The sequence below is a fragment of the Hylobates moloch genome, unplaced genomic scaffold (assembly GCF_009828535.3).
Source record: "Hylobates moloch isolate HMO894 unplaced genomic scaffold, HMol_V3 SCAFFOLD_12, whole genome shotgun sequence".
Lineage (NCBI taxonomy): Eukaryota > Metazoa > Chordata > Mammalia > Primates > Hylobatidae > Hylobates > Hylobates moloch.
The window spans coordinates 48,970,810-49,042,556 of NW_026652287.1; the positions used below are offsets into that span (position 1 = coordinate 48,970,810).

The 71,747-nt window shown below is 44.6% G+C and overlaps 3 protein-coding genes and 1 pseudogene across 9 annotated transcripts in view; 2 read left to right on the forward strand and 2 right to left on the reverse strand.

Annotated features, from left to right (window-relative positions):
- The window catches only part of LOC116478629 (cytochrome P450 4F11), an 18,868-nt gene extending 18,747 nt beyond the window's left edge, over positions 1–121 (reverse strand). Inside the window, exon 1 of the mRNA XM_032170007.2 lies at positions 1–121. This exon is cut by the window's left edge and continues 222 nt beyond it. The gene's annotated coding sequence lies outside the window, so the exon portion shown is untranslated.
- A 13,472-nt stretch (positions 122–13,593) lies between these two features.
- Positions 13,594–17,961, forward strand: LOC116479525 (olfactory receptor 10H4). The gene is made up of 2 exons (XM_032171595.2): positions 13,594–13,660; positions 16,982–17,961. The coding sequence occupies exons 1-2, from the start codon at positions 13,639–13,641 to the stop codon at positions 17,959–17,961; spliced, it is 1,002 nt and encodes a 333-aa protein (XP_032027486.2). The 5' UTR covers positions 13,594–13,638.
- Positions 17,962–51,191: 33,230 nt separating this feature from the next.
- Positions 51,192–67,275, reverse strand: LOC116479526 (cytochrome P450 4F3-like; annotated as a pseudogene).
- Positions 67,276–68,391: 1,116 nt separating this feature from the next.
- The window catches only part of LOC131380873 (uncharacterized), a 9,790-nt gene continuing 6,434 nt past the window's right edge, over positions 68,392–71,747 (forward strand). For 5 of the 7 annotated variants that reach the window (XR_009209121.1, XR_009209122.1, XR_009209124.1 and 2 more), the window contains exons 1-3: positions 68,392–69,372; positions 70,151–70,245; positions 70,638–70,825. The gene's annotated coding sequence lies outside the window, so the exon portion shown is untranslated. Of the gene's footprint in view, positions 69,373–70,124; positions 70,246–70,637; positions 70,826–70,954; positions 71,689–71,747 lie in introns of those variants that run through there. The other 2 variants (XR_009209127.1, XR_009209123.1) reach the window with 2 other exon arrangements.

Genomic DNA, 71,747 nt, shown 5'->3' on the forward strand with positions numbered 1-71,747 from the left:
GTGAGATCCTGAGGCCCAGGGAAGGGCCCAGGAAGCTCCAGGGACAGTGGAGAGGTGCAAGGATGGGCAGTGCTGGAGGCAGATCAGGGAAGGCTCTGAGATGGGTAAACAAGAGCTGAGATCTAAAGTCCAGAAAGGCCGAATCAAAACCAGCAGCCAAGTGGCCTCCAGTTACACAGAAAGGGAAAGAGAGAGAGAGGCTGATTAGAATCCAAAAAGGCCCAGCCTGAATCACTGGGAGGTTGCCAGGGGTCCGGTTACCAGGAAATCACCAGTTTCCCAGGCCAGCAGCCTTGACCCACCCCAGCCTTGGGCAGTCCCCTCACCATCCCAGGCCAGGACCCTCCAGCCCTGCCACCCCCAATCTGGCACCTTCTGTCACGAGCAGCTTGTCCCACACACCCTCCTCTCCCCCTCTGCTAGGAGGTCTTTGCCTCTGGCCCCTGAGTTAGGGAAGGCTGTGGGAGGCTGGGCTGGGCTGGGCAAGCCAATCTCCACAGCCTGGGTGTGTCTTCCGAGCCTGGGCAGCCAAACAAAACCTGGCGTCCGGCCAGCTGGGTGCAGAGGAGCCAGCTCAGGATGACACAGCAGGGGCACAGGATCCACAGGTCTCAGCATCTCACAACTGAGTGGGAGGGGATCTTGAGAAAGAGTCAAAGGTGACTCTGAGCCCCAAAGTTTACAGCCACTTTGCCCTTCCAAGGCAAGGGTGTGGCAGATAAAGTCATGAACTTGAGAGTTCAGGTGGCAGGTGAGCAGGGCCAGGCCAACCCTTATCCGAGATCATGTTCTGAGCTCCTCTCTACATGTGGTCCAGGAGTTCACCATGCACCATTTCTCAGTGCAGACTTAGGAGATTCAGAGACAGAAGCTCCTGGCCTCTGGCTTCACAGTCTGGCAGGAGTTCAAGTCCTGCCTCCAGACAACCCAGGGCCTGGGTCGAGACATGACAGACAGGAGCAGGAACAAACTATCTAACTGTGCTGGGGATTACCCGGTCAGATTCTAGAAACAAAGAGCCCCGCTGGAGGAGAATACCTGGAGGCTGGATTCAGCATAGGAGGACAGAGAGGGGGGATGGGAGGTAAGGCTGAGAGGGCCATGAGTGGATCGGGCCAGGGACAGGAGGGCAGAGACAGGGGACCCTGAGAGGAGTCCTTATTCTGGACTCAGCCTTCCCATCTGGGAAATGGGATGTCAGATGAGGCCTTAGAGAGGGACAGAGGAGGGATCACAGGAAAATGGGCCTTAGACGGGGACAGATGAAAGATTATGAGGACGGAGACTGAAAAACTGAGAGTGAAGGGAAGGGGCTGGCAGCTAGCACTTTAGCTGCTGGGTGTCAGTCTCTGCTCTTTGCAAAAGACAATATGCAAAGTTCTTTTACTGTGTGCTGGACTCTATGTAAAGCACACCTACCATGTACCAGGTACTCTATATACATGTTGTATACCATGTGCCAAGTGCTCTATGTAAAGAGTGCCCACTGTGTGCTGGGTGCTCCACAGAAAATCTTGCTTCTTTGTTCTCAGTCCTCTATATAAAGTGAAATTTGTGCAGAGTAACTTATGTAAAGTGTATCTACTCTGCACCTGCTGCTCTATATAAAGCACACCTACTGTGTGTCAGATGGTCTATGTAGAGCATGTTTACTACGTGCCTGGTGATCTATGTAAAATGCACCTACTGTGCCCCAAGTGCTCTACACAAAGTGCGCCTACTCTGGGTGCTGGGTACTCTTCATAAACTGTGACTCCATGTGTCTGGTACTCTACAAAAAGCACACCTACTGTGTGCCAGATGCTCTAAATAAAGTGTTCTTTCTGTGTGTCAAGTGCTCTACATAAAGCGTGCCTACTCTGGGTGCTGGGTACTCTTCATAAACTCTGCCTCCGTGTGTCCGGTACTCTACATAAAGCACACTTACTGTGTGCCAGATGCTATATATAAAGTGTTCTTTCTGTGTGTCGAGTGCTCTACATAAAGTAAATTACTCTATGCAAAGTTCTTGACATAAAGAATGCCTACTGTGTGCAAGGCACTCTCCACAAAGCACTCCTACTGTGTGGCAGGGGCTCTAGGTAAAGCATGCCTACTGTGTTCCACCTACTCTAGGTCAACTGCACCTGCTCATTTCAGATGTTCACCTGCATCACCATGCCCAAAGCCTTCACACCAACCTCCCCTCGGTTCTCTGAGCCAGAGCCCTGGGATTGTTGGAGAGACCCGAGTGATGGCATCCAGAGAAGGGAATGCGTCCATCTAACAAAAGGGCAAACTGAGTCTCAGAGAGGGCAGGCCTCTAGCCCAAGTTGCAGAGCTCACAGGAAGCCAGGTTTGTGAGACCCTCAAGCCCAAACCTTTTTCCTCTGCCATGCTGTTCTGCACCCATTCATTAGGGTCAATGCCATATTAATACAGGGACATTTATAATGGACGAATCTCAGGCAATGTCGTGGTCCCAGAGGGGAAATATCTGGAGGCCCTTGGATCAGCACCTGGCTCCTCCTCCCACACCCAGGATGCTCCACCCAACAGACCCAGGGCTCCCCTCCTGGCCCTCCTTGGATCCTGTCCAGAATTGCCCTGCCGGGTGGACTTGGATGAGGGGGTGCTTGAAGGATGGGGCTCCTAGCAGAGCTGCTAAGCAGGTGGGCAGGGAAGACAGTGCTCCTGTCACTGGCTGGGTGTTGGGGAGCCCCCAAACCTCCCTACCCCACCACCACTGCCAGCTCAATCAGCCAGGGGATTCAGGCTCCTGGCCCTACAGCCTCGGTGGGATAGGGTGCATCCCCCAAAATCCCCACTCCCTCTGCAAGGACAGACCTCACCTACTGGCAGTTCCATCCCTGTTAGGCTCAGGGAGCAAAGCCAGAGTTTGATGAACAGGCGGGGTTCTAGGGACACAGAAGAAAGTACCCTGAGTGGCTAGAGGGGCTTGGCACACTGTAGACCACCTGTGTGCCTGGGATGAGCAGGCAGCCTAGAGCAGGAATGGTGACCACCACCATTTGCCAACATAACCCACACAGCCTGTTTTAAGTCCTTTAAGTATATTAGCCACCTTGTTTTTCATTTTACAAATGAAACATTAAGCCTGGAAGATACTGAAGTGACCACCCACATTCGCACAGCTGGTGGAGCCGGGCTGTACACCCAGACCACCCACCCAGCCTCACGTTGTGCCACCCTCACCACCGGGCCGTGCTCCTTCATGTCTGTAAATGGGCGTTTCAGCAGCACCCACCTCACATGGTTGTCATAATACTTAAAACAGACAATGCATGCAAAATGCACAAGGCAGACTAAAGGCTCAGCAAGTGCAACTCACTGTTCCTGCTGTTACTGCGGTTGCTGTGTAAGCTGGATATAGGGTCTGACCTGGATCGCGCAGGGGGCAGAGACATGGCCTTGTGCTGTATTGGAGAAGGGCCCTAAAGGTCCAGCCTGTCCTCACCACCGGCTCTCTTTGGGTGTAGATTATGACTAGGGAAGCAACCTCCTAGACACAGGAGCCTTGGCCTGAATCCAGAAGAGTTATCTATGGTGAGGTAGCAACAGAAAATTTGAACACCTGTTAGGTGTTAAGGCAGACTCACAGGTGGATTCTTGTGGGGGAGACGTCAGCTGTCCTGGTTCTGGGAGCTGAACAATCCATGGAGCCCAGACTCCCATCCAGTGAAGACGTGAGCTCTGCACAGCCCAGCTACTGCATCCATGAGAGTCTCTGCTTAAATGTCCCCTAGCATGGAGACCTCAGCACACACACACACACACACACACACAAATACACAGCCTATGCCTTCACAGCAGTGCTCCCCAACCTTTTTGGCACCAGGGACCAGTTTTGTGGAAGACAATTTTTCGGCAAGCTGCAGCAGGGGGAGGAGAGGCAAAGATGGTTCCAGGATGATTCAGGCACGTCACATTTATTGCGCACTTTATTTCTATTATTATTACATTGTAATATATAATGAGGTTCAATGAGGTAATTATACAACTCACCATCATGTAGAATCAATGGGAGCCCTGTGCTTGTTTTCCTGCAACTAGATGATCCTATGTGGGGGTGATGGGAGACAGTGACAGATCATGAGGCATTAGATTTTCGTAAGGTGCACGCAGTCTAGATCCCCTGCATGCGCAGTTCACAGTAGGGTTTGCACTCCTGTAAGAATCTAATGCTGTCACTGATCTGACAGGAGGCGGAGCTCAGGCAGTAATGTGAGTGATGGTGAACAATCATAAATACCGATGAAGTTTTGCTCACTCGCCCACCGCTCATCTCCTGCTGTGCGGTACAGTCCCTAACAGGCCACAGACCGGTACCAGTCTGCTGCCCAGGTACTGGGGGCCCCTGCTTTCTAATACAGAATATTAGAGGGTAGATACTCTACGGAAATGAGCTTCAAACTCAACCACTTCTAAATCAATGAGAAAAGGGATCATTTAAAATGCATCTTCCTCAATGTGCACAAATGTCAAGGGAGGCAAGATATGAGGCTAAGGGAGTGAGGTACAGAACAGCAGAATGTCTGCAAGATTTTCACAGAAATGAGGTGAGCAGTGCATAAGTGCATACACTTCTACCTGCTATATTTGTATAAATAAACTCTAGCATGAATAATTTTTAAGCTTAGAGTATTAAAGTTTATGGGCTGAGCATAGTGGCTCATGCCTGTAATCCCAGCACTTTGAGAGGCCAAGGTGGGTGGATCACCTGAGGTCAGGAGTTCGAGAATAGCCTGGACAACATGGTGAAACCCCGTTTCTACTAAAAATACAAGAATTACTAAAAATACAAAAATTATCGGGGCATGGTGGCTGGCGCCTGCAATCCCAGCTACTCGGGAGAATGAGGCAGGAGTATCACTTGAACCCAGGAGGCGGAGGTTGTAGTGAGCCGAGATCACACCATTGCACGCACTCCTGCCTGGGCAACAAGAGTGAAACTCCATCCAAAAAATAATAATAAATAAATGTTTTATGTACATATAACCATATGTTTATATATTTCACTCGTGTGGTTTGTTTTTTCCTCTGTGTGTACAACCGGTAATCCTCCCAGGTCTCCACTCTGTGGGACCCTGCAAAGCTCCCATTTCTTGGACTCTGTGCTCTGGAGTGTATGGGATGCACCTGAGTCAGAGCTCCCTGCAGCCCCAGAGGCCAAGGAGTCCTTGGGTGGTTGCTGTCTCTGGTCCTAAGCCCTTTATGAAATAGGGCCTCTAGCAGAATAGGGAGCTGGGACCAGATCAGCAGGTCTGCCACCTGGGTGTGGGTCTGCCTTCTCAAAACAACCCTTCTAGGTCTTGAGTTCCTTTGGATTTCACACATGCCTACCTGAATCCCAAGACACTCAGAAAGGCACTTTTTCCATGGATGGCTGTGAAATTATTGTTGTTGTAGGGGGATCCAACTGGCGGGACCTCCTGTCCCACCATCTTGCTGATTTCACTCTTACAGAAGTCTTGAAGCCAGACAGTATAAGTATTCCAACTTTGTTCTCCTTTATATAATCAACTTTTTCTATTCTAGGTCGTTTGCATTTTCATATAAATGTTAGAATCAGCTTACCAATATCTACTAAAGCTTTCTGGCAGGTTCTCACATGACTCAGCTTTCAGCTTAATTTTTTCTTTTTGGGAGAGTGAATTGAGGTCCCGAGATTTTATTTTCCTTTTATGTTATACATCAATGTTCATAGTAGAACTATTCATAATAGCTAAAGAGTGGAAGCAGCCCAAATGTCTAACAATGGATGGATGGATAAACAAATTATGGTATGTCTGTCCAATGGAATATCGTTTGGGTGTAAAAAGGAATGCGGTACTGATATTGTAACATAGATGTTAATGCTGTAACATAGATGAACTTTGAAAACATGATGCTGAGTGAAAGAAGCCAGTCACAAAAGGCCATATAGTGTATGATTCCATTTACATAAAATGTTCAGAACAGGCAAATCCATAAAGACAGAAAGAGAAAGCAGATTCGTGGTTGTCTAAGTCTGGGGGGAAGCGGGCAATGGGGGGGTGACTGTTAATGGGCATGGCGTTTATTTTACAAATAATGAAACTATTCTAAAATGAATAGTGATGGTTGCACAATTCTGTGACTATACGAAAAAGCACTGAATTATACACTTTACCTGGATGAATTTTTGGCATATGAATTATATCTAAATAAAGATTTTTTTTGAGACAAGGTCTCACTCTGTTGCCCAGGCTGGAGTGCTGTGGTGCGATCTTGACTCACTGCAACCTCCCCCTCCTAGGTTCAAGCAATTCTCGTGTCTCAGCCTCCCGAGTAGCTGGGACTACAAGCCCAGACGACCACACCCAGCTAATTTTTCTATTTTTAGTAGAGACGGGGTTTTGCCATGTTGGCCAGGCTGGTCTCGAACTCCTGACCTCAAGTGATCCACCCTCCTCATCCTCTCAAAGTGCTGGGATTACAGACATGAGCCACTGTGCCCCAGCCAAGATTTTTTTTTAAGATGGGGGTCTCACTACGTTGGCCAGGCTGATCTTAAACTCCTAGGCTCAAGCAATTCTCCTACCTAGGCCTCCCAAAGTGCTGAGATTATAGACGTGAGCCACCATGCCTGGCTTGACTTTTTTCGTTGTTTTTACAAAACAGAGAATTTCAGATGTTTTTGGATCAATAAACCCAATACTTACATCTGAGAAAAAAAAAAAGACTGGCTTGAGTGGTTGAGCTCAGGGGCTCATGTCTGTAATCTCAGAACGTTGGGAGGCTGAGGCAGGAGGATCACTTAGGTCCAGGAGTCTGGAGATAGCCTAGGCAACACAGTGAGACCCCAATTCCACAAAAAGTAAAATAAATTAGCTGGGCATGCTTGCACCAGCTTATAGTCCCACATACTCGGGAGACTGAGGCAGGAGGATCACTTGAGCCCAGGAGATCGAGGCTGCAGTAAGCTATGATCACACTGCAGCACTGTAGATGACAGAGTGAGACTCTGTCTCAAAAAAAAAAAAAAAAAAGACTGGCTTGAGCCCAGCTTGGTATATACCACTTGTACTTGGTGAGAAGTTGGATTGCGCACCTAATTTTATGGCTTTTTGAAGAGAACACACCTAGTCCAGGATGAACATATTGGATTCTGTCCTTACTGGGGCTCAGTAGTGAGTGAAGACTTACTGTCTCCGTGAAGGACAGTGATTTCTCGCTCTGCTATATTAAACATTTCCGCTGTGGATCCCCTATTGAGTCCTGCAAGTTCTTACACAGCATCTTCATTTCCCAGTCTCTCAGAGCACCACAGGGTCTGTTGGATTTGGAGAAATAAAACTAAAATCCTAAAGCCCCCAATCAACTGAGCAGACACCCCCCTGAACAGAGAAACCCCAGAGAAATCTTAAGAACTGAGTTCGCAGCTATGACGGGAGGGGAGGTCGGCTATGCCTCAGTATGTCCCTTGCTTATTAATCTTTAACCAGAATTCTCTCCAGTCCTATCTCCTTTGAGACTGGAATCTTCCCATCCTTTGCAGGAGCTAAGGCCTCCTTGGGCAGAGAGGTAGCAGTGAGCCCTTGTGTGCTGGAGGAAGAGGTGGAGGCTGCGGGTTCCTGAACGCCCCCTGAGGCTCCTCCTGGCCTCTCCAGACCCAAAGGACAGCCCTGCCAGGGTGGTTTCCTGGGGAGGCCCATGGGAATGACCTGCTGGGAAGGCCACTGCAGGAATAAAGCTCACAGCACCAGTTTAAGGAGGCCCTGGGTCTGGCTCCTACACTTTCCTGCAGGTATCCCCTGAAAACACCTTAAAGGGTGCTTTTTCTGCATTTTCCTTATGGCCGCTTGATGGAAGGCAGCCCCAGGTAGAGGGGAACCAAGAGGATATGGGTACCAGGGCAGAGTCAGAGAGTTGTGGATGGAGCTGCCCGGCCTGCAGTTGGGGTGCAAAACTGGGGAGACAGGGAAAAGAGAGAGATCTCAGGCTTAGGTGGCTGCCTGGGGTCTGTTTTTCCCACGCAGAGCGCCTGGCTGTTCAGCCAGCCCAGGTACTCATTGCAGCTTATAGGTCAACGGTCCTCAAGTGAAAGTGATTTTGGCCCCCAGGAGACATTTGGTCCTGTCCAGAGATACTCTGGTTGTCAGGACTTGCGTATGGGGGTTGGGGTGATTTTCCTACTAGCATCTAAGGGATTGAGGTGAAGGATGCCACTACAATGCACAGGACAGCTCCCACTACAAAGAATGATCCGGTCCCAAATGTCACGAGTGCTGAGATTGAGAAACCCTGTTCTAGGTGTATTTTGTCTCCACTGTTGTGTCCTTGCTAACCCGGTTGCAAGAGGTAGGATGGAGCTGGATGCATTCCAGTGCTGTGAGATGTTTGCTCTGCACCTGTGTGTGAGCCATCCGCAGTGATACCAGAGTAGGCAGCATTCCGTCCATCTGTCAGAGATGGGGGCCCCAACCTCAAGAGCTGTGGCTGCTCCAGCAAGCAGGAGATGGGATGGTGGAATGTAGGGGTGAGGCAGGAGCTTGAGGAGATGGGGAAGGTTGGATCAGACTCTTAGTTGGATCAGACACTGTGTTGTGTCATTGCCAGGAATACTAAGGTCCCTGCTAGGGTTGGAGACCATGCATCTAGAATGGGATCAGTGAGTGACATCTGGTACAGAATGATACAAACAAACCAGCTCAGAAGACCAAAATCATCATCAGTCAATGACAATGACTTTTACAAGGTGCACTCTCCCAGTTCTCTGGCTACTCCTGTTTTTCACTTGGGGAGAGGAGCCTCAGAGCTGCAAAGTCCTTTCTCCAAAGACACACAGTGAGAGCTGGGGTTTCCACCCTGGGTCTGATGCCTCCACAACTTGTAAACATTTCAGAAAATTCTCTCTGGAAGCCAGAGTGGAGTGCGTGCAGAGGAGAGGAGATGAGGAGGAGGATGGGGCAGGGGCCCAGGAGAGGGGATGGAGAGGAGGGGAGCAGATGGAGAAGTGCTTAATAAAAGAGAGGATGCCCAGCAATGGGAGGGATGGGGAAGGAAGGTGGCTAATGCTGGGGTATGGTTCCTGGGTAGGGCGGCTGCGTGGTCAGAAGACTTTCCTTCCACGTCATAAGCATGGTCTTTCCACGTGGGATACGTCATCCGGTAAAGTTCCTCATTGTCCAGGTGATTCTGTGTTCTCCAAGTGCCGGGCTGACTCCTCCTGCATGGCAGGGGTAGGGGGTGGCAGACACTTGGGGATAATGTCCTATTGAGACTACTATGGGGTGTAATGATGGATGGGCCCACCCAGAACCAAGGATTTCAGAAACTCTTGTAGCAATGTGGCGCACATTACTCATAAAAATATTTTTGTTTTCTTTTGTGGTAGAATTCAGGTGCAGAGGTTTCAGTCTGTGATATTTCCAGTTTGTGGCTTTTGATTGACATCGGTTTGTGGAAGATCCTTTTCTTACTTCATTTGTTTATCCTCTTTCTTTCACTGTTTCCATTCTTTTCTGACAGGCATTTTCACATACTTAATATGCACTTTTTGATTTGTATATGTTCTTGTGAGATACACATTGCTTTCTATCTGCACATATTTTTATGTGACTATTTTAAAATGGTAAGTTAATGGGCTCAATTTTATTAGAGAAGTTTTAAGTTCATAGAAATATTGATCAGAAAGTGTAGAGAGTTCTCACATACTCCTCACCCCTGCATGTGGGGTCGTCTCTCCTATTACTGACATCTTGCATTTCTGTAGCACCTATGCTACAATCGATTAACCAATATTGAAACATTGTTAGCCAAGTTCTAGAGTAGTCTTTCCTTTTGTTGACATCTTGCATTCCTGTGGTATGCGTGTTCCAATTGATGAACCAATAATGATGAATTACTATTAACTAAATTCCATAGTTTATATTAGGTTATACTCTTCGCATTGTGTATATGGATTTTGACAAATGACATGGATTCATTATTACTATATCATTCAGAATAGTTTCATGTACATATATTTTAATGTGGCCACATGGAATTATGCTAGAGAGTTCATCCTGTTCTGTGTTTTATTCACTCAATCTTATTTTAAAGGTTCACTTACATTACTATGTGTGCATCTAACTCCTGCCAAAAGCTCTATATCCTTTTACCTCTATATCCATTGTTTGCCTCTATGGCCCTTCACCTGCCTTCTCTCCAATTAGGAACAAGCAGGCTTATCCAACACCTCCATTAAAATAACTGCTGCAGGGAACATTCTCTTACATGTCCCCCTATAAACAGGTTTCGGAAGTCAAGATAGACACACAGTAGCAAGTTTGCTGGTATACAGAGCATGAATCCCATTAAAAATTTTAATTTCTACCATTCTACATGCCCACTAACAGTGCAAAAGTATTTCTTTTATTATTATTATTTGAGACAGAGTCTCCCTCTGTCACCAGCGGGCTGGAGTGCTGTGGTGCGATCTCAACTCACTGCAGCCTCCACCTCCTGGGTTCAAGCAATTCTCATGCCTCAGCCTCCAGAGTAGCTGGGATTACAGACGTGCACCACCACACCTGGCTAATTTTTGTATTTTTAGTAGAGACAGTGTTTTGCCATGTTGGCCAGGCTGGTCTCAAATTCCCGGCTTCAAGTGATCCTTCTGCCTCGGCCTCCCAAAGTGCTGGGATTATAGGCGTGAGCCACCGTGCCCGGCCTATAGTGTGTAAGTATTTCTTTCTCCTCATAGACCAATCAACCCTGGACATTTTATAATTTTGGGAACTGCAGGGGTATACAGTGAAATTCCACTGCTGTTTTTTTATTTTCCCCTTCCCTCCATTCTTTTCTTCCTTTTTGTTTTTCTTTCTTTTTCTTTCTTTTTTTTAGCAACTTTCATTTGCCTGAGTAACTCCTATGTATCATCTTCTCACATCCTTTGCTCATTTTTGCATTAAGGTACCTACTTCTTCTTGATATAACCAGTTTCTTGTTTGTTCTACATATTATTCCCTTGTCAGTTTTTAAGAAATTCCCCACACTACTTGGATGTGCTCCTGTCGGTTTTAGACAATGCAAATATCTTTTCCCCATTTCCCATCTGCCTGTTAACTTCATCCTGGAAATCCTTTGTTGAATGGAAATCCTTAATGTTGATTTTTTTCATGTTTTAAAAATCATCTTAATGTTTGTTCTTTTGAAATTTTGTTTAGGAAGTCTTTTCTCAAGCCTAGATCACAGTTATTCTCCTATACTTTCTTCTACTAAATTTTTACTTTGATATTTGGTATTTATTTTTTGAATCCAGCTGGATTCCTCCTTTGTATGTGCTGTTAGGCAGAAAATCAGATTTACTTTGCTTCATAAAATGAGCAGTTTTCTCACTACAACGAGTGAACAATCTACCTTTTCCTCTTGATTTGTGCCAGTACATTTATCATGTACTATTTTAGGTTTTAAGTAATGCAGGGATATTTTTTGAGATTTCCAATCAGTTTACTCAGATCTATGTCTGTTCCATGTTTCATAATTTGAAAAATGACTATGACTCTATTGTCTGTCTCAGCATGTGGGAGAGAACAGCTCTTCTCTTGAATGTGCTAACATTTATGTATGTATGTATTTGAGATAGAGTCTTACTCTGTCACCCAGGCTGGAGTGCAGTGGCGCCATCTCCACTGATTGCAACCTCCGCCTCTTGGTTTCAAGTGATTCTCCTGCCTCAGCCTCCCGAGTAGCTGGGATTACAGGTGCCCAACACCACACCCGGCTAATTTTTGTGTTTTCAGTAGAGACGGGGTGTTGTCTTTTTGGCCAGGCTGGTCTCAAACTCCTGGCCTCCTCAACCTCCCAAAGTGCTGGGATTATATGTGTAAGCCACCGCACTGGCCTGACATTTATTTTTCTGAAGGAATTTTCAAATAGTTTCATTAAATGTATGGTTGATTCAGTGGAACTGTAAACACAACTGTATTGAGGTTATAATTTGAATATGAATTGACATCATTCGTACATCAAGCCATCCCACCCAAGACTGTAAACTGCTCCCCATATGTTCAGATAATCTTCTACATGTTTATTAGTATGGATTTAAAATTTTTCTCTTGGAAGGTATGGGATGTTTTGGGTTAATTCCTAGATATTTCATAGTAGAATTTTTCAAAGTATGATATGAGGACCTCTGCAGGGTGGTCCCTGAAGTCTTTATTTTTTCTAGTTATATATGAGAATATATTTTCATCATATGCCTCAACTAAGACATCATACAAGCGCCCGCCACCACACCCGGCTAACTTTCTGTATTTTTTTTTTAGTAGAGACGAGGTTTCACCACGTTAGCCAGGATGGTCTTGATCTCCTGACCTCCTGATCTGCCCACCTCGGCCTGGGATTACAGGCGTGAGCCACCGTGCCTGGCACATATTGCCACAGACTGAATGAAGAAGGAAATGTGAGCATCAAGCTGTTTCCCACCAAGCCGGGGCATATGATGTTTTTGCTAAAATGTCAAACAAGGCTACTCTTCTCATGGAATGTTTTTCCTTAATGTGGTTATTTGCCTGAAAATGTTACTTGTATTTGTAAGAGTTAAAGAAAGAAGAAAGAAACACAAAACATGGCTTGGCAGTTAAAGACAGGTTTACTTTAGATAAAACCTGAGAGGGGCTTCTGGCCAGTTTCAGTCAGGAGAGCTTTCTCTTACAGACTAAGAGTACATATTGGTTTTAGGGTGAGGGGCTTATCACAAGCTTTGAATGTTTCTGTGTCAGGGAGAAGTTTTATGGCAGGGTTGGAATGTCTCTGGGAGGAGGGGAGGTTATCTTGGGGCTGACATCTTTCCAGCCGGGTGGGAGTGATCTTGAGGCTGGCATCTTCCCAGCCGGAGGAGGCATATCTTGGGGCTAGCATGTCTCTGGTTTGAAAGGAGTTTGGAATATTTCTGGCTGGAGATGTTATTTGTGGTTTATGGTTGTGCTGACCTTAGCCATTAGCCTGATACCCTTTGGATTTAGGTGGTTTTTTATTAAGGGGAATTTTAGAATGAGGGTCTTGTCCAAGACACTGATGCTCCTGCTCTGTCAATATTAGCATGCAGTAGGTTCATTATTGCTCGTTTAAACGTACTAATAACTCATATTTTAAATGATTTTCAATTTTCATGTCCAATATGGTAAAAAACAATGATAGTTCTAAAGCACAATAAACAAAAGCCCTTTAGAGTGCTCAGTAATTTGGGGGTGTAAAGGAATCCTGAGACATGTTTCTTTATATTTTGTGCATTTGAAATTTTGCTTAGGAAGTCTTTCCTCATGCCTTGATTACAAAGTTATTATCCTACACTTTCTCTTATTAAATGTAAAGATAATGGCAAAGAGTGCAACTACTTTTGCACCAACCTAATAGTTTGTGTTGCTGTTGGGAATCTTCTCTTTCTCTGTATTCAACTTCTATTTCTTGAATGCCTGTTCCTGGTGTGATACTAGGAGGATCACTGGGATTTTTGCCAGCTGACCTTGCCTTCTGCATCACTGGGCTCTGTTATTGTTCCAATAGGTTACACCATCATTCTTTTATCTTTTCTATGTAGACGATCATGTCTCTTCGCTTCCAGTCCTCAGATATCTTAGATACTTTGTTTCTTTTTCTTGCCTTATAACATCACTCACGACTTTCGGCTCCATGTTAAAGAACAGCAGAGTTAGTGAGTATCCTTGGCTTTTTCTTGATCCTAAAATAATGCATCGAAAAGTTTCTTCATTTAGTGTATGTAGTATTTGCTAATTTTGTGCTATATATTCTATATTTAGCTAAGAAAGTCTCCTTGAATTTTGTGTTGTGAAGTGTTCTTTAAAAATCATAAATAGGAATAATAGAGTTTAAGAAAAACATATTTATGCCTTTATCAAAATAATCATGACTTTTCTTTTTTAATCAACTCCTATGATAAATCATATGATAGGTTTTCTGATGTTAGCCATCCTTGTTATTTGTGAAATAAACCTATACCACTTTATTATGGTAAACCATTTTTAATATACCATTAAATTTGACTAGGTTATGGTTTTATTCTGGAATTTAAAATCTGCATGGATAGGTGAAGTAGGCCTATAATTGTCTCTTTTTCTTTTTTTCTTTCTTTTTATTTTTTGAGACAGAGTTTTGCTCTTGTTTCCCAGGCTGCAGTGCAGTAGTGTGATCTCAGCTCACCACAACCTCCGCCTCCCTGGTTGAAGTGATTCTCCTGCTTCAGCCTCCCAAGTAGCTACGATTACAGGCATGCACCACCATGCCTGGCTAATTTTGTACTGTTAGTACAGATGGGGTTTCTCCATGTTTTTCAGGCTGGTCATGAACTCCCGACCTCAGGTGATCCACCCGCCTCAGCCTCCCAAAGTGCTGGGATTACAGGCGTGAGCCACCACCCCTGGCCAATTGTTTCTTTTTTCAGCAAATATTCTTACCTGATTTTAGACCGAGATTGCATTAACCTGCTGAGATGTGCTAGTCAGATTTCCTAACACTTTTCTATGTTTTTGAAGCTCGTGTATAAGATACTAACCATTTCTTAACATAATAATAATTACTAAACTTTAATAAAACCCACTGGGGCAAAGATTTTAGAGAGAGACGATCTTTGACTACCATTTCAATTTATTTAAAGCTTATTTGAGCATACGAGGTCCCCATTTTTCTTGAACCAGTTTTAGAATTTTATATTTTTCTAAGTATTTGGTCATTTCATCTACAAAGTAAACTTATTATTTTTTAAAAACTTATTAATTTAAACATATCCATTGTCTCTGTAATTATTTACCATTTTTAATTTGGAGTTTTGTTATTGGCACCTTCTCCTTGTTTCTCTCTATCTTCTCAATCTTTTCTCATGCTTGATTTTGGCTTTATTAAACATGAACTTTTCTTGAGGAAGTTTCTTGATAAATCTATTTAGTGCCATATATTTCCCTCAAAGTACTATTTTAGGTTAAAATGTTGACATTCAATATTTGAATAACCATTTAATTCTAAAGATTTCTTAATTTTTATAATTTACTGTTGAACCCAAAGATTATTCAATTATATAGTTAGCTTCCAAACATATGAGATTTGAAAAGCTATTTCTTCTCTATTAATTTTTAATGTTAATGCATTATCATCTAAATAACATTTATACTTTGGAATTAAATAATTTTTTATATCTTAATGAAATGTCAGTTTTTGTAAAAGTATCCATGTGCTTGAAGAAAATATTTATTCTCTGGTGAAGAGTCTAATATATAATAGCTAATATTTATTAATTGCATTGTAATTAATTGCATTATAATTATTAATTGCATTGTAATTAATAATAAATTACTGAACTCTGTTAAACTTTCTAACTATAATATCTATCTGTCATTGATTTAGTTATTATTCCAGGATTATTATACTTAATATTCCAGGATATATAGTAATGTAGACTTATTATATTTATGCTGATTGCTATAATGTTCTTTTAAATGGTATAAATATTATTCTCTATCCTTTAGCATGTGTGATTTAAAAATTTTAGCATGCATCAAGAAACTAAACATTTTTCTTCATAGCCGGAATAACCAGATTGCACTTTTAAAAAAATAATTAGTTGGGCATGGTGGCTCATGCTTGTAATCCCAGCACTTTGGGAGAATGACATAGGAAGGTCACTTGAAGCCAGGAGTTCAAGACTAGTTTGGGCAAGAATGTGAGGCCCTGTCTCTATGGAAAAAAAATTTTTTTAATTAGACAGGTGAGGTGGCACACACCTGTAGTCCCAGCTATTTAGGAGGCTGAGGCAGAGGATTGCTTGAGCCCAGGAGTTCCAGGATGCAGTGAGTCATGATCCTACTCTAACCTGGGGGACAGAGCAAGACCTGTCTCTAAATAATTAGTAATTAGATCAATAATAATGCTTTAATATTACTCATACCTAATCATTCATTCATACTATGATCAAAATGTTCTCCATTGCCTTAAAAATACTTACAGCTGGTTATGGAAATCAAGATTCAACTGGTCCCCTATGTTGCATCCAGTTGCTATGTCCCCGAATCTCTCTTATCCTTTGAATGAGCCTTTATCAATGAGACCAGACCAATTGTTCTGTGGAATTATTCACCTTCTGAATTTTTCTGAAAGCTTCCTCATGGTGTCATTTAGCTTATTCCTCCATCTTCTATACAATGATTATTCTTTTTGGCTAGTGGGCATCTTTTCAATCTAGTACCTACAGTCTTTTAATATTACCCCATTACTTAGTGAAGGTTTCATTTCACACTGGTACAAGATATCAAAGGCTTTCTTCCATGTCCAGATCACAGATCTGCCATGTCTCAAGGAACTCTGGCTCCCTGGAGTGGCATATGGTATTAAAGACATTGTGATCACTGTTTCCTTAGATTCCACCTTTTATTATTATTAAGATTGTGACCTCAGCTTTCATTTGGTGCATATTTGTCTGATATGTATGTATCCAGCCATTTCTTTTCAAATTTTCTGTTCAATTTTTTTAGAATAGTAAATATACCATTTGAAATTAGATGGCATAAATGAATACCAATAAAACAGTATTAAAATAAATGTAAATGGGTTAAATAAGCAACTAAAAGACAAAGACTCCCAGGGAAAAAAGATTTAAACCCCAAGATCAAAATACATGTTTTCTAGAACTGGCACATTATCAAGAGGGTCTGACCCTGATCATCTATGCTGGTCTCTAATGGCTCCAAGTATTGAACCTTTTCTTTATGTTAGTCGGTGTTAATAGAAACCCAATTAGTAGCCAAAATCTGACTTGATCATCTAATATATTGATCTCATTTGATCTTTGTCACATTGCTGAATGTTAAGAACTGTTATTATTTATTCCATTTTACAGATGATGAAAGTGAGATGCAGAAAATTCTGCCAGTTGTTGAATAGCATAGAGCTGTTGAGTTGCCATTTGGTCTGTGCTAGAGTCTGTGTTTTAACCACTGTCACTTAATTTTGTTTCTGATCTCACCAGATACAGTATCCATGCCTAGTCAGAACTACAGCGCCATATCTGAATTTATCCTCTTTGGCTTCTCAGCCTTCCCCCAGCAGCTCCTGCCCATCTTGTTCCTGCTGTACCTCCTGATGTTCCTGTACACATTGCTGGGCAACCTTCTCATCATGGCCACAATCCGGATTGAACTCAGACTCCACACACCCATGTACCTCTTCTTGTGTGCCCTCTCCATCTCTGAGATTCTGTTCACTGTTGCCATCACCCCTCGCATGCTGGCTGATCTGCTCTCCACCCATCATTCCATCACGTTTGTGGCTTGTGCCAGTCAGATGTTCTTCTCCTTCATGTTTGGCTTCACTCACTCCTTCCTTCTCATGGTCATGGGCTATGATCGCTATGTGGCCATCTGCCACCCACTGCGTTACAACGTGCTCATGAGCCCCCATGACTGTGCCCATCTTGTGGCCTGGACCTGGGCTGGTGGCTCAGTCATGGGGATGATGGTGACAACGATAGTTTTCCACCTCACTTTCTGTGGGTCTAATGTGATCCACCATTTTTTCTGTCATGTGCTTTCCCTCTTGAAGTTGGCCTGTGAAAACAAGACATCATCTGTCATCATGGGTGTGATGCTGGTGTGTGTCACAGCCCTGATAGGCTGTTTATTCCTCATCATCCTCTCCTATGTCTTCATTGTGGCTGTCATCTTGAGGATTCCCTCTGCTGAAGGCCAGCACAAGACTTTTTCCACGTGTGTATCCCACCTCATTGTGGTGGTCACGCACTATAGTTTTGCCTCCCTTATCTACCTCAAGCCCAAGGGCCTCCATTCTATGTACAGTGACGCCTTGATGGCCACCACCTATACTGTCTTCACCCCCTTCCTTAGCCCAATCATTTTCAGCCTAAGGAACAAGGATCTGAAGAACGCCATAAATAAAAACTTTTACAGAAAATTCTGTCTTCTAAGCTCCCGAGCACCATTTTGGTGGTGATAAAATATAATAATGTGTATCTCCATAGGGCTGTTGTAAAAGTTCAGGTATGTGAAAATATGTGTTTGGTGCATCCTAGCTATTGTTTTCCCTTCCCTTTTTGCTTAGGCTCAAGTGATCATAATCTCTTCTTTATGAGCCATTGTGATGACCTTTATCTCAGTATCTGTGCCTAGAAATGTGTTTTCTGTCCATGGACAGGTGGGGATCATCACGTGGATGTGTCTGGGCACTTATGAACATAATTCTTCTTGATTGGACAGGCAAAAAAGATTTTATTTTCCCCTAATGTAAGAAAAAGCAAGAATAACATGATAGTCATAAATGCCACCCAGCACTGAGCTTTTTCTATGTATTGGCACTGTGTCCAGTGTTTTATAAATATTATCCTTTTAATTAGAAGAAATGTACAAAGGAAAATAAACTATTTGCCTCAGATAAACTGGTTTCTTATTTAAAGTTCCTCACTTTGGGAGAGATATACCCTAAGTTTGTGTGTGGATATTAATATGTTGAGTTGAATGAAGGATGTTAGAATGCAAACGTGGAGAGAGGGCAAGAAGGAGATATGTATATATATATATATAGAGAGAGAGAGAGAGAGAGACAGAGACAGAAGAAAGAGAGAGAGATACAGAGACAGAAGAAAGAGCGAAAGACGGAGAGAGAGAGAGGGAGAGAGAGAAAGCAGGTGCCAAGTAAAAATAGAGTTCTTTAAATTTTTTATCTGTACAGGAAATGTAATAACTAAGAATCTGGGGCAAAATAGAAAAAAGGAGGTTGGTAATAGGGCTTTAATATGTCCTAATCATAGGGCTGTAATATGTCCTAATAAGATAGCCATGTGTCTCTTCCAAGCGTTTTTGACACATTGGCTCTGCGGTCTCAATGTGTCATTCTAAGATATGTACTTCCTTGCCTCCAATGGATGTATCAATTTTCTGGTTTTCTGGTTCTGGCCATTGGTTCCACCAGCTGAGGAATGAATATTATTTTTACAGTGTGACTGCTCTTCTAGTGCTACTCATAGTGCCGTTCACCTGTGCTTCCTGCAGGTGCTCGAATGTGAAGGTCAACGCTGAAAGAGATTTCATTCTAGGAAAGCAGAGATCATGGCCTTAAAAAGTCAAAAGGTGACATGGTTGGAAGAAGTTTTATCCTTTGTTTATGTTATAAAACTCCAAACAAAGACAAACTATCCTTTGCCTTATCCTGCATACTCTGGGCAAGACTTGCACGTGTGCTTCTCATCATTGCATGTGTGCTATGGTTGCACCATAGCAACCAGTGAGAGACCCTCTGGGAATATGGTCACAGATGATGAAGTGACACAGTTAATGATGGAAATGGCATTAAATGTGTCCTATGAAAGTGCTACAGAAGCAGAACTTTCCATACGAATAAATCAAAAATTTTTCCAAGAGCTAAGGTGTTGTAAGTGTTAACCACTTTGTTACCTTTTTCTTCCACTTTCTTTTGACTCATGGTGCTATGGTATATCTTTCTCCATCCATTTACTTTTCACTTATATATGGCTTTATATTTACAGTGGTTTTCTTGTTAAAAAAAAAAAAAACTTATATCTGAGCCTTATTTTTTGACCCCCGTGACAATCTCTGTATTTTAATTGATGCATTTTAATTAATAATTAACTAAATCATTGCTTACTATAGTCACTCTATTATGCTAGCAATTACTAGGTCTTATTCATTCATTCCTACTATTTTTTAGTACCCAATAACCATTCCCACTTCCCCCGGAAGCCCCAACTACCCTTAACAGCCTCTGTTACTCATTCTTCTACTTTCTATCTTCATAAGTTCAATTGTTTTAATTCTTAGCTTCCACAAATAAGTGAGAACATGCAAAGGTTGTCTTTCTGTGTCTGGCGTATTTTACTTAACATATTGTCCTCAAGTTCCATCCATGTGGTTACAAATGACAGAATCTCATTCTGAATAGTACTCCATCATGTATATGTACCACATTTTCTTTATCCATTCAACTGTTGATGTACACTTTGATTGCTTCCAAATCTTGGCTATTGTGAATAGTGCTGGCATAAACATAGGAAGGCAGGTATCTCTTTGATATACTGATCTCTTTTCTTTGGGGTATATACCCAGCAGTGGGATTACTGGATGGTGTGGTAGCTGTATTTTTCATTTCTTGAGGAACCTCCAAACTGTTCTCCATAGTGGTGGTACTAACTTACATCCCCAACAACAGTGTACAAGGGTTCCCTTTTCTCCTCATCCTCACCAGCATTTATTATATCCTACCTTTCAGATAGAAGCCATTTTTACTGGGGTGAGATGATTTCTTATTGTAGTTTTGATTTCCATTTCTCTACTAACTCAATGATGTTCAGTATCTTTTAATATGCCTGTTTGCTTTTTCTATGTCGTCTTCTGAGTAATGTCTGTTCATATGTTTTGCCACTTTAAAAAACATATTTTGTGTGTGTGTGTATATAGTAGGTGTATATATTTATGGGGCACTTGAGATGTTTTCACACAGGAATGCAATAAATAATAATTATGCCATGCAAGTGGGGTATCCACCCCCTCAAGCATGTATCTTTTGTGTTAAAAGCAATCCTGTTATACTCTTTTAGTTATTTTTAAATGTACAATTAAATTATTATTGAATATAGTCACCCTGTTGTGCTATCAAATATCAAATGTTATTCATTCTAACTACTTTTTGTACTCATTAACCATCCCCCTCTGCTCCCCCAATCACCCATCACTACCCTTCCCAGCCTCTGGCAACTTCATGAGTTCAACTGTTTTGATTTTTAGATCCCACAAATATTTGAGAACATGTGATGTTTGTCTTTCTGTGCCTGACTTACCAAAACCTATGGGATACAGTGAGGGCTGCAATAAGAGGAACGTTTATAGCTCTCACTGTATCCCATAGGTTTTGGTATATTGGGATTCCACTATCATTTGCTTAATAAAATTTTTCAATTTCCTTCTCAATTTCTTTGTGGACCAACTTGGTCATTCTGGAGCATTTTTTTTTAATTCCTATGTGTTTGTATAGTTTCCAAATTTTCTTGTATTATTGCTTTCCATTTTAGGCCACTGTGATCAGAGAAGATGCTTGATATTATTTCAGTTTTTTGAATGTTTTCAGACGTGTTTTGTGATCAAACATCTGGTGTCTCCTTGAGAATGATCTATGTGCTGAGGAAAAGAATGTATATTCTGCAGCCATTGGAGGAAATGTCTTGTAAATATCAATTAGGTCCAAGAGGCAACAACCTTCTTGTCTCTTTTTATAGTTTTTGTCTTGACCTCTATATTGTATGATATAAATATAGGTACTCCCGTGCTTTTTAAACTTCTATTGACATGGTGTGTCTTTTTCTATCCCATCATTTTTGGACTAAGTATGTTTTTACAGGTGAAATGTGCTTCTTGAAGGCAACAAATCATTGGGTCTTTTTTTTTTTTTTAATCCACAGAGCCACTCTATGTCTTTTGATTGAAGAGTTTAGTTTATTTACATTCCATGTTATGATTGATAAGTAAGGACTGTCTTGGAAAGGCTTTATTTCTCCTTCATCTTTGAAGAACATTATCACTGAATTTACTATTCTAGGGTAAAAGATTTTTCCTTCAGCACTTTAAATATGTCATGTCACTCTCTCCTGGCCTGTAAGGTTTCTACTGAAAAGTCCACTGCCAGATGTGTTGGAGCTTTATTTTATGTTGTTTCTTTTCTCTTGCTGCTTTTAGGATCCTTTCTTTAACTTTAACCTTCTAGAGTTTGATTATTAAATGCCTTGTGGTAGTCTACTTTGGGTTAAATGTACTGGGTGTTCTGTAACTTTCTTTTACTTGGATATTGATATCTTTCTTTAGGTCTGAGAAGTTCTCTGTTTTTATCCCTTTGAATAAACATTCTACCCCAATCTCTCTCTCTCTCTACCTTCTCTTTAAGACCAATAACTCTTGGATTTGCCCTTTTGAAGCTATTTTCTATATTCTGTAGGCATGCTTCATTTAAATTTTTTTTTCTTTTGTCTCCTCGACTGTGCATTTTCAAATAGCCTTTCTTCAAGCTCACTAATTCTTTCTTGTCCTTGGCCAATTCTTCTACTAAAAGACTCATGTATTCTTCAGTGTGTCAATCGCATTTTTTCAATGCTAGAATTTCTGCTTGATTCTTTTAAATTATTTCAATCTCTTTGTTAAATTTATCTAATAGAAATCTGAATTCTTTTTCTATGTTATCTTGAATTTCTTTGAGTTTTCTGAGAACAGCTATTTTGAATTCTCTGCTGAAAGGTCACATCTCTGTATCTCCTGGATCAGTTTCTGGTGACTTATTTAGTTCCTTTGGTGAGGTCATGTTTTCCTGGATGGTCTTGATGCTTCTAGATATTCATCTGTGTCTGGTCATGGAAGAGTTAGGTGTTTATTGTAATCTTCTCAGTCTGGGTTTGTTTGTACCCATCTTTCTTAGGAAGGCTTCCAGGTATTCAGACTTAGGTGGTGTAAAATACGCTGTATCTGCATTAGGGGGCACCCCAAGCCCAATAACACTGTAGTTCTTGCAAACTCATAAAGGTACCGCCTTGATGGTCTTGGATGATATTTGAGAGAATTCTCTGGATTACCAGGCAGAGACACTTATTTCTTCCCCCTTACTTTCTCAGAAACAAACATAGTTGCTTTCACTATGTTCTAAGCCTCCAGGAGTTGGGGAATCACTGACACAAGCACCTCTGTGGCCACCACCACTGGAACTGTGCTTGGTTAGACCTAAAATCAGCAGAGCACTGGATCCCACACAAAGCCTCCTATGACCACTACTTTGGCTACTGCCTAAGTTCATTCAAGGCCCTGGGGCTCCACAGTCAGCAGGTGGTGAAGCCAGCTGAACTTGTGTCCTTCCCTTCAGGGCAGCGAGTTGCCCCATGCCCTGCGTGGGTCCAGAGTTGCCAGCGACTGGTACTAGTACTGTGTGCCAGGGACTGGCATCAAAAACTTTAGAAATCTACCTGGTGTTGTATTTATTGTGGTTGAGCTGGCACTCAACCCATGAGATGCAGTCCTTCCTACTAGGGCCATGACATTTGCCAACATGAGTCATGGAAACTGTTTTAAGTCTTTTAAGTATATTAACCACCTTGTTTTGCATTTTTCAAATGAGAAATTAAGTCCGGGAGATATTTAAGTGACCACCCACAGTCACATAGCTGGTGGAGCCGGGCTGTACCCCCAGACCACCCACCCAGCCTCACATTGTGCCACCCTCACCACAGGGCTGTGCTCCTTCACGTCTGTAAATGGGCGTTTCAGCAGCACCCACCTCACATGGTCGTGGTAATAACTAAAACAGACAATGCATGCAAAATGCACAAGGCAGAGTAAGGGCTCAGCAAGTGCAACTCACTGTTCCTGCTTTTACTGCAGTTGCCGTGTAAGCTGGATACGGGGTCTGATCTTGGTTCCACAGGGGGCAGAGACATGGCCTTGCACTGTCTGGGAGAAGGGCCCTAAAGGTCTAGCCTGTCCTCACCACCTGCTCTCTTTGGCTGTGGGTAATGGCCAGGAGAGCAGCCTCCTGGACACAGGTAGCCTTGGCCTGAATCTAGAAGAGTTTTCCATGGAGAACAACAGGAAACCTTGAACTCCTGCCAGGTGTTAAGGCAGACTCATAGGTGCATTTTGGGGGAGGACATCAGCTGTTCTGGGGCTGGGAACTGGACAAACCATGGAGCCCAGCCTCCCACCCAATGAAGACGTGAGCTCTGCACAGCCCAGCTACTGAATCCCTGACAGTCTCTGCTTAAGTGCTGCCCAGCATGGAGAGCTCAGCACACACACACACACACACACACACACACATGCACACACACCCTATTCCTTTACAGAATATTAGAAGGTAGATACTCTGTGGCAATGGGCCTTATGTAACCAGTCATAAAATCGATGAGGAGAGGGATTGTATAAAATGTGTCTTCCTTTACGTGCACACTTATCAAGGGAGGCAAATATGATGCTAAGAGAGTGAGGTACAGAACACCAGGTATGTCTGCAACATTTTCACAGAAATGAGGTGGAGAGTGCATAAATGCATAGGCTTCTATTTGTCATATTTGCATAAATAAACTCTAGCATGAATAACTTTTCAGCTTAACATGTACTTGTTTGTGTATGTATAACTATTTATATGTTTATATATTTCACTTGCAACATTTATTCCATCTGTGTGTACAACCGGTAATCCTCCCCAGTCTCCACTCTGTAGGACCCTGCAAGGTGCCTGGTCATTGGACTTTGTACTGCAGGAGTGTATGGGATGCACCTGAGCCAGAGTTCCCTGCAGTCTAGGAGGCCAAGGAATCCCAGGGCAGTCAGTGTCCCTGGTGCTGAAGGATATGGATCCTCTTCCTTCCCCTGCACCCTCCTCTCACCCTCGCAGCATCCTCCAGACACCTGGACCTGCTGTCAGGATCCAAAAGCAGTGCTTTGGAGGCCTTAGGGAGGTAACCACTGATTCCCACACTTTTACTCACATTGGCTGCTCAGCAAAAGTAGGAAAGCCCCTACTGCAAAAATGTCAATGTCCTCTCTGGTGCCCGGCATCTGCCAGGGCCAGCCTTACTTCTTGTATCTTCCATGTTTGAAATTTTGACATTTGAACTCACACCCGAGGTTGACCAGAAGCCCCAGATAGCTCTGAGCTTTGCACCTGTGAGCCACTGGTGTGGCATTGCTTTCATGGGAGTAACTGGGATTTGGCAGCCTGATGGGGCTGATGCACTGATTTGGGGGTCACTCCACATGAACCTACACTGAATTCAGGGCTGTGGCATATAGACAGATCAACAGCAACCTTGGGTGTGGGTTTGTATGAACCTGTGTGTCTGACTTTGTATATTCACTTTCTGGTGTCATCTGTAGTCTGCAGTAACTAATAAGGGCAAGGATGGTTTTTATTGAAGAAGACACACCCTTTCTATAATAGAAAATGTCCACCCCCTGGCCTGGTGCAGTGGTACACACCTGTAATCCCAGCATTTTGGGAACCTAAGGCTGGTGAGTTGCTTGACCTCAGTAGTTGGAGACTAGCCTGGCCAACATGGCGAAACCCCATCTCTACAAAAAGGAATACAAAAAAAAAAATAAAAAAAAAAAAGCCCAGGCATGGTGGTACAAGCATCTAGTCCCAACTACTCAGGAAGCTGAGGTGGGTGGATTGCTTGAGCTCAGTAGTTACAAACTAGCCTGGGCAACATGGTGAAACCCCATCTCTACTAAAAATACAAAAAGTTAGCTCAGCATGGTGGCAGGTGCCTGCAATCCTAGCTGCTCAGGAGGCTGAGGCAGGAGAATCACTTGAACCCAGGAGGCAGAGGTTGCAGTGAGCCAAGATCGCGCCACTGCACTCCAGCCTGGGCAACAGAGCAAGACTCTGTGTAAAAAAAAAAAAAAAAAAAAAAAAAAAAACACACACACACACACACACACACACACACACACAAAGCCCAGGCATGGTGGTGCATGCCTGTAGTCCCAGCTACTCAGGAGGCTGAGGTGCGTGGATTGCTTGAGCCCGGAAGGTTGGGGCTGCAGTGAGCTGAGATCACACCACTGCACTCCAGCCTGGGTGACAGAGTGAGACTGTCTCAAAAAAAGAAAAGAAAAGGAAAGTTCCACCCCCATGTAAACTGCCAAATGTTTCCCTTCTTGCTCAGCAAGACCTGCAATATCCCTGCTGTTATCATCAATGCATGTCATGGGGAGATGACACAGATATTGAAAAGGCACTTTGCCTCTCCCAGGTTTTCTCCACAAATTTCATTCCCCTCCATATTGCTGGAGACAGCAGCTTCCCCAAGAATGTGCCTGGAGATACCTGTTGCATTCTCTCTCTCTCTTTCTCTCTCTCTTTCTCTCTCTCTCTCTATCTCTGTCTCTGTCTATCTTTCTTTCTTTTTTTTTGACAGGGTCTCACTCTGGCACCCAGGCTGGAGTGCAGTGGCACGATCATGGCTCATTACAGACTCAATCTCCCAGGCTCAAGCGATCCTCCCACCTAGGCCTCCTGAGTATTTGAGACTACAGGCACATGTCGCCATGCCTGGCTAATTTTTGTACTTTTGGTAGAAACGGGGTTTCGCCATGTTGCCCAGGCTGGTCTCGAACTCCTGAGCTCAAATGATCCACCAACCTCAGCCTCCGAAAGTGCTGGGATTACAGGCGCGAGCTGCCACACCCAGCCTCTGGTGCATTTTTCCTTCCAGGTTTCTTGTTACATGAATTTGTAAAAAAAAAAAAAAAAAAGAGAACAAAGAAAAAAAAATGTATTTTAAATGTTTTCACATTACAGCATTCCGTTTAACCACCTAACCACCTATCCTGACATCTATTGATTATGTATAGTCTATACTATACCCAATAAAGTCATTATTTGCAGTAAAAAAAAGATATTTGTCAGAGATAAAGGTGTGGTTATGACAATGTAGGAGTTGTTCTTACAACTCCTGTCTCAGAGAATGCAGTCAAAGTCATTCCTAACAAATTCATGTATAACTTCAAAATTTAAAGAGAGAATGTGATGCAGCAAGGAAAAGTGAGCAAATATTTGCAGAGATGGTGTCTCATTGTGGTTTTGATTTGCATTTCTCTGATGGCCAGTGATGATGAGCATTTTTTCATGTGTTTTTTGGCTGAATAAATGTCTTCTTTTGAGAAGTGTCTGTTCATGTCCTTCGCCCACTTTTTGATGGGGTTGTTTGTTTTTTTTCTTGTAAATTTGTTTGAGTTCATTGTAGATTCTGGATATTAGCCCTTTGTCAGATGAGTAGGTTGCGAAAATTTTCTCCCATTTTGTAGGTTGCCTGTTCACTCTGATGGTAGTCTCTTTTGCTGCGCAGAAGCTCTTTAGTTTCATTAGATCCCACTCGTCAATTTTGGCTTTTGTTGCCATTGCTTTTGGTGTTTTAGACATGAAGTCCTTGTCCATGCCTATGTCCTGAATGGTAATGCCTAGGTTTTCTTCTAGGGTTTTTATGGTTTTAGGTCTAACATGTAAGTCTTTAATCCCGTTAGAATGGCCATCATTAAAAAGTCAGGAAACAACAGCTGCTGGAGAGGATGTGGAGAAATAGGAACACTTTTACACTGTTGATGGGACTGTAAACTAGTTCAACCATTGTGGAAGTCAGTGTGGCGATTCCTCAGGGATCTAGAACTAGAAATACCATTTGACGCAGCCATCCTGTTACTGGGTATATACTCAAAGGACTATAAATCATGCTGCTATAAAGACACATGCACACGTATGTTTATTGGGGCACTATTCACAATAGCAAAGACTTGGAACCAACCCAAATGTCCAACAACAATAGACCGGATTAAGAAAATGTGGCACATATACACCATGGAATACTATGCAGCCATAAAAAATGATGAGTTTATGTCCTTTGTAGGGACATGGATGAAACTGGAAATCATCATTCTCAGTAAACTATCGCAAGGACAAAAAACCAAACACCGCATGTTCTCACTCATATGTGGGAACTGAACAATGAGAACACATGGACACAGGAAGGGGAATATCACACTCCAGGGACTGTTGTGGGGTGGGGGGAGGGGGAGGGATAGCATTAGGAGATACACCTAATGCTAAATGACGAGTTAATGGGTGCAGCACACCAACATGGCACATGGATACATATGTAACAAACCTGCACATTGTGCACATGTACCCTAAAACTTAAAGTACAATTAAAAAAAAAAAACTTAAAAAAAATTTGCAGAGAGCCTTTCAGTGATCAAATGCATTGCTGGGAAATTTTTGTAGATTGTATCATTTTTATGTCTTTTTGCCTAGCTACAATCATGACTTTTCTTTTTTCTTTGGTTTTCAGCAGTTTTGACTACTATGTGTCTAGGGCTGTGTGTGTATGTGTATGTATATATTTGTGTTCATGTTTGTCTATATGCACTTTTTAGAAGTTATCCTTTTGGATGCCAGGTGTGGTGGCTCACACCTGTAATCTCAACACTTTGGGAGGCCGAGGTGGGTGGATCACTTGAGGTCAGGAGTTGAGATGAGCCTGGCCAACATGGCGAAACCTTGTCTCTAGTAAAAATACAAAAATTAGCCGAGCCTGGTGGTATGTGCCTGTAATCCCAGCTACTCAGGAGGTTGAGGCAGGAAAATCACTTGAACCCGGGAGGTGGAGGTTGCAGTGAGCCGAGATCGTGCCATTGCCCTCCAGCCTGGGAGACAGAGTGAGACTCCATCTTGAAAAAAAAAAAAAAAAAGAAAGAAAAAGAAACAAAAGAAGTTATCCTTTTGGAATTCTCTGAGCTTCTTGAATCTGTGGTTGATTATCTCTCATACTTCCTAGAGAATTCTCAGAAAGTCTGAGTCCCATACCCACTCCTCATATGATGTGTCCTCAGATAAGTGAACTAACCTCTGAAACTCAGTTTCCTCATCTGTAAAATGAAAATAATAATAATAATGAGGACACGATGATTGGCAGCTCATAAGCACTGGATAATGTCAGCTATAGATATTGTTAAAGGGCATGGTCCTTCCTTAGACTGAACAAAATTGGCACTTAACTGGGCTCTGCACCTCTGGGACCCACTCTTCAGTGTCTTCTCTGAAGGAGGTTCTCTGGGGCCTGAAATCAGCCAGGATGTTCAGTGACTCCAGAAGGGGCAGTGCAGGCCAACACTGATTCTCAGTGGGTCCAACCACAGGAAAATAGCTCCCAAAAAAAAAAAAAATGTCCAAAGTCCCTTTTGGTTCTGGAACCTGGCAGAGCAAGTCCTGACCCTCAGTTCTTCTCTTTCAGGCAATCATTTATTTTATTTTATTTTTGAGATAGAGTTTTGCTCCGTCACCCAGGTTAAAGGGCAGTGGTGCAATCACAGTTCACTGCAGCCTTCACCTCCCAGGCTCAAGCAAGCCTCTGCCCTCAGTCTCCTGAGTAGCTGAGACTATAGATAGGCTCATACCACCATACCCAGCTACTTTTTGTATTTTTTTTGCAGAGATGGGGTTTTACCATGATGCCCAGACTGGTCTTGAATTCCTTGGCTCAAGTGATCCACCCACCTCAGCCTCCCAAAGTGCTGGGATTACAGGCATGAGCCACTGTGCCCAGCCTTTGAGGCAATCTTGATCATTAACCCCAAATGTGGGGTTGACCATATGCCTTAAGTTGTTCTGTGACTTCTACTTATGCTTCTTTGTCATGGCATTTTTTTATGAATTCACCTTGGATGTTGTTAATAGTGCAAAAGAGCTTATTTTGGGGTCCATTCATCTTGGACCCAGGAGGAGTTACAGGCTCTGGGTTTCAAATGGTTCAAGATCCACCACCTGAGGGCCTGAGGTATGTGGGGACCTGTGTTTCCAATCCCGTGTGTTTATTATCAGGTGCTGTCTCTGGTCTACAGCATCCAAAGAGGGCAGGTATGATAGCAGGAGTCATTTCCCCTGTGCACCCTCAGCTGCTGAGCCCTGATATAACCACCAGGTTATCTTCAGACTCTGAGCCACATGCTCGGCCATGTCTCAAAGATGGCCGTACCTCTCCTCCAAAGGTTTTGACATCATTGCTCTGTAACACCAATGAGACCTTCCAGCCGGTGTTTTCTTTAGAGCCCTTGGTTTGGTCTCTAGCCTTATCACCAACATGCCATTGATCTCAGGGAGCTATGAGTCTGTCTTGGTGTGTTTGAGCCACTATCACAAAATACTGTAGACTGGATGATTTGTAAACAACTGAATTTATTTCCCATAGTTCTGCAGGCTGAGAAGTCCAAGATCAGGACTCTGGCTGATCCAGTGCCTGGTGAGAGCCCGCTTCCTGGTTCCAGATGGCTGTTTCATGCCTGTGTCCTCACATGGCGGAAGTGGGGAATCAGCTCTCTGGGCCTCCTTTTTAAGTACACCAGTCCCATTCATGAGAACTCTGCCCTCATAACCTTATCACCACTCTATGCCCACCTCCTTCTAAAACCATCACAGAGAATGTAAGGATTTCAACATATGAATTTTGGAGGTACAAAAATCTTCAGTTTATAGCAGACTCAAACCTCTGAATCTAGGTTTCCTCATTGACAAACTAGGGATAATAATGGCACTTTCCCTACTAGGGAGAGTTGGTTGTGTTCATATCAATACTGTATGTGCCACCTGCTATGTGCTTAAAACATCTGCATGGAGGAATGTTATTACAGGACACTGGACACCAGGCATGAGCATTTGGACTTTGGCAGTAGAAAAGGCTCTGTCATTCAACTCCATGCTGGAGGCACATTTTGAGTTACTACTGTATTCCCATCACTGTCCTAGACCCTAGGAACACCCAGATAAATCATATCCAGTCCCGGATACATGATCCAGCAACCACGGTGCAATGTGAAGAGTTGTGATGGAGACATCAGCTGGACATTATGAAAAGATGTGGAGGAAGGAATGTTTCCTCTGAGTTTTAAAGGGTCAATAGGAGTTCTCTTGGCTGACAAAGAAAATGGCATTCCAGGCACAAGGACTGAACTCACTAAAAGTATGGAGTATGAAAATGCATGATTGGATGTATCTATGTGCTAGGGAAGTGGGGAGGGGGAGATAATCCCTGACTGAAGGCTCCACTATGGAATTTGAACTGGATCCTGCAGGGGCCAGAGACATGACTTTGCACTGTCTTGGAGAAGGGCCTTAAAAGCTCAGCCTGGCTGGGCACGGTGGCTCACCCCTGTAATCTCAGCACTTTGGGAGGCCAAGACGGGCAGATCACGAGGTCAGGAGATGGAGACCATCCTGGCTAACGCAGTGAAACCCCGTCTCTACTAAAAATACAAAAAAAGTTAGCCGGGCATGGTGGCAGGCACCTGTAGTCCCAGCTACTTGGGAGGCTGAGGCAAGAGAATGGCGTGAACCCAGGAGGCGGAGCTTGCAATAAGCCAAAATCACGCCATTGCACTCCAGCCTGGGCAACAGAGCAAGACTCCGTCTCAAAAAAACAAAAAACAAAACAAAACAAAATGCTCAGCCTGTCCTTACCATTGGGCTGTAGACAGCAACCTTGTGACAACCCTCCTTGGCACAAGGAGTCTTTCATCTAAATCCAAAAGATATGTGTATGGAGGGGTAGTAACAGGAGCTCTAGAACAACTGCTAAGCATTGAGCAGGACTCACAGGTGAATTCTTGGGGAAGAGGTCAGCTGCTCTTGGGTGCTGGGCACCACCCAGCTTCAGCACCCCCAAGAGCCAATAATCTCTGCTTGAATGCCCCTCAGCACAGAGAGCTCAGTGTGTGTGAGCCTGTGCATGCTTGTACACACACACATGCTGCCTTAACAAAACATGTAAAGGTAGACACTCTAAAGCAGTAAGCATCAAATATAACCAGTTGGAAAATCAATAAGGAGGGGGATTGTTTAACATACATCTTCTTAAAATGCTATGTGCACACATGTCAAGAGAGGTAAGATATGATACCAAGGATAAGAACCAAGTGCACAACTCCAGGTATAGTCTGCAAAATTTTCTCTAAGACAGGGTGAATTGTGAGTAAATATATATACTCATATTTATCATATTTGCATAGATAAACTCTGAAGTGAATAATTTTCAACTTAGGATATATTAAACGTTTATTTAATTTCAAGTGTGGAGGATTTTCTTTCTCTTTTGACTATCAGTGATTCTCCCAACCCCCACTCTGTGGGACCCTGCAAGACACTCAGGCCTTGGACTCTTAACTGCAGGAATCTACAGGATGCACATGAGCAAGCAGGCGCCCCTGCAGCCACAGAGGCCAAGGAGTCCCAAGGCAGTTGCTGTCCCTGGTGCTGAAGGGGGAGGAGCCTCTACACCCCCTGCACCCTCCTCTCAATTCCCAGAACACCTGGCACAGGATGAAGTCCGAGTTGTACTTCACATCAGCCTGTTCCTGGGTCACTGGGAGATTCAAAAGAAGAGCTATCAGGGATGGGCAGCGGTGGCCAGGAGTCCTCGGGAGGTGTCCACTGAGTCCCCAGCTTGTGCTCACTTTCACCGCTCAGCTCTTCCTGCAGTTATGTCAGCTTCTTAGAGGATAGTGGGTGGAGGATGAGGTCAAATATGCAATACCCAGTCCCCAACCCTGCTCCAGGGTTCTCAGAACCCAGAAACCCTCTAGGATCTGTGGTTCAACCTGGCTTTTTTCTAGCTCCTGTTTCAGCCCCCAAGGATCAGAGGATTTGTCCAGCTCCCACTGCACACTGCCCCCAGGACCAGCTCTACTCACCCCTGACAGCAGGCCCACTAGTCTCCCCCAATTCAGAACTCCAGAAGCTCCCCCAATGAGTTCAGCTACATGGTGGTGGCTGACTCTGGGGGTCTGGAGGATGGTCAGAACAATCTCAGAGGGAGAGAAGGGCCGTGCAGCCAGTGTCTGGGATGGGGCTCAGCTCTGTGGGCCTGTGGGCTACTCTTTTTCAAAAAAACAATTTTTGAGACAGTGTCTTGCTCTCTCACCAGGCTGGAGTGCAGTGGTGCAATCGTGGCTCACTGCAGCCTTGATCTCCCAGGCTCAAGCAATCCTCCCACCTTAGCCTCCTGAGTAGCTGGGACTACAGGAGGATGCCACCACTGTGGGCTGCTCTTGTAAAAAATGCTGCTTCCTCAATTTCTGGAAATTCTCCTCCCCTCCCTTTATCCTCTCTCACTACTCTCTCGACCCCCTCCCCAAGCCCACACTGCATCCTACACACACCTGGTGCCCTTTCTCTTAGAAGTGACAATGTGCCAGTTGTGCTAATAACATCCTCTCGCCAGCTCAGTAATTGCTTACAGCAGCCTCTGAGGTAGATTCATGGTGAAAAGGATGATACTGAGGCTGGATGTGGCTCTCACCCCAGGATGTACATCTTGGAAGATGCAGAACTAGGACTTGAATCAGCTCTGCCTGACCCCAGAGCCTGAGGTCTTACCACCACGTCACCCTGCCTTTAGCAGACCCTGGTGTTCTTGTCTTGTTCACCACTGGCTGTTTGTAAGGGGTCAAGGGGTCACTCGCCATTGAGTCTTGCTCCAAGTTCACCTGATGAAACACACGAGGTGACTCCAAGGCTGGGGACAAAAAGGAGGACACAGCCCCCTCTGCATCCCCTGCCATCCCCACAGCAGTCAAGCTACTCCAAGCCCCTGGCTATCCCTTCTTTTTCATCTCTGCCCTGACTCTGTGGGGTCCTTCATTTGCAAGCTGGGAACTGGGGATCTTGGGTCACTCCAATCACCCCAGACCACACCAGGCCAGCCCCCACTCTTTTATCAGTACAATGCCAAGGAAAGTGACCACTACAAACAGAGTCAGGGTCACCATCAGGCGCTGAACTCCAGGAATTTAATGTTTGATCCCATCATTCTGGGGAGAAATTAATTCAAAGGAGGTCTGGGAGCAGAGAAGGACCCACCAACAGACACGCCGTGACCTCAGGGGTTTTCTGGTTCACTCTCTGGCCCACTGGGGGTGAACTTTCTGATGCTGAGTCCTGTCCTGATAAGGGAGAAGATATCTATATGTTGACCTCTCCTCTCCCTGCCTGGACTCTGGATTCTAGGTTAAAGTATTATTTACACTGAGGATTTACAATGTCTGATATATCTAGCTGAGCCTTCTGCACAGAGATACATTGGGAGTGGAGGCTAATCATGTCAAAGGAGAAGCACCATAAGCCCACACGCCAGCCTATCAGAGTGGATTAAAGGTCTACCCTGCCCAACTCTTACCTCACCTGCTCCCATGGCCTGGGTGGAGGGTTGGGCCCCAGAATTATGAGGTTGTGTGGAGACTTCCAGCCCCATACCTGCCCTCAGACCAGTCTTCAGCTCACTCTGCTCTGGGCTGCCCAGATTTATTTATTTATTTATTTATTTATTTATTTATTTATTTATTTATTTATTGGAGCTGGAGTCTCACTCTGTCGCCCAGGCTGGCACGATCTTGGCTCACTGCAACCTCTGCCTCCCGGCAACCTCTGCCTCCCGGGTTCAAGCAATTCTCCTGCCTCAGCCTCCCGAGTAGCTGGGACTACAGGCGTACACCACCATGCCCAGCTAATTGTTTTGTATTTTTAGTAGAGATGGGGTTTCACCGTGTTGCCCAGGCTGGTTTCAAACTCCTGAGCTCACGCAATCTGCCCGCCTCGGCCTCCCAAAGTGCTGGGATTACAGGCATGAGCCACCGCGCCCAGCCTGGGCTGCCCAGATTTACACAAATACTCTCCACTTTACACAACTTTACACAAATATTCTCCACTAGTTCTTAAAAGAAAACTGCCTCCACCAAATCTCACACATTTCCTTCCTGGCTCAGTCCAGGGTGAACGTTGTCTAGATAGCTTGTCATCAAATAAAATGGTGGGGGAGAGAACTCAGGCAGAGGGGCACAAAACGGATTGAGCAGCAAGCTTCCTCTCCAACCATGATTTTCTGTCCATGGTCATGGACACTCCCTGGACTGCTGCCAGCACATGTGGTTCATGCTAGGTTTCTGGTCAATTTAGCATCCAAAATCTCACATCTTCTTTCTAGATGGAGCTGTGGCTATTTCAACTTAGGCAGTTGTGCTTGAGAATCTTCTCCTTTAGCACTACAGGGTAAGGTAGTTCCCCAATGCTTTTATTTACTTTCATTTACATTTAGAAATTAGGAATTTAATTCAACAAGAAAAGAGGAGAGAATCGCTATTATTGAGTGGTTTCTACTTCTGAGCCCTGTAATCAGAATTTTTTCTGTAATTATTACAGTGCTAGGACCCTCAGAGCTTTAAAACCCTTTTTCGAGATTTGAAAGCTGGTAAGTGGTTCTGCTGGCATTTGAAATATAATGTCACTGGGTTTATAATTACTTTTCTTGGGCTGAAGGTTGTAGTTCAGGTCTGTAATCCAGCACCTTGGGAGGTCAAGGTGGGAGGATCGCTTGAGCCTAGGAGTTCCAGAATGGCCTGAGCAACATAGTGGGACTTTGACGCTACAAAAAATTAAAGAATTAGCCGAGGCTAGGCGCAGTGGCTCACGTCTGTAACCCCAGCACTTTGGGAGGCTGATGCGGGCAGATCACCTGAGCACAGGAGTTCGAGGCCATCCTGGGCAACATGGTGAAACCCCATCTCTACTAAAATACAAAAGATTAGCCAGGCGTGATGGTGCATGCCTGTAGTCCCAGCTACTCCGGAGGCTGAGGCAAGACAAACGCTTGAGCCCAGGAGGCAGAGGTGGCAGTGAGCTGAGATCAAGCCACTGCACTCCAGCCTCGGCTACAGAGTGAGACTCCATCTCAAAAAAAAAAAAACAAGAATTAAGAATTAGCCGGGTGTGGTGGTGCATGCCTGTAGTCCCAGCTACTCGGGAGGCTGAGGTTGGGGGCTCACTTGAGCCCAGGAGTTTGAGGCCCTGATTGTGCCACAGAACTCCAGCCTGGAGTTCAGTAACAGAGTGAGGCCCTGTCTCAAAAAATAATAACAACAAGAAAATAAAATTAGTTTTCTTTCCTGTATGCCACTCTACCTGACTAACCTTAAAAAAGTAATCTCTTTAAACACCTGTGCAACTTACCTAACTATATTTTTCATAATGTCCTTTGACCTTTATACTTATTACATAAATATTTACATGCTTATCATTTAAATATGTAAACAACTGATATAGATCTTATGTTTCTCGTAATTTTATCAGCTACATAATGTTGGATCATATTTATACACTATCATTCACCTTTGAGCTATCCAAAATATTTGAGGAAGGAGAAAGAAAAGAATAAAAAAATAAAGTGTGATACACCATCTAAATGGGCCTACAATTGCTGAACATTGATCTGTTTCCATGTCATAAAAATATTCTTGCCGGGCGTGGTGGCTCACGCTTGTAATCCCAGCACTTTGGGAGGCTGAGGCGGGCGGATCACCAGGTCAGGAGATCGAGACCACGGTGAAACCCTGTCTCTACTAAAAATACAAAAAAAATTAGCCAGGCGTGGTGGTGGGTGCCTGTAGTCCCAGCTACTCGGAGAGGCTGAGGCAGGAGAATGGTGTGAACCTGGGAGGCGGAGCTTGCAGTGAGCCGAGATTGCGCCACTGCACTCCAGCCTGGGCGACAGAGCGAGACTCCGTCTCAAAAATAAATAAATAAAATAAAAAGTATTTCTTAAAAATATATATATTCTTAGGTTTGGTGCAGTGGCTTATGCCTGTAATCCCAGCACTTTAGGGGGCCTAGGCAGGTGGATCACATGAGGTCGGGAGTTCAAGACCAGCCTAGCCAACATGATGAAACCCCGTCTCTACTGAAAATACAAAAATTAGCCAGGTGCGGTGGTGTGCGCCTTTAATCCCAGGTACTCAGGAGGCTGAGGCAGGGGAATCACTTGAACCCAGGAGGTGCAGGTTGCAGTGAGCCGAGATTGTGCCACTGCACTCCAGCCTAGGGGAAAGAGCGAGACCCTGTCTCAAAAAAAAAAAAAAAAAAAAAGAAAAGAAAAAACATGTGATAGACAATCTGAATAGGCCTACAATTATTGAAAATTGATCTGTTTCCAAGTCACAAAAATATTTCTCTCTAGTATTTTGTTCTGACAGCTCACATATAATAGGCGAATGCTAATTTAAAAAAGAGAAATGAATCAATAATTAATTAATAACCTTCCAGAACAGAAAGCCTCGAGCCCAGATTGATTTCACTGATAAATTCCATGAAACATACAAGAAAGAAAGTATGCTAATTTTCTACTATCTCTTTTGGAAGATGAAAGCAGAGAAAATATTTCTCAACTCTTTCTATGAGACCAGCACTACACTAACTACAAAAGCAGGCAAAAACATTACCAGAAAATAAAGAAAAAAAGGAAAGGAGGAAGAAAGGAGGAAAGGGAGAAATGGAGGGAGGGAAGAGGGAAGGAAGGGAAGGAGGGAGGGAGGGGAGGAGGGAGGAAGAAAGGAAGGAAATAAAAGGAAACGATATTGACCAATATTTCTCATGAACATAGATATCTCAATAAAATATTAGCAAATTGAATCCAACAGTGTATAAAAATAACTGCACATCACAACCAAATGGCATTTATCCCAGGGGCATAAGATTGTTTGAATATTTATAATCAATTAATGTAAACCATCATATCAACAGTCTAAAGAAAAAATTATCTAATCATAACAATAGATGCAGAAACAGCACTTGATAAAATAAATTAAACACCAATTCGTGGCTTTCTTAATGCTCAGTAAAATAGGATTGGAAGGGAGCTTCCTCAACTTGATAAAGAATATGCAAAAGTACCCTACAGCTAACATCATACTTAATGGTGAGAAACTAGAAGCTTTTCCACCAAGATCAGCAATAAGGCAAAGATGTCCTCTCTTACCATTGCTGTTCAACATTGTACTGGAAGTCATAGTTAATGCAATAAGATAATAGGAGAAAATTAAAAGCACTCAGATTGTGGCTGGGGGTGGTGGCTCATGCCTGTGATCCCAGCGCTTTGGGAGGCTGAGGCAGGCAGATCATCTGAGGTCAGGAGTTCGAGACCAGCCTGTCCAACATGATGAAACCCAGCCCAACTAAAAATACAAAAATTAGCCAGGCATGGTGGCATGCACCTGTAATCCCAGCTACTCGGGAGGCTGAGGCAAGAGAATCGCTTGAACCCGGGAGGCGGAGGTTGCGGTGAGCCAAGATCACACCATTGCACTCCAGCCTGGGCAACAAGAGCAAAACTCCATCTCAAAAAAAAAAAAATAAAGTACGCGGATTGTAAAGGAAGAGACAAAACTGTCTTTGTTTGCAGAAGCCATGATTGTCTATGCAGAAAAGTCAAAAGAATCAACAACAACAACAAAAAAACTCCTGGAATTTATAAGTCTTCATAGAAAGTTTGCAGGATATGAGGTTAATACATAAAAAAGTCAATCACTTTTCTATATAGCAATGAACAAGTGGAATTTGAAATCAAAACCATAATACCATTGACACTGGTACCCTGAAAATTGAATTACAGAGGTATGAACCTAACAAAATATGTACAATATCTATAGGAGAAAAAGGACAAAACTGATGAAAAAAATCAAAGAACTAAATGAATAGAGAGCTATTGCACATTCACGATTAGGAAAACTCAATGTTTTCAAGAAGTCAGTTCTTCCCAACTTGATCTATAGATTCAAAGAAATCTCAGTAAAAATCCTAGACAGGTTTGTGAAATGGGGAAATGATTCCTTATTTAATAAATGGTGCTGGGAAAACTGGCTAGTCATATGTAGAAAGCTGAAACTGGATCCCTTCCTTACACCTTATACAAAAATTAACTCAAGATGGATTAAAGACATAAATGTTAGACCTAAAGCCATAAAAACCCTAGAAGAAAACCTAGGCAATACCATTCAGGACATAGGCATGGGCAAGGACTTCATGTCTAAAACACCAAAAGCAATGGCAACAAAAGCCAAAATTGACAAACGGGATCTAATTAAACTAAAGAGCTTCTGCACAGCAAAAGAAACTACCATCAGAGTGAACAGGCAACCTACAGAATGGGAGAAAATTTTTACAATCTACCCATCTGACATAGGGCTAATATCCATAATCTGCAAAGAACTTAAACAAATTTACAAGAAAAAATCAACCCCATCAACAAGTGGGTGAAGGATATGAACAGACACTTCTCAAAAGAAGACATTTATGCAGCCAACAGACACATGAAAAAATGCTCATCACCACTGGCCATCAGAGAAATGCAAATCAAAACCACAGTGAGATACCATCTCACACTGGTTAGAATGGCGATCATTAAAAAGTCAGGAAACAACAGCTGCTGGAGAGGATGTGGAGAAACAGGAACACTTTTACACTGTTGGTGGGACTGTAAACTAGTTCAACCATTGTGGAAGTCAGTGTGGCAATTCCTCAGGGATCTAGAACTAGAAATACCATTTGACCCTGCAATCCCATTACTGGGTATATACCCAAAGGATTATAAATCATGCTGCTATAAAGACACATCCACACGTATGTTTATTGTGGCACTATTCACAATAGCAAAGACTTGGAACCAAGTTAAATGTCCAACAATGATAGACTGGATTAAGAAAATGTGGCACATATACACCATGGAATACTATGCAGCCATAAAAAAACGATGAGTTCATGTCCTTTGTAGGGACACGGATGAAGCTGGAAACCATCATTCTCGGCAAACTATAGCAAGGACAAAAAACCAAACACCGCGTGTTCTCACTCATAGGTGGGAATTGAACAATGAGAACACATGGACACAGGAAGGGGAACATCACACGTCGGGGCCTGTTGTGGGCTGGGGGGAGGGGAGAGGAGAGGGGATAGCATTAGGAGATACACCTAATGTTAAATGACGAGTTAATGGGTGCAGCACACCAACATGGCACATGTATACATATATAACTAACCTGCACGTTGTGCACATGTACCCTAAAACTTAAAGTATAATAAAAAAAAATCCTAGACAGTTATTTTGTGAATATTAACAACTTGATCCTACAGTTTATGTGCAGGGGTAAAAGACCCAGAAGAGCCAACACAATATTGAAAGATTAAAACAAAGTTGGAGGGCTGACACTATCCAACCTCGAGACTTACCATAAAGCTACAGTAATCAAGAAAATGTCATAGCAGTGAAAGAAAAGAAACAGGCCCATAGAACAGAATAGAGGGCCCAGAAATAGATCAACATAAATACAGTCAACTGATGTTTGGCAAAGGTGAGAAGGCAACATGATGGAGAAAAATAGTCTTTTCAAAAAAAAAAGAAATCGTGCTAGAACAACTGGACATCCACATACAAAAGAAAATCTAGACAGAGATCTTACACCCTACACAAATGTTTATTCAAAATGGACCATAGGGCTGGGCAAGGTGGCTCAAGCCTGAAATCCTATCACTCTGGGAGGCCAAGGCGTGCAGATCACTTGAGCCCAGGAGTTTGAGACCAGCCTGGGCAACCTGGCGAAACCCCGTCTCTACTAAAAATATGAAAAATTAGCCAGTCGTGGTGGTGCGTGCCTATAGTCCCTGCTACTCAGGAGGCTCACCTGAGCTCAGGAAGTTGAGCCTGTGGTGAGCCAAGATCGTGCCACTGCACTCCAGCCTGGGAGACATGAATGAGACCATCTCTCAAAAATAAATAAATAAATAAATGAAAATAATAAATAAATAAATATATAAATATATAAAATAATTTAAAAATTTAAGTGGATCATAGATCTAAATGTAAAACATAAGATTATCAAACTCTTAGGAAATAACAGAGAATCTGGATGATCTTGGGTTTGGCAATAAATTTTTAGATATGACACCAAAGGCATAATTTATAAAAGAAAAAATGATAAGCTAGACTTCACCAACGTCAAAAATTTCTGCTCTGAAGGCTGGGTGTGGTGGCTCATGCCTGTAATCCCAGGACTTTGGGAGGCTGAGGAAGGCAGATCACCTGAGGTCAGGAGTTAGAGACTAGCCTGCCCAACATGGTGAAACCCCATCTCTACCAAAGATACAAAAAAATTATCCAGGTATGGTGGTGCACACCTGTAATCCCAGCTACTTGGGAGGCTGAGGTAGGAGAATCACTTGAACCCGGGAGGTGGACTTTGTGGCGAGCAGAGATTGCATCACTGCACTCCAGCCTGGGCGACAAAGTGAGACCCTGCCACAAAAAAAAAAAAACAACTAAAACAAAACAAAACAAAAATTCTGCTCTGCAAAAGACACTGGTAAGAGAATAAAAAGAGAAGCCACAGACGGTGAAAAAAATATTTGCAAAAGACATGTCTAATAAAGTACTGTTATCCAAAACATACGAAGAACACTTAAAGCTCAACAATAAGAAAATGGGCAACTCAATTCAAAAATAGGCAATAGGTCTGAACAGACACCTCATCAAAGAAGGTATGTGGATGGCAGGTGAGCTTAGGAGAAGACGCTCCACATCCTATATCATCAGGGAAATGCAAATTAAAACAACAAAGAAATATCACCACACACATATTAAAGTGGTCAAAATTCAGAAAACTTACAGCACCAAATGCTGGTGAGAAGGTGGAACAGCAGCAACTTTGATCATTGCTGCCGAGAATGCAAAATGGCACAGTCACTTTGGAAGACAGTTTGGCAGTTTTTTACACAACTAAACATACTCTTGCCATACAATTCAGGATATGTGCCCCTTACTGTTTACCCAAAGGAGTTGAAAACATATGCCCACACACTGTTTATAGCAGCATACTGATGTTCACAGCAGCTTTATTTATAATTGACCAAACTTGGAGGCAATCAAGATGCCCTTCAGTAGCTAAATGGGTAATTAAACTGTGATATGTGCAAACAATGGAATATTATTCGGCATGAATAGAAATGAACCACGAAGTCATGAAAAGACATGAAGGAGCTTAAATGCATATTACAAAGTGAAAGAAACCAATCTGAAAAGGCTACATTTGTATTATTCCATCCATACGATATTCTTGAAAGGGACCAGCCTGGGCAACATGGTAAGAACTGTCTCTACAAAAAAAAAATATACAAAAATTAGCCAGGCATGGCAGTACATGCCTGTAGTCCCAGCTACTCAGGAGGCTGAGGTGGAAGGATTGCCTGAGCCCAGGAGGCAGAGGTTACAGTGAGCCATGATTGTGCCACTGCACTCCAGCCTGGGTGACAGAGGGAGACTGAAGAAAGAAAGAAAAAGAAGAAAGAAAGAAAGAAAGAAAGAAAGAAAGAAAGAAAGAAAGAAAGAAAGAAAGAAAGAAAGAAAGAAAGAAAGAAAGAAAGAAAGAAAGAGAAAGGAAGGAAGGAAGGAGGGAGGGAAGGAAGGAAGGAAGGAAAGAAGGAAGGAAGGAAGGAAGGAAAGAAGGAAGGAAGGAAGGAAGGAGAAAGAAAGAAGAGAAAAAAAAAAAAAAAAAAAAAAAAAAAAAAAAAAAAAAGAAAGGAAAAAGAAAGGAAGGAAAGAAAGGAAGGAAAGAAAAGAAAGGAAAGGAAAAAGGAAAGGAAAGGAAAGCCCTATGGAGACAGTAAAAAAATATCAGTGGTTTCCAGGAGATAGAGGGAAGGGAAGGATGAGTAGGTGGAGATTATAGAAGATTTATGGCAGTGAAGCTATTTTATATGATACGATAATGGTAGACACATGTCATTATACATTTGTCCAAAGCCATAGAATGTACAACACCAAGAATGGACTCTAATGTGAACTATGTGCAGTGAGTGATAATAATGTGTCAATGCGGGTTCATTCATTTTAACAAATGTGCCACTCTGGTAAGGGATGTTGATACTCAAGAGGCTTGTGTGTGTTAGGAGGGCGGAGTAAGGGTATACAGGAACTCTGTGTTCCCTGGCTCAATTTTGCTGTGACCCTAAAACGGCTCTAAAATATGAAGTCTACTGTCCAGGCACAGTGGTTCACGCCTGCAATCGCAACACTTTGGGAGGCTTAGGTGGGAGAGTCGCTTGAGCCCAGGAACTCAAGACCATACTGGGCAACATAGCAAAACCCTGTATCTAAAGGAAATTAAAAACATTATCCAAGCATGGTGGCGCACCTGTGGTCCCAGCTACTGGGGAGTCTGAGGCAAGACAATCGCCTGAGCCCCAGAGTTCGAGGCTGCAGTGAACCGTGATCACACCACCACACTCCAGCCTGGGTAACAGAGCAAGACTCTATCTCTAAAAAACGTCTATTTTAAAGAAGTTTTAATACATGCAGTGGAAACACACAAAAAATAAGTCAGATGCTACAAAGTCATCTGTGAAAACTGAATTTCCCTTCCACCTGCAAAACTTAGTCTCCTAAGACCCACTAAATTTAATTGCCAGTTCATAGATGTATCTCTTCCAGATACACTTCAGAATCTTCTTGTTGAGTTCCACAAATATCCTGCTGGCATTTCATTTGAACTGCAATGATTTTTTTAATTAAATTTTATTTTAAGTTCCAAGATACATGTGCAGGATGTGCAGGTTTGTTACACAGGTAAATATGTGCCATGCTGGTTTGCTGCACTTATCAACCCATCACCTAGGTATTAAGCCCCACATGCATTAGCTATTTATCCTAATGCTCTCCCTCCCCCTGACCCTCCCAACAGACCCCATTGTGTGTTTTTCCCCTCGCTGTGTCCATGTGTTCTCATTGCTCAGCTCCCACTTCTAAGGGAAAACATGCTGCATTTGGTTTTCTGTTCCTGTGTTAGTTTACTGAGGATGATGGCTTCCAGCTCCATTCATGTCCCTGCAAAAGGCATAATCTTGTTCCTTTTATGGCTGCATAGTATTCCACGGTGTATATGTGCCACATTTTCCTTATCCAGTCTATCACTGATGGGCATTTGTTTGATTCCGTGTATTTGCTATTGTGAATAGTGCTACTGCAATGAATTTATAGGTTCATTCAGGTATCTTCCCATTTAATTTTGTGTTTGTGCTTGAAATTTATGAGAACTGTTTCATGATCCCTCATTTTAATAGCACCATTTTCTTCTCTGGGTGCACTGTCATGTGAAGAAGTCTCTGGAGAGAATAGTGAGGAGTCCAGCTCCTGGTTAAAAACCTATGTGAGGGCAGACACAGTGGCTCACACCTGTAATCCCAGCACTTCAGGAGGTCAAGGTGGGTGGATTGCCTGAGGTCAGGAGTCTGAGACCAGCCTGGCCAACATGGTGAAACCCCATCTCTACTAAAAATACAAAAATTAGCCGGGTGTGGTGGCAAGCGCCTGTAATCCCAGCTACTCAGGAGGCCAAGACAGGAGAATCACTTGAACCCAGGAGGTGGAAGTTGCAGTGAGCCAAGATCGTACCACTGCACTCCAGCCTGGGTGACAGAGCCAGACTCTGTCTCAGACAGCAACAACAAAATCCCCTCGATGTGATCTTTCAAGCCTCACCCTAGGCAATTATAGAATTACAGAGGCTTTAGCTGGCAGGGCTCATGGGGGAAATTTCCCTCCCCACACCAGACTCAGTGCATAATCAATACATCACAGTCTCCTAGGAGAGTTGCAGTCAAGGACTCAAGTCCCCTTGACCAGCCATGGTCTTATATGTATCTCCTTTCAAAGGTACCTTTATTAGTTACCTTCAGCAGAGGGCTTCCTTGGACACCTCTGCCAAGACATCCTTGTCATAGAAAAACAGGGGAAACATGAAGACACACTTTCACCCACTATGACTCAGTACCCAGTACTTTTCCACACCTAGCCCTTCCTCCTCTTCCTCCCCTTAGCTTCCATTCCATAAAACTGCAGAAGGCTTTTGTTGTAGTATTGTGCAGCAGTGAGATGACCCCCCACGTCTGTGGAATCTACCTTACCCTCAAATCACCATTTGGTGATGTGAGTGGGAAAAAATGGAATGAGAGAAGCTGGGGCTTTCTCTGATGGAGCCTCATTCCTGTGCTATCACATTAAGTGATGAAAGTCTTGACTGTTGCTTTAGTGTGGGTGATATGTTTTGGATGTGTCCCCACCCAAATCTCATCTTGAATTGTAGTTCCTAAAATTCTCACATGCCATGGGAGGGATCCAGTGGGAGGTAATTGAATCATGGGGGTGGTTACTCCCATGCTGCTCTTCTCATGACAGTGAGTAAGTTCTCATGAGGTCTGATGGTTTTATAAGGGGCCTTTCCCACTTTTTCTCAGCACTTCTTGCTGCCACCATATGAAGAAGGACATGTCTGCTTCCCCTTCCACAACTGTAAGTTTCCTGAGGCTTCCCCAGCCATGCTGAACTGTGAGTCAATCAAACCTCTTTCCCCCATAAATTACCCAGTCTCAGTTATGTCTTCATTAGTGGCGTGAGAACGGACTAATACAGTGGGCTTGCTATCTTCACTGGGTCCTTCAACACTGGGCAGCTCAGCTCTCTCTCCTGCTTAGCTGAGCCCAAGACAAATAGAAATGAGCAAATTATTGGGCTGTCTTTTCTTCCTTCTGTTGGGTCTGTTACTTGGAGATCGGTTCTGTTTCATCTGGTTCTTCTTCTTTTGAGGCAAGAGAATAGCAGAGGGAATTGGAGAATTGGAGGCTAGATAAAGGGTGGAATGAGTAGGAGCAGAAGCAGGATAAAGAGGCAGGTGAGCAAGAAGCAAGATAAGAAGCAGAAGTTGAGCAGCAAAAACAAAGGTGAGATGAAGTAAGTGAGTAAAGAGACCCCATGGCCAGCAAGATCTGGACCAAACCTGTCAGGGGCAGCTCCTCAGAGATGGGCATGTGCATTTGAGGAAAAGGTATCCTTAAAATGACCCCACATGATCATCAGCTACTTAAGGTTCATGCATATTTACTGCATATCATGCATGTACTTAAAATTATGGTATTGAGGCAACATGAAAGTGCACAAGGGTCAAAGTAACTAAGTAACCCACTTATCAATCAAAAGGCAGACACTGGCTAGAGATTAGGCAGCCTTGGGAAAAGAAGAGAAAAAAACATATCAAAGAACCCCAAATACACCAAACTGGTGCTGACCTCATTTCTCAAAGATCAGTCCACTCTCCCCTTTCCAAGAGTGTAATACTGTGCTTAATAAACTTTTGCTGCTTTGCTATCTGTGTGCGTCTCACACAATTCTTTGTTCAGGACATGAAGAGCCTGGAACAGGGAGGTCCCATCTAGTAGCATTTTAATGCCCTTAGGTAAATGCTGGGTAAACATGGATTGCCCTGCTGATGAGTGAGGGACCACGTTGATTACTATTGCTTTTGTTCTCTTTGGCTTTAGAGTTACTTCCACATCAGGCCATTTGGTAAGTGGGTGGGTCATGACCCTATCAACAGGCATGGGTTGGGGGCTTACAGGCAGCCTCAAGACTCCTTCCCCATAGCTAAATTTAGGAAGACTTGACTTGGGAAGGCTGAGGCTTTCCTGAATGTCTTTTAGTGTTCTATTCTTTGTTGCATTTTTTCTCTGTTCACTGTGGAGATCTGGAGCAAGCGCTCATTGGATGTACTTCTCCCCCAGACTCCAAAACCCATTGAGATGCACCACTCCGACGCCTATAGAGAGAGGAAGAGAGGGAGAGGAGGAGGAGAGAGAGGCAGCATCTGTCCTTTCTGAGAGTGTGAACTGAGACACCAAAAAAGATGCCCCTGTATCAACTAAGACAGGCCATAACATTAAGGAGAGTGAAGCAGCGTCGTTGTCTGGGGTAAATGCTCAAGGTTCATGGTCTCATGCTGGGGAAATTGAGAATGCAGACACACAAGAAGTGAGTTTAAGAGTGGAAGTTTAATAGGTGAAAGAAAGAGAAAAGAGAATAGCTCTCTCTTCTGCAGAGAAAGAGGGGCTCCCAACTGGGACTTCCAGTCCAGCAAAGTGCATGTGGTTTCATAGACTAGCTTGGTGAGGCAGTGTCTGATTCACATAGGGCCCAAAGACTGGTTGGACCAGGTGTACCATTTACATAGTGCAAGAAGAAGCTGGACCCCACCCTAATATTTTATTATGCAAATGGGTTATCTACCTGACCAGTGCCATGTTGCCTGTTTCTTTACTGTACATGTGGTTGACAAAGAAAAGGAAAGATGGAGCAGCCATGTTGAACGTGTCTAGCGCCCAGACAGCCTTTTCGTGTTGGCACAGCTGCCATGCAAGCTTCCATCTTGCTTATCTAAGTCTGCCGTTTGATTTTACAGGCTGCTGTTTATTAGAAAAGAAATGATTTGGGGGCTACTTTTCATTAAAAGGAAAACCTGACAGAGGTTTTCTTTAAAAAGAAAAATAATTTCTTTTTAACTTGTATATCAAAATGAAGTTACCTATGAGTGGAAGAATCAGGGTATGGCTGGCATGAGAAATTTCTAAATTCCTGCAGCAACATTCTCTAACAACAGGAGCTATCAGCTCAGACCACTACAACCCTGATTGGACAGAGGACCTACAAACATTCTTTTCTGATGAGCTATTATAGAGCTTAGGCCAGTTTCAGCAGCTAATTGAGGCTGCACAGAAACTGTCTTTACATCTATAGTTCACCTTTGGATGTAAAGAGCCAAATTCCACCTGATTTTCATGCTAAATCCCTGCCCCAAAGTGAATGTAGGATGTATGTTACATACGCATTTACCCAATCCACACGCACTCAACTTTCCTCACAAATATGTATAGCTTTTCCCCTACATCTGCTGAACATGTATGATACTAGCCCTGTGAGACATAAAAACCAAACTACCCTTCCCCTCTTTGAAGAGAGAGCACCTTTGGTCCAAACTGGAGACTTTGTTTTCCCTTCTTGCAAACAGATAGCTCCAATAAAGCACTCCTTTCTCCTATGTATTCATCTTCATGTTCTTTTGGATGACAAGGGGAATTGCTGGGCCTGTCCCAGACACAGATTCTGTAGATGTGTTTTTAGGGGCTGGGGCCATCTACTCCAGATGTTCTGAAGAAGGTCTTCTATTAATCTCCTGATGGGTACCACACTGCATCTTCCTCTTCCTCCCATGAGTTGACTTTAAGCTTGCAATTTCTGCGGGGCTCTGTTTAGAATCATGACTCCTAATTCAGTAGCAAGCCTCCCGTTCATTCAAATCTCTCTCCCCTCATGGGCTGGAAGACCTGGGCCTCGATTTCTATATCGTCATTGTAAGGCTGATGCATAGTAGGCACTTACTAAATGTTGACCATCTTGCTTTAGCAACCCTAGATGCAACATAGTCCATACTTGGACCTTGTTTTGAAATTGTCAGCCACATCAGAATTTGAAATGCACTGAGAAGTCCTGGGAGAAATAAATCTACTTCCCTGGACCAAATTCGAGGGTTGCAAATATTTGTGACCGTAGCTTCGTGATTTTTTTTTTCCCAAAATAGCTTTCAATGTGAAGTTTTACATAACACTGCAGGAAGATTCTACTCCCAGAGACTTGTGAAATTTCTCTCTTGCACTATTTATTTATAAATAAATAAAATAACTTATTTATTTATTTATTTATTTATTTTCGCAGACAGGGTCTTGCTCTGTCACCCAGGCTGGAGTGCAGTGGCGTGATCTCAGCTCACCGCAACCTCCTCCACCTTCCGGGTTCAAGCGATTCTCCAGCCTCAGTCCCCTGAGTAGCTGGAATTACAGGTGCATGCCACCACGCCCAGCTAATCTTTGTATTTTTGTAAAGATAGCATTTCACCATGTTGGCCAGGCTAGTCTCAAACTCCTGACCTCAGGTGGTCCACCCGCCTCGGCCTCCCAAAGTGCTGGGATTACAGGCATGAGCCACCACGCCCAGCCGCGCTAACTCTTAATGAAAGTCAAAAGGATCTTTGAACCAAATTATCCAGTTCTATGCTTTGGGCCAGCTGAGCACCAAAGGTCCTTGCAGCTTCTCACAAATGTCACTCTGGATATTTTAACGTTACTAAATATTTCACATGAGCAACAAATAAACAGGATCATTTCCAACAATGGTAAGACCTCTAAGAACTTCAATGGAGGAACACTGAAGTGGTGTTGTTTGGGGTAATAGCCAAGGTTCGTTGCCTCATGCCAAGGAAATCGAGGACATGGACACACATAGAGTGAGGCTAAGCATGAAGGATGAATAGGCAACAGAAAGAGAAAAGAGAATAGTTCTCTCTCCTGCAGAGAGAGAGGGGTGCCCAAGTGGGTCTTCCGGGCCCATGGCGAAGTGCACAGGGTTTTGTAGACTGGCTTGAGGAGGTGGTGTCTGATTTACATAAGGCCCAAAGATTGGTTGGACCAGGAGTGATGGTTACATAGCGCTGCAAAGAAGCTAGCCACCCACCCTAATCTTTCATTACACAAATCGATTTTCTACCTGGCCGGCAGCATGTTGTCTGCTCCTTACTATACATGTGATTGGCAAAGATAAGGAAAGAGGGAGCCCCCACGTTGAACATGCCTGGCTCTCAGACAGCCTTTTCGTATTGGCACAGCTGCCAGCATTCACCCTTGCAAGCTTCCAGCTTGCTTATCTATGTCTGCAGCTCAATTTTACAGGCTGCTTTTGTTAGAAAAGAAATGATTTGGGGGCTGCTTTTCATTAAAAGGGAAACTTTACCGAGGACTCTCTTACCCTCACTATCTGCCTAAATAATTTCTTTTTAATACCTATGGCATTTAGGATAGAAATTCCTGGATCCATGGTACTTCCATAGCAAAGGAAGAACCTCTCCAGGGAGATGACTTTACAATCGAGCCCTGGATGATGAGATTCGATCATGAAAGAATTGGAGAAGAGCATCCTGAGTGCAGGGACCGGCAAGTGAAAAGGTCCCAAGACAAGAAAAGATCATCCATGAGGAGGCCAAGGCCAGGGTGGCCACGAAGAAGGGAGAAGAGCTGGAGGGGAGACGTGAAGAGTTAGCAGGGCTCAGTGGTGCAGTCTCTTAGGCTATGAAAGGAGATCAGCATCTGTAGCTGAATTTTATTTTGAGACATTGACTGAAGCTCTTCTATTCTCCTACCCCTTACCCTTCCAGGTGCTCCCACTGACACAGCAGAACCATTGCCATCTTGGACAAACACCACCATTTTAAAGTTCACCTAGATCAAAACTGCCTAAATCCAAAGGGCATCAGCCTAATGGCTAAGGTCAGCATGACCATAAACCACAAATGACATCTCTGACCAGAAACATTCCAACCCTAAGATAAACCCTCCCCAACCAGAGACACGCCAGCCCTGAGATAACCTCCCCTCCGGCCGGAGAGATGTCTGCACCAAGACAACCTCCCCTCTGACCACAGACATTCCAACCCCGCCATAAACCTTTCCCCCACACGAAACATTCCAAGCCTGTAATAAGCTCTCTCACCCTAAAACCAATAAATACCCTTAGTCTGTAAGAGAGAGTGCTCGTGACCAAAATCAGCCAGAAGCCCCTATCAGGTCTATTCTCCTGTCTTTGACTGTTGAGCTGCTTTTTGTGTTTCTTTCGTCTTTCTTTAACTCTTACACCACCGATCTTGGAAAACATTGCCTCCTATATGCACAGCCCTCTAGGGGTAAAACTGATGCAATGAGCACAAATATTAGAATTTTTGCTTTGGATCTCCAAGACACTGTCCTAAAAGTCATGGTGGAACCAGCTGTCTTGAAAGACAACATGCTTTAATAGCCAGGCTTTGTGAGACAGGAAGTAATAATGGGCAGGTTTGTTGAGCATTTACTGTGACCTGGCACTGCCCTGAGTCCTTTACACTTAGTCCTCTGGACAACCCTGAGATAGGTAGTGTTGTCACCATTATATGGTTAGGACACTGAAGCTCAGAGAGGAAAATTAACTTGCCCAAGTCACACAGCAGAACTAAGATTTGAGCCCAAGCAGTCCAGTTCCAGATCCCATGCCTTTGGGTGATGTCTGCTTCCAATGGTCTGGCTTTGAATCTCAAGGGTCAAAAGGGAGGCTCTGACTCCAACCACACCCCAAGATGGGCCAGGGAGACCTGTGCTGGGAATGGAGGAGGAACCTAGAGATGAAAGGGTGGGGACCCGTCCTCCCACTGACGCTCTTATGAGAGTGCCTGGCACACAGTGGGGGAGGGAATGGTGAGAGGGGGCTCTGGTAGCACCTGTTGACCAGGCTGCCTGGGCAGCATCAGGGAGCCCAGAAGAGAAAGGAAGGGGGCTCCCTGAAGGTAGGCAATGGGGGCTACAGAGGAAAGCAACTAGAAGGGCAGACACAGCAGTGGGACATTGGCAAGGAAAGGAACTAAAAATTCTGAAGCGCCAGCCAGGGCAGAAGATGCGCCCCTCTTTCTCTGTGTTCTGGGCTGGCCAAGGACCTCTGTCCTGGGGGCACCAGCAGCCCAGATGAATGGATCTACCTCTACAGGTTCTTCTTCCTTACTCAGAGCCTCAGTCTTTCTCTTAAATGCCTTTTTAACCCTGGTCCCTCTCCTGCTCAAATACCTCCCATAGCTCCCTATTACCCACTGGATAAAGTCCATAGTCCGCCTCCAAGAGAACCTGCTACCAGAGTGTAGGTCTCGTGTTCAGCCAGGGAGGCAGTCAGGGTGTTGCTCTCAGAGACGCCCACCTGATCCCCTGCCTCCCACTGACCCAGCCCACCTCTGAATCCTCACAGTCCCCAAGCACCCCGTGATGGCTCTGGGTGAGACTCAGGCAGAGGGAGCAGCACAGTTTTATTCATGGGAATCTGCAAAGGTGTGGGTGGGTGGGTCAGGTGGGGTCCAAGGCCAAGCCACTGTGGGTCACTGTGGGTCCACGCTCAGGGGCTCCACCCACAGCCAAAGTCCGCCCTCTGCATACATGATGACCTCCGGCTTCCTGTGGGGCTCCACGTGGTCCGGACAGACACGGAAGTGCAGCAGCGCGAGTGCCAGGACCACCTTCATCTCAGCCATTGCAAACGCCTGACCAATGCAGTTCCTGGTGAGGGGGAAGGGAATCTGACTGCACCCAGGATCCGCATCCCGGCCCCATCCCAGGCCCCAGACCCCGAATCAGGCACACACAGCTCTGAGTTTTCACACTTAGTCCTCTGGACAAGCCTGAGGTAGATAGTGTTGTCACCATTATATGGTTGGGAAACTGAAGCTCAGAGAGGGGAATTAACTTGCCCAAGTCAAACAACAGAACTGAGGCTTGAGCCCAACCAACCTGATCCAGGTCCCATGCCTTTGGGGTGGTGTTTGCATCCAGTGGTCTGGCTTTGAATCTCAAGGGTCAAAAGGGATGGTCCTGACCCCGACCCCACCCCAAGATGGGCCAGGGTGGGCTGTGCTGGGAATGGAGGAGGAATCTGTAGGTGAAAGGGTGAGGATTCGCCCTCCCCGTGACACTCTTGGGAGAGCGCCTGGCACACAGTTGGGGAGAGAGGGGGTGGTCTCAGGAAGCATCTGTTGGCCAGGCTGCCTGGGTAGCATCAGGCGACCCAGAATAAAAGGGGAGGGGGCTCCCTGAAGGCAGGGGAAGTGGGTCACAAAGAATGCCAACTGGGAGGGGCAGACAGAGCAGTGGGACGTTTGCAGGGAAGGGAACTAAGAATTCCAAAAAGGCAGCCAGGGAGGGGCAGAGAAGGGAGCTAACTGTGCCTGGGACCCCCATATGGGCTTGCATATCCCCGTAGCCTGGCCCAGACACCAGCCCCAACTGAGACCAGCAGATGGGAGTGGAGGTTCTGAGCATATCACAGACCATTCTTGGAACTACCCAAACCTGTTCTATGGACCTTTGCCCATAAACTCCAGAGGAGGAAAGGAAAGGAAATCTGGAACTAGGACTGTCTGCAACGTCCCCGGTTTTCAACCGCCACACCCATCACCCCATCTCTGCCTCAGACACAGGCCACCCTTATCTGGACCCTGCTGAGAAGGGAATAAAAGCCAGAGGTGACCTCTCCTTGCTATTCTCTGGGTCGAAGCAGAAGGGGTCATAGACCTGGAGGTGAGACCAAGAAGGGTTGCTGGGTGGGGTCTCCCAGGTATGCCAGCCTTGGAGAGACAGACAGTTGTGTGTGTCTTGGAGGGAGGTGATGTCGGATTCTCTTGGTCAAAACCCTGCCCCCTCCTCTAGGACCCCTAAAATGGATCTTAAAAAGGAGGGGTATCGGGGAGGCAGCACCTCAGGGTCCAGCCACACAGCTGGGTTGTGGTGAGTCTCAAAATTACTGATGAGACAGACAATGCCTGTAGGAGAGAACGGAGCAGTCAGGACAAGGCCCCCCTGCCTGAGAGCCCCCTCTTCCTACCCAGGAGGCTCCTCCCCATGAGGCTATGGGCACCTTTGGGGATGACTCAGCCGCCTGGGAGCACAATGTCCTGGTTGTAGCATCGGGAGATGACCAGGACTGGAGGATGCAGCTGCAGGCTGTCCTTAATGCACATGGTCAGGAAGGGCAGCTAGGCCAGGTCATCCCTAAAGAAACACCCAGCCCCAATCATTATCAAGGTAGCAAAGACACAACTCTCCTGTTCTCTGTTTGCAAGTGAGACCTTTTCTCCCTGTAATGAACTCCACATGGAACAAATATTTGAGGATTAGAAAACCAGAAAAAAAAATAGAAAAGTTCCAAAGAAAATTTAACCAGGTAGTTTAAAAAGACATATTTTTTAAAAAATCAAAATGCTAACTGTAAAATAAAAAAAAGAAAATGAATTTGCATAAAAATAAGTATTCTTTGTGGCAAGAGAGCAAACTCATAATCCAAATGAATAAGAAACAAAATATACATTCAATGTTTTGCTCGTATTCATCACTGCACTAGAGATATTGGCAAATGCAATTAGACAAGGAAAAAAGAGAATATGTAATTTGAAATGTGGGGTAAATGTATCATTTTAGCAGACAGTGATTCTGAGTTTTTTAATAGGTTTAAAATTTGCTTAGATATCTTAGGCATATTTTGTTAAATCCACTCCTAGATACTTTTGTTGCTATGGAAAAATGTGTCACCTTTTATCTGGGTTCAGGGAAATTTATGAATTCATTTGGAATATAGAGATTTCATGTTTCTTGTTAAATTTAATCCAGGTATTTTATATTATTATTATTGGCATCTTTTCTTTCATGCTCTTTTCCAGCTGGTTGTTATTTCTACCAAGAAAGACTAATGAATGCATGTAAATTGTGTGCCCAATGAACATAGTACATGCTAAAAATGGTGTCTCATATCAATAGCAAAATTATTGATCATTTAATAAAAGCTCTTGGGATAACTGGGGAACAGCATGGAGAAAAAGTAAACTTAACCTGGTTCTCATGTCTTATAACAAGATAATGTCCAGATGAATCAAGTATTTAAAAAAAAATTTTTTTAAAGAATCTTAAAAGCTGTAGGAGAAACCATGGGAATATTATTTTATACTTCCAGATTAAGAAAACCTTATTTTCACACAGGTCCCAGGAGATATACAAGAAGCAAGCAATATGCACTTAAATGAGAAAAGGGCCAGGCGTGGTGGCTCAAGCCTGTAATGCCAGCATTTTGGAAGCCAAGGCAGGTGGATCACAAGGTCAGGAGTTTGAGACCAGGCTGGCCAATATGGTGAAACCCCATCTCTACTAAAAATGCAAAAATTAGCTGGGCATGGTGGCCTGCACCTGTAGTCCCAGCTGCTCAGGAGACTGAGGCAGGAGAATCGCTTGAACCTGGGAGGTGGAGGTTGCAGTGAGCCAAGCTCATGCCACTGCACTTCAGCCTGGGCAACAGAGTAAGATTCTGTCTCAAAAAAAAGAGAAAAGATACAGAGCAGTCCATGCAGTGTATAGTACGTTACTATGGAATTTTTTAAAGATGCTTAAAGTAGCTCTGGAAAAATACACAAAAATATAATAACTTAGACAATCTGTGTACATGTGAAAATTGGGTGGTTTTGGCCATTGGGGTGAGTAAATTTTATAGATTTTGAACCAGTTAAGTGTATTGGTATTAAAAATTTTAATAACCACACAAAAGGAAGAAATGTCAAGAAAAAGAATTCAGCTCCCTTACTGGGTCATCAGTGTTTATAAAAGTTTTCTAGTGGATTCTCTTGTTTCTTTTAAGTATAGAATCAGAATCACCATCTGCCAAAATGATACGTTTATCCCCACATTTTGAATTACATACTCTCTTTTTTCCTTGTCTAATTGCGTTTGCTAGTATCCCTAGTGCAATGATGAATACAAGCAAAACATTGAATGCATATTTTGTTTCTTATTCATTTGGATTATGAGTTTGCTCTCTTGCCACAGAGAATACTTACTTTTATGCAAATTCGTTTTCTTTTTTTTTTTTTTACAGTTGGCATTTTGATTTTTTAAAATATGTCTTTTTAAACTACCTGGTTAAATTTTCTTTGGAGCCTTTCTATTTTTTTTCTGGTTTTCTGATCCTCAAACATTTGTTCTACATGGAGTTTGTTACAGGGAGACTAGATGGATATCCATTCCACACACTAGGGCAGAATGTGTCACTGCTATGTGAAGTAACCCATTTCCCACATATCAACATATATCCAAGTCAACCAATAAAATATATTCAAATCAAGTTTCAAAATCTACCTGATTTTTTGAGGAAGTTGATAAACATACTCTAATTTTTTTCTGAAAAATAAATGTCACGAAGAGCTAGGTCAATCTGAAAATAAAATTTAAAGAGAGGGAAGTCATTCCACTCCATATTACAAACTACTACAGGCTGGGCACAGTGGCTCATGCTTGTAATCATAGCATTTTGGGAGGTCAAGGCAGGAGAATCAGTTGAGACCAGGAGTTTAATACAAGCTTGGGAAACAAAGTGAGACCCCAACTTGACAAAATAATTTTTTAAAAATTAGCCAGATGTGGTGGTGCAGGCCTATAGTCTGAGCTACTCACGAGGCTGAGATGGACTGCTTAAGCCCAGGTATTCGAGGCTGCAGTGAGCTATGATTGTACCACTGCACTCTAGCCTGGGCAGCAGAGAGAGATTCTGTCTCCAAAAAAGAAAAAATAATGTTAAAAGAACAATTACAAAGTCACACGAATACAAACAGTGTGGCACCATTGCAAAAATAAGAAAATAGACTCATGAAACAGAATGGAGAACTCAGAGACAGATACGTGAATAAGCGAAAATGTGACATCTGGTAAAGGGAGTCCCCTAAAACTCTTGGAGAAATGGACGGATTTTCTGGCTGTAGAAGAAAAAAAGTGGAGGAATTTAACTTCATAGAAATTCATCAAAAGTATCCTCCAAAAGTTAAAAGGCAATATTTTGTAACAAAACAGAGAAAACAAGATTAATTTTAATACACATTTGTAAAAGTAAATATTTTTACAGAATCCAAAGAAAAAGAGCAAAAAATAAGAAAACCACTTCCATAAAAAGAAAACAAATAACTTATCAACATGTGCAAGAGATATGCAATCTCATTCTTAATTAGGAAAATGTTCATTAAAAGTAGAAATTTAAAGATTGACAAAGATTTAAAATTCAATAGTACAACACTACTTTTGGTAAAGTTACTGGAAAGCCTGTGCCATCAAATCAGCTAATAGAAATGGACTTTCTATCATAATTGAAATTATACAGTGCAAATGGTCTTTGATTCTTCAATTCCACTTCACAGAATTTGTCCTGCAGAGATGTCTACACTTGTAAGCAAAAGTCACTGTACACACATGCCGACTGCCTATGGAAACCTTTACATAAGTGTCCAATATAGGAATGAGCTGAATAAAATATGAAATACTCAGAAAAAAATAGCTGTAAGACATACTGTTGAGTGACAAAAACAAGTTATAAAATGTATAGATATGTATATGCAAAAGGGAAAAGTATACAGATGTATATGAATATTGATGATTCATAGATAATTCATAGATAGAAGATACATCGTAGATGATGATGATTGATATATGAAATAGAGGAGAGAGAGAGATAAACAGACAATTCTATGGCTCTAGAGACCCATTTGCAGAAAGGGAGGGGATTAAGTGGGGTGGAAGGATTGTCAAGGATAACCCTTGTCTTATCTGTAATAGCTCATTTGGTGTGAGAAGAACTTGTTCTCATCATTGTTTTTGTAAATTAATACCCATTTTCCATGTGGTATATATACACAATGGAATATCATTCAGCCTTAAAAACACACAAAAAATATGATTTTCCACAACACAGAAGAACCTGGAGGACCTTATGCTAAGTGAAGTAAAACAGGCACAGAAAGACAAACACGCATGATCTTACTTATCTGAAATAAGTAAAACTTGATCTAAAATAGTCAAGCTCATAGAAGCAGAGAGTAGAACAGTGGTTACTGGAGGCCAAGGGCTGAGGGGAAGGGAGAGGAAATGGTGAGATGTTGGTTAACGGGTACAAGTTTCAGTTAAAGAGGAATAAGTTCAGATCTATTGGACACAGCATGGTAACTTTAGTTAACAATTTTAGTTACCTAAAAATGGTAAAAAAAAAAAAATTATCAAATGTTCTTACCACAAATATGATAAGTAAATGAGGTGGTGGGTGAGTTCAGTACTTTGATTTAATTACTATAGATTGTATATATATATATCATAATATCACACTCTATAAATATATATAAATAAAATTTCTCAAAAGTAAAAAACAAATTTAAAAACAAACTCATTTCCCAAAACTTGTTAATTGAGAAAATTTTTTTAAATCTCACATATATATATATAGGTTGTTTTTGTTTCTTTTTTTTCTTTTTTCTTTTCTTTTTTTTTTTGAGGCAGAGTCTCGTTCTGTTACCCAGGCTGGAATGCAGTGGCGTGATCTCAACTCACTGAAATCTCCGCCTCCTGAGTTCAAGCGATTCTCATGCCTCAACCTCCCGAATACCTGGGACTACAGGCATGTGCCAACACGCCTGGCTAATTTTTTCTATTTTTATTAGAGACGTGGTTTCACCGTGTTGGCCAGGCTGGTCTCAAACTCCTGGCCTAAAGTGATCTGCCCTCCTCAGCCTCCCAAAGTGCTGAGATTACAAGCAGGAGCCAACCATGCCTGGCCTCAGAGATATATTGTTAATGCGCAGACCTGTGTGTATTTTATATACTTTTATTTATACAGAAAATGGGAATGTGTGTTTATATAAATGTGGGCATCAGGATAGCCATTTTCTAGAATACACAGAAAACTATTGACCACAGTCAACGCTAGGGTGGAGCTTAATAAGGAAGTTCATTTTTACCATAAACTCTTTTGGACACTTTTTTTTAACCATGTGCATAATTTTGCTTGAAATCTTGGTTTGATACTCCAGAATATTGATCTGGGCAAAGATTTTCTGTGTAACATCTCAAAAATACAGGCAAAAAAAAAAGCAAAAATAGACAAATGGGATTATATCAAGCTAAAAAGCTTCTGTACAGCAAAGGAAACAATTAACAAAGTGAAGGAACAAACTATAGAGTGGCAGAAATTATTTCCAAACTATCCATCTAACAAGAGATTAATAACTAGAATATATAAGGAGTTCAAGCAACTCAATAGTAAAGGAAAAAAACAACAACAAATCATATAATTTAAAAATGGGCAAAAGATCTGAGTAGACATTTCTCAAAAGATGACATACAAATGGCCAACAGGTAGATGGAAAAAATGCTCAGTGTCACTAATCGTCATAAGACATGCAAATGAAAACCACAAGGAGATATCATCTAAACCCAGTTAAAATGTCTTTTGTCAAAAAGACAGGCAATAATAGATGCTGGTGAGGATATGGAGAAAGGGGAACTCTCACACACTGTTGGTGGGAATATAAATTAGTACAGCCACTGCAGAGAACAGCATGGAGGTTCCTCATAAAAAACTAAAACTAGAACTACCATATAAACCAGAAATTTCACTACTGCCTATATATCCAAAAGAAAGAAAGTCAATATATTAAAAATATGCCTGCACTCCCATGTTAATTGTTAATTGCAAGACTATTCACAATAGCCAAAATATGGAATCAAGCTAAGTGCCCATCAGTGAATGAATGGGTAAAGAAAATGTGGCATAGCTACACAATGGAATAATATTCAGCTATTAAAAAGGCTGAAATTTTGTTCTTTGCAGCAACATGGATGGAACTGAAGGTCATTGTGGTAAGAAAAATAAGCCAAGCACGGCCGGGCGCGGTGGCTCACGCTTGTAATCCCAGCACTTTGGGAGGCCGAGGCGGGTGGATCACGAGGTCAGGAGATCGAGACCATCCTGGCTAACATGGTGAAACCTCGTCTCTACTAAAAATACAAAATTTAGCCAGGCGTGGTTTGGGTGGCTGAGGCACGAGAATCGTTTAAACCCGGGAGGCAGAGGTTGCAGTGAGCCAAGATTGCACCACTGCACTCCAGCCTGGGGGACAGAGCAAGAATCTGTCTCAAAAAAAAAAAAAAAAAAAAGCACTATTTTCCTAACAGCCAGTTGCTAGCCCTTTCCTGTGTGCTGTCTTACCAATTGCCTTGCTCAAGCAACTCTTGGTCAAAGGAATTGGGAATTCCCAGGCCCCTGGCTGACAGACAGCCACCTACAGCAATAGACAAGTGGCCACATGAATTTTTTTTTTTTGGTATCTTCACTACTAGGTAAGTTCTCTGGCAAGTCAAGGACCATAAGGTCTCCCTTTGTGCAACGCTGTTTACCCTTCCCTTCCTCACTTACACAGTCGCTATTTGGTTGGCCCCCCTCTGTGGGTAATGCTCGTTCTCTGTGGAATTTAGGCTTAACATCCAACTGCCCATTTGAAGCTCATAATCCACTTTTGTAACATTTTGCGATCTATATAAAGTGGGAAATTAAATGGGATAAGTGGGCTGGGTATGGTGGCTCACACCTGTAATCCCAACACTTGGGGAGGCCAAGGCGGGTGGATCACTTGAGCCCAGGAGTTCGAGACCAGCCTGGGCAACATAGTGAGACCCCGTCTCTACAAAAAATACAAAAATTAGCCAGGTACGGTGGCGTACACCGGTATTCACAGCTACTTGGGAGGCTAAGGCAGGAGAATTGCTTGAGCCTGGGAGGCAGAGGTTGCAGTGAGCTGAGATCGTGCCACTGCACTCCAGCCTGGGGGACAGAGTGAGACCCTGTCTCAAAAAAAAAAAAAAAAGGAAAGAAGTAAAAGGGAAAAGTGAAAAAGCATTTGCTAAACTTAGGCTAACTGAAACCCCTTGTAGTGATCTTTACCAAACATAAGGACACCACCAAGCATCCCAAGGAACTTGCCACTAGGATGTCTTTCAGGCAATTGGAATAAGTTCAAATTATTGGGCAAGTTGAAAAAGAAAAAATTCATTTACTATTGCAATATGTTTGGGTTCAATTCAAGTTAGCAAACCAACAGATTTGGCCTAGGCATGGTTCTTCACATTATAATGGTTGTATGATTAGATTTGCTGTTTTGCTTTTTTTGTTTTCAAGATGGAGTCTCGCTCTGTTGCCCAGGCTGGAGTGCAGGGGCGCGATCTCAGCTCACTGCAGCCTCTGCCTCCCGGGTTCAAGTGATTGTCCCGCCTCAGTCTCCCAAGTAGCTGGGATTACAGGCATGCACCACCACACCCGGCTTATTTTTGTATTTTTATTAGAGATGGGATTTCACCATGTTGGCCAGGCTGGTCTCCAACTCCTGACCTCAAGTGATACGCCTGCTTCAGCCTCCCAAAGTGCTGGGATTACAGGCATGAGCCACCGTGCTGGGCTAAATTCCCCTTTCTATATACATCTATCCTATTAGTTCTGTCCCTCTAGAGAACCCTGATAATACACCAGGCCATGCCATTTATCATGTGGGAGGGGATGTGGTTCCAGATCTAGACCCCAGTGGGATAATCAGAGAAAATCTCAAGATCTCAAACACAGAAACCATATGCTAATTTGTTTAATACATGGTAGGAAAAAGTGTGTGGTTAAGCCAGATTTTTATGATAAAATGGGAGAAATAACTCAGGAGAAAGTTGAAAATCCCATTCTATTTCAGGGCTGTTTCGTTGAGGCACTCAGGAAATACACTACAAGATCTACTTCTGTTTGGATCTGTTATGTCTATATGTTAATATGTGTCATGTGGAGATACGATTTCACTATCAGTCATATAAAAGAGCTCTCATTAGTTGGTTTAAAGAAAGGTTGTTTCAAGCCGGGTGCGGTGGCTCATGCCTGTAATCCCAGCACTTGGGAGGCCAAGGCGGATGGATCACGAGGTCAAGAGATCGAGAACATCCTGGCCAACATGGTGAAACTCTGTCTCTGTAAAAATACAAAAATTAGCTGGGCATGGTGGTGTGTGCCTGTAATCCCAGCTACTCGGGAGGCTGAGGAAGGAGAGTCACTTGACCCCGGGAGGCAGAGGTTGCAGTGAGCCAAGATCGCACCACTGCACTCCAGCCTGGGCGACAGTGTGAGACTCCATCTCAAAAAAAAAAAAGTAAAATTTAAAAAGTTGGTTATTTGAGCAAGGCTGGGTTAAGAATAAATAAATAAATAATAAAAATTTTAAAGTAAACAAGAAAAAAAAAGTTGGCTGCACATGGTGGCTCCTGTTCATAATCCCAGGACTTTGAGAGGCTGAGGCAGAAGGATCGCTTGAGCCCAGGAGTTTAAGACGAGCCTGGGCAACATGGCAAGACTCTGTCTCTACAAAAAAAAAGAAAAGAAAAGAAAAGTTGGCTGAGCATGGTGGCTCGTACTTGTAATCTCAGCATTTTGGGAGGCCAAAGTGGGAAGATGGCTTGAACTCATATGGTCAAGGCTGCAGTAAGCCATGATCACATTGCCCTCCAGCTTAGGTGACAGAGTGAGACCCTGTCTCAAAAAAAAAAAAATAGAAAAGTAAGTGTTTATCAGACTAGTAAAAGCTGGCTCAGACGCTTTCCAGTTCACACGACTTTAGTAATCTTTGGTAAGATTAACTTGGTAAATTTAGTCTCAAAATTATTTTCTGGAATTTAAAATCTTAAAATCATGTTATGTTAAGCAATCCTAGGGTTTTCACTGGGAATTAGGGTTACTAAGAGTTAGAATGGTAGGAGAGTAAGATGTGTTTTTGGTGAACTTCATAAAAAGCATGAGGATTCTTTTTTGCTTAAGAAAATACAATTTTTTCTAGTTTAAAGGAACTTTCTACTGGCATTGAGATTAAAACCACTGTATCTAACCATTTGTGTGTGTGTGTGTGTGTGTGCGCACGTGTGTGTGAAGTGGTAAGTTTCTATTTGATATTAATGGCTAGAGTTCTGAAGTAAAAGCTGTAAGATCTTTTTTTGTTGTTGTGTTTTTTTTGTTTTGTTTTGAGAAAAGAGTCTTACTCTTTCGCCCAGGCTGGAGTGCAATGGTGCGACCTCGGCTCACTGCAACCTCCGCCTCCATTCCAGCGATTCCCTTGCCTCAGCCTCCTGAGTAGGTGGGATTAGAGGCGCCCACCACCATGCCCAGCTAATTTTTTTTTTTTTTGTATTTTTAGTAGAGATGGGGTTTCACCATGTTGGCCAGGCTCGTCACAAACTCCTGACCTCAGGTGATCCGCCTCCCTCAGCCTCCCAAAGTGCAGGAATTACGGGCATGAGCCACTGCACCCAGTCTATAATATCTTTATTTGTGGGTCTGTGTGTGTGTGTGCATGAACATGCACTCATGTTTAGATGTGTTTATGTGTATTTACATGTGTTTTGTTATTGTGGCCACAAGATACCAAATTGGCTTTAAAATAAAAAAATAAAAAAAAATTTACTTTTATAAATTAAGTAAATAAACCCAAATACTTTTCCAGTTCATGTGACTTAAGTAAATCTTTAATAAATAAGCTGGATTTAAAATTATTAGTAAAATAAAATTAGAAATGTCTTCAGAATTGTCAACATAAGTTATTGTTTAGATTTATTGGTCAAGCAGTTTTATATTTATCTCTGCTAAATATCATAAGATGTCAAGATTTGGCATGAGGGTTATCAAGCTATAAATGCAGCCCAGAAGAGAATTATCTTGGCCAGGTGCAGTGGCTCACGCCACTAATCCCAACACTTTGGGAGGCCAAGGCAGGCGGATCATCTGAGGTCAGGAGTTTGAGACCAGCCTGGCTAACATGGCAAAACCCACCTCTACTAAAAAAAAAAAAAAAAAAATTAGCTGGGCATGGTGGTGGGCACCTGTAATCCTAGCTACTCGGGAGGCTGAAGCCAGAGAATCACTTGAACCTGGGAGACGGAAGTTTCAGTGAGCCAAGATCATACCCCTGCACTCCAGCCTGGGCGACACAGCGAGAGTTGGTCTCAAAAAAAAAAAAAAAAAAAAAAACCCTAAAGAATGGTTAGAACAAGAAAATTTTCTTGCAGTACTGATTTACTCTTAATAAAATTATAAAAAGTTTTAATTTTTAACCCAAAAGTTCAACTTTTGTTGCATCTTTCACTGTTTTCAGCTTTCTCTCCTTTTCAAGAAGTTCTGAGATAGTAACTGTCTCTTTCAGCTTTTCATCAGCCCCGTAACTGTTTTTCATCACGTTCTAACTGATGTGGCCTGATACCAGAAATATTTTATCTTAAAGTCTAAAGGAAATGTTTTCATCTAATATAACATTCTTGTGCTCTTGGCTTTAAATTCGTCTATGAAATTAAAAACTCACTTATGACTCAGGACACAGTCTGTGTCTAAATCATTACCATTTTCATTAGATTTGACTTGCAGCTTATCTTAATGGACTCCCCATAGAGAAAAGCAATCACATTGCAGAAGGTCTTTTTTTTTTTTTTGAGACAGAGTCTCGCTCTGTCACCCAGGCTGGAGTGCAGTGGTGAGATCTCAGCTCACTGCAAGCTCTGCCTCCAGGGTTCACGTCATTCTCCTGCCTCAGCCTCTTGAGTAGCTGGGACTACAGGCGCCCGCCATCTTGCCCAGCTAATTTTTTGTATTTTTAGTAGAGATGGGGTTTCACCATGTCAGCCAGGATAGTCTCGATCTCCTGACCTAGTGATCTGCCTGCCTCAGCCTCCCAAAGTGTTGGGATTACAGGTGTGAGCCACTGCGCCTGGCCAGAAGGTCTTTTTTTTTTTTTTGCGTTTTGGTAACTGGTGTAACAAGCAAATATTTCATCTTATCAAAATGATTTCCATTTTATTGTTATTATTGAAATGCCTAAGAAAATTGAGATTGTAAAAAATTAAGATTATTACATTAATGTAACTTTCTTCATTGCTTTTAAAGTCCTTGTGCTCTTAAGTTACAGGACTTTGACTCCTGGGTCCAAAACGGACACCAAGACCTGCTAAATTTTAAATACCGACAGCAGTTAAAGCCTCATCTTTGGACCCCAGAGAAGATTACAATCAAAATAAACTGTGTTCGTGAGACACAAGGCCAGAAATTAAAACTATTATTACCGAACCCCTCTAGACCCTGGGACTATCACGGAAAAGGTGAGCATGCAAGATTGTAAGGGCCAATTTTGAGAGATGAAATTAGTTCAGAGTTTCTCTATAAATTGAACATTAATGTTAAAGGCACACTGAAGCAAGACCAGCATCTGGCTTATATAAATTATATCTTACGGTCAAGATGATTGAAACTTGTTTATAAGATTTGAGAAACTGGCCCCATACCTTGTCCTTTATTAGGGCTTATTATTTGGGAAAGTAAGTCTCCTCTCTCAAAAATAAAAAATAAAGGTCTTTGCCTTTTTTTGAAGTGTTTGAGTTACTACTTTGGCTAAATGAATGACTTCAGACAATCACCTATGATCCTATTTTGTAATATTAAGTGTCTTAGACTTTTGATATTTGACTAACTTTACAAAATGAACTTCTAAATTCAGTCTCTGGGACCTCATTTTTTTTTTACGTTAGATCACATGAAGTCCATGAGAGACATATTTGACTTATTTAGTACAATAAAATCATATTACATGAAGTATCCCTGTCAGTTTGGGAGTGAACGAAAGGGGACGAACACAGAAATAAAGACAAAGACAAAAAAGATCTGTTTGAAAGAAGGGGTCAGGGGCTCCTCGCTTCTGGTGAGCAAGGGCCCTGAGCTTCTACAGCCCTTCATATTTATTAGGTGGAAAGAGCAGGAAGGGAGAGGTAATGGTTGGTCAGCTGCTTGATTTATCACAGGAACACATATATCTATAACAGCCACAGGTGCTTCTGTGACCCACATTTTCCCTGGTGGGTCCTCACACAGGCTCAATAAACTTGGATGATTTGAGACTTTGCCTTGGTCATTCACTTTGGTGGTCCATGGGGGCCTGGTCATCAAAAGCCCAGTCAATGGGACATGGTCATTGTGGGCCTTGTCTGTGGTGATGTGGTCAGCCAGAGTCTTGTCAGTGAGGGGGAAGCCCGGTCAGCAGGACCTAAGTCAGTGGGGTTTTGCTCAGTAAGGAATTGGTCATTGGGGTCTATTCAGTATGGGCCTTATCTGTAAAAATCTAGTCAGTGGACCAGGCATGGTGGCTCATGGCTGTAATCCCAGCACTTTGTGAGGTGGAGGTGGGTAGATCACCTGAAGTCAGGAGTTTGACACCAGTCTGGCCAACATGGTGAAACCCCGTCTGTACTAAAAATACAAAAATTAGCCAGGCGTGGTGGCACACACCTGTAGTCCCAGCTACTCGGGAGGCTGAGGCAGGAGAATCGCTTGAACCTAATCGGGAAGCAGAGGTTGCAGTGAGCCGAGATCGCACCACTCTACTCCAACCTGGGTGACAGAGCCAGCCTCCATCTCAAAAACAAACAAACAACAAAAAACCTAGTCAGTGGGGGCGTAGGGAGTGGTATTTTGTTCCATAGGGGCCTGGTCACTGGGGGTCTGGTCGGCAGGATCTGAAAAGTAGAGCCTCGTTAGTAGGGGTTGGGCGGTTAGCACCTGGTCAGTAGAAACCTCGTAATTGTGGTTTAGTCAGCTGAGGCCTGGCAGTGTGGTCCTGCTCAGTCAGTGAAGGTCTCGCCACTGGAAGCATGTCAGTGTGGCCTGGTTGGCAGATCCCGGTCCATGGGATTTGGTTATTTGGGACCTGGTCAAAGGGGACATGTTCTGTGGGGACTACGTCAGCAGAGGCCTGGTTGTCAGGGGTGTGGTCAGTTAATGTGGTGCCACTGAAGGACTCCCCAGTGGGGCTACTCAGTGGGGCCCTGGTCAGTGGAGGCCTGGTTATAAGGAGCACTGTTGGCAGTGACCTTGTCATTGAGCTCTTGGCCAGTTGGGACCAGTGAGTGGGTTTGGGTCAGTGGGGCCTGGTCAGTGGGGCTGTGGTACTACAGGCCTGGTCTGTGGGGCCGTGTCATGTGGTCTGGTCAGTGGGGCCCTGGCAGTGTGGGCCTGGTCATCAGAAGCCTAGTCGGTGGGGGCCTACTCACAGGGGTGTTGGTCAGTGAGGGCATAGTCACTGTGGTCGGCTTAATGGGATCCATTCAATGAGGGTCAGGTCATGGAAAATCTGGTCAGTGGGGTTTGATCAGCAGGGGACTGCTCAGTGGGGATCAGACCAGTGGGGCCTGGTCAGCAGGGGGCCGGCAGTTCCTGTGGCCTGGTCAGTAGGGTCCAGCAGTTGGGACCTGGTCGATTGGAGGGTCCAGCCCTACGGGGCTTAGCGGGTGTTCTCCCCATGTGTGGGGACGAGAGATCGTAAGAAATAAAGACACAAGACAAAGAGATAAAGAGAAAACAGCTGGGCCCGGGGGACCACTACCATCAAGACACGGAGACCAGTAGTGGCCCTGAATGGCGGGGTGCGCTGATATTTATTGCATACAAGACAAGAGGGGTAGGGTTAGGAGGGTGAATCTTCTAAGTGATCAACAAGGTGAAGCAAGTCACGTGATCACAGGACGGGGGCCCTTCCCTCTTAAGTAGCCGAAGCAGAGAGAGAGAAGGCAGCATACATCAGCGTTTTCTTCTATGCACTTATAAGAAACATCAAAGACTGTAAGACTTTCACTATTCCTTCTACCGATATCTACCACAAACTTCAAAGAGGAACCAGGAGTACGGGAGGAGCATGAAAGTGGGCAAGGAGCATCATGACCATTGGAGCACAGCACCACAGGGAGGGGTTTAGGCCTCCGGATGACTGCGGGCAGGCCTGGATAATATCCAGCCTTCCACAAGAAGCTGGTGGAGCAGAGTGTTCCCTGACTCCTCCGAGGAAAGGAGACTCCCTTTCGTGGTCTGCTAAGTAACGGGTGCCTTCCCAGACACTGGCATTACCGCTTGACCAAGGAGCCCTCAAGCGGCCCTTATGCAGGCGTGACAGAGGGCTCACCTCTTGCCTTCTTGGTCACTTCTCGCAATGTTCCTTCAGCACCTGACCCTCTACCTGCTGGTTATTCCTAGGTTATGTTAGTAATGCAACAAAGAATAATATTAAAAGCTAATGATTTACAATGTTTATAATAATGATTGATAATTGTCCATGATTATCTCTATATCTAATTTGTATTATGACTATTCTTATTCTAACTATTTTCTTTATTACACTGAAACAGTTTGTGTCTTCAGTCTCTCGCCTTGGCACCTGGGTAATCCTCCCCCCACAGGCACCTGGGTAATCCTCCCCCACAGGCACCTGGGTAATCCTCCCCCACAGGCACCTGGGTAATCCTCCCCCACAGGCACCTGGGTAATCCTCCCCCCACAGTAGATAGGGGTCTGCAGCTGGGGCAAGGTCAGCGGGGATCTGATCAGTGAGACCTAGTCAGGTCCCAGTGGTTGGGGCCTGGCCAGAAAGGGTCCAGTAGTTGGGGCCTGTTTGGCGGGGGTCTGGCAGTTGGGACCTCGTTGGCGGGGGTCTCATAGTTGGGGTCTGGCCAGCAGGGGTCCCACAGTTGGGGCCTGGTGAGCAGAGATCTGGCAGCTGCAGCCTCGTCCATGGGGGTCTGGCAGTTGGGGCCTGGTCAGTGGGATCTCTTAGATGGGGCCTGGTTGGAGGGGGTCCAGCAGTTGGGGCCTGGTCAGTGGGGTCTCTTAGATGGGGCCTGGTTGGAGGGGGTCCAGCAGTTGGGGCCTGGTCAGAGGCGATACGGCAGCTGGGGGCTATTTGTCAGGGATGCAGCAGCTGGGGCCTGGTGGGTGGGGCCTGGCGGTTGGGGCCTGGTCAGTGAGGATCAGATCAGTGCGGTCTAGGCAGTGAGGTCTGGACGCTGGGCCTTCATCAGCGTGGGTTTCGCAGTTGGGGCCTGGTCAGCAGGGGTCTGCCAGGTGGGGCCTGGTTGGCGGAATCCGGCAGTTGGGACCTGGTTGTCGGGGGTCCAACAGTTGGGGCCTGGTCAAAGGGGATCCAGCAGTTGGAACCTGGTCAGCAGGGCTCTGGCAGTTGGGGCCTGGTCATTGGGGTCTGGCAGTTGGGGCCTGGTCAACAGGGGTCCAGGAGCTGGGGCCTGGTTGGTGGGCATCCAGCAGTTGACGCCTGGTCATCTGGGCCCGGCATTTGGGGCCTGATCGGCGGGGGTCAGATCAGTGAGGCCTAGTCAGTGAGGTGTGGATGTGGGGGCCTGGTAAGTGGGGGCCCAGCAGTTGGGACCTAGACAGCGGGGATCCAGCAGTGGGGGTCTGGTCAGCAGGGGTCTCATAAGAAGAGGCCTGGTTGGCAAGGGTCTGGCAGTTGAGGCTTAGTCAGGAGGAGTCCAGGAGTTGGGGCCCAGTCAGTGGGGTCTGGCAGTTTGGGCTTGGTCAGTGCAGTCCAGCAGTTGTTAGGGCCGGGTCAGTGGGGGTCCAGTAGTTGGGACCTGGTCAGTGGGGTCCAGCATTCGGGGCCTGGTTGGCAGGGGTCTGGCAGTTGGGGCCTGGTTGGTGGGGATCCCACAGTTGGGGCCTGGTCAGCAGGGGTCCAGCATTTGGGGCCCAGTCAGTGGGGTTCAGCTTTTGGGGCCTGGTCAGTGGGGTTCAGTATTTGGGGCCTGGTGAGTGGGGTTCAGCATTTGGGGCCTGGTCAGCAGGGGTCCAGCACTTGTTAGGGCCTGGTCAGTGGGGGTCTGATAGTTGGGGCCTGTTCAGCTGGGATCTGATTAGTGAGATCTATTTGGTGGGGTCCATCAGTTGGGGCCTAGTCAGTGAGGGCCGTGAGGGCCTTGTCAGCTGCAGCCTTGTCATTGTGACCTTTGTCAGTGGTGTCTGGTGAGCCAGGGCCTGGTCTGTGGGGCCCAGTCAGCAAGACCTGGTCAGTCCAAATCTGATCAGTGGGACCTGGTCATTGTGGGGGTGGTCAGCTAGGACCTGTTCAGTGGGAGCTTAACCGTTGGAGGCCTGGTCAGTGGGATCCTGGGTGATCTCAGGCCACAGGTTTGTCCTTGAAGCCTCCTTGATTGCCTCCATCCATGGGGTGGGGGGTGAGTCACAGCACCCCAGTGGGCTTCTGGGAGGAGGAGGTGAGAAGGTGCCTTGAATCCAGCCCTGCCACAGAGACCTGGCACTTTACACACTACCCAAGTCACCCCAACGGGGGAGCCTGGCCTCTGCCCTCTGCCCTATGCCCCTGCCCCATCTGCATCCCCAGGACCACCCAGCATGGAAAGGGCAGAGGCTGGGGAGCACCTATGGGTGCTCTGATGCTGGCCACAGGCCCGGGGGTGACAGTGACAGGGATCCAGGTGCACACGTGAGTGGAGCAGCCAGGCCCAGCTGGAGGAGAGATGTGTTCACCCACACACATGCATCCTCACATACACAGACAAACTGCACGCATACATGTTGACCATTCAGGGGGCGGAGGACGCTGACCCTGGGCCCTGCTGAGCCAGGTAGGGCCCCGTCGTGATAGGAGCTGTGAACCCATGCTGTCGCTGTGCCAAGTGCCGCCAGCCTACCTCCGTGTCACGAAGCAGTTGGAGACACAGTGGTGCTGTAAGTGGTTGTGCAGATAGGACCCTCTTCTGGGTGAGAAGCACATCTCAGCACCGCTGCCTGATCAGACTCAAGAAAGCGTGACCTGCTCTCTTCCCCCCTGCTGACTTGGGGACAGTCACAACCAGGTGGGTGGCAGCTACCCGAGGAGGGTCGTCCCTGAGCACTCACTGGGTGCCCGTTCTGTGCTGACCATGTAGACAGTCATCTCCTTCATCCTCACGGCAACTCCACGGCGGGGTGGCGGGGTGCTATCCTCAAATGCACCCACTGAACAGGTGAGGCACCTGAGGTCAGAGGGGCAGTAACTGGCCCAGAGACCCAGACGTGGCCCTGGGCCATGCTCTCAGCCCTGCCCTGTGCCATGCTGAACTCAAGCCTTGACCTCTGTGACCTCCCTGTTCTGGATGACACATCTGCCTGGGGTTTCTGACCCCAGTGGGGCTGAGCCTCGCCCTAGAAGAGCCCCCAGGACGGAGCCCCTGTGGGTGGGGTGGAGGGTGCTCTTCCGTCCAAGTCTATGCTCTAAGGTGGGTCCCCACAGGGAGAGATCTCATCAACCCAGACTTTGGGTGCAGTCAGTGGGGGTCACTGTGGAACCCACTGGACATACGGGGTCCCTTGTCTGGGAGTGGGGTGGGGAGCCCTCTATCCTTGGGCAGTTGTGGAAAATGAAGGAGGCCCAGAGGGCTGGCCAGAGGGTAATGATCATCCCTCTTGTTCGCCGGGCCTGAGGCTCTTCCCCACGTGGCTCTCTCTCTGCCTAGTCCCCTAGAAGCCTCGCCCTTTCTTTGCCCTGACTGTTCACGGGAGGGGTTCCTCTGGGGTTCCCAGAACCAAGTCCCCAGAGTTCTCTCATTCTTTCTTGGTGATCCGGAAGCATGAGGCCCCTTCCTGTATTGACAGCTCAGAATTGTGGGATCCACCATCCGTCCACCTGAGACATCTCCATCAGCGCAGACTCTGCTTTGGCCCAAACCAAGCACCCTCCCGTTTGGCTGGTATTATTCTTGACGCGGCTTCTCTGGCCAGAGGGAGTGGAGATGGGGGTGAAATTGAGCAGTCACGAGGTGTCTTGTTCCCTGTAGGAAAGTGGGCCTCTTGGTGGTCCCTGAGTGATCTGGGAGGCTGAGCATATGGAGCTGTCTGGTCCCTGACCCCAGTCTGCCTCCAGGTGCCCAGGATAGCGCATCAGGGGCCCCTCACCCATAGCAGTTGGATGCAGTTCATCCTGTGTGTGCCTGTCTCGGGGCGTTTGGGGACAACAGGCCTCTGAGTCCAGTTCCCCCTGTTCTCAAGTCCTTAGGAAGGAGCCCACCTCTGATCAGGGGCAGAGACTCCAGAGACCCCAGCAGGCGCGGGGCCACTGAGTCTGGACCCTTTTTTCACCCAGAGCAGTGATAGCATGCGGCTTACCCGGCCGGCAGCGCCTCAGAGCCCCGGGAGTGGTTCAGGTATTCTCTGAAGTGGTCAGGAGCAGCGTAGCCTTTGGGCGATGTTGTCTCACAGGACGGACGTGGAGGAATTCGCAGCTACCCTACTTGCGCAGGAGCAGGGGGCATCATTGCCCAGTGTGAGCAGGTACAGGTCGGGCTGCTCCCTCAAGGGAGGCGGGGGCTTGCCTCTCCCACTGTGCCCTGGTGGGAGGGTCCTGGGCTCCCTTGGGAAGCAGGGCGGGAGCGGGCTGCCCATGCCTTTGCACCCCCACAGCCCTTCACCTCAGCCCCCTCACTCTGGACCCCTCTGGGTCCCAGGGACACTGATGGGGCCCAAGGATGTGGACAGCTTACAAAGTTACCAACCGCCTCGGGATTCTGCAGTGAGTGCTCTGTCCCTGCTGCCTGCCCACCACCAAACTCACCTCAGGGGATGAGTTTTGTTTTTAGAAAAGCGTCTCTGAGGCAGGACATGTCTTCCCGGCTTGGGCCAACCTCCTTTCCAGCACAGGAACTCCAGCTGGCTGCCCTGCAGGTGGTTGGCGGCAGGCCAGAGCTGCAAGGCTCATCTAGGGATCTTGGGGGAGCAGGTGGGGATGGAGAGGCTCTCAGCAGAGCAGTCTCAAAGACAGCATGAGAGTAGGGGGCAGCCTGAGGGTCTGGCTCTGTCACCCTGGGCCCTGCCCCAGTGAGACCCACAGGTTGTGGCCATGGGGCAAGGGGGTGCCTGGCCCGGCCTGTGGGCAGTTGTCCAGCAGGTCTCTGAGGACTCAGGGGGCCCAGCTGAGCCACCCTACAGAGAGGGGCGTGGGGGGCTGTGAGGGCTGTGGCCCTGGGAGGGCAGAAGGGAAGATGGGCAGGGTGTCAGCCAGGGCATGTCAGGGTGAAGCCAGGGATGCAACAGAGCTTGCGGCTGAAGGCAACCTGCCTTGGTGCTGAGAGGGGGCCTGGGTCCTGGGAAGGAGAGCCCAGCCTGGAGCCTGCCCCTCAGGGGTCACAAATGGAGAGAAGGAGGAACCTGGGGGAGGTTGGGTGGGGACGATCCCACGGGAGGTGCCACTTCTGGG

Coding starts and splice junctions, on each gene's coding strand:
- LOC116479525 (XM_032171595.2), top strand. CDS start 13,639: ATGTTAAAGAACAGCAGAGTTA. Junction 13,661..16,981: donor GTTAAAGAACAGCAGAGTTA/GTGAGTATCCTT, acceptor TGATCTCACCAG/ATACAGTATCCATGCCTAGT.